This window comes from Pinus tabuliformis, chromosome 7 (genome assembly GCF_031772625.1).
Source record: "Pinus tabuliformis cultivar Carrire ecotype Pingquan chromosome 7, CPIR1, whole genome shotgun sequence".
Lineage (NCBI taxonomy): Eukaryota > Viridiplantae > Streptophyta > Pinopsida > Pinales > Pinaceae > Pinus > Pinus tabuliformis.
Genome location: NC_142293.1, coordinates 1132501066 through 1132573154, shown reverse-complemented (window position 1 = coordinate 1132573154; position 72089 = coordinate 1132501066).

Here is a 72089-nt window from a genome sequence, read left to right as displayed (position 1 = left end):
AGAATCATGATTTTCTTGAAAATCTAGGCTGAAAATCTGGCTCAATGGCTCAAAATCAGGCATAGTGTCTAGATTATTCAGGAAATCTTGAATCTCACCTTCTTATGAAGACCCAGTATAATGATGTATAAGAGAAATAGACTGAGTCTCCTCATCACTGCTTTGATCCAACCATAAGGTATCTCGAAGGTCTTGAATGGATCTGGCAGGAGGATATAAGGTAACTTTCTTCCTAAAATCTCCATGAGAAATATACATGTCACCAGAACGACATCCAATATATGCATCAGCTGTAGGAAGCCATTGTCGACCCAAGATCAAGGGATGTCCTCCTACTGGATTCATTGGCTGAAGCACAATGAAATCAACAGGATATTCCCAAGAATCTAATGCAATGATCACATCATCAAATACTCCTTCTAGCTTGATTGTAGATCTATCCACCAATTCAAGCATAGTGGGAGTAGGACGAAGATGAGATAACCGAAGTTGATCCATGGTTTGTTTAGTCATGACATTAATGGCTACCCCCAGGTCTATAAGAACATTAGAGGCAAGGACATCACCAATCTAAATTGAGACAACAGGGTTTCCGGGATTAGTATATTTCTCTATAGACACACATCATGTCATCAACTCTACAACCTTACCAACAAATTGAATGGTTTGGGGTTCTAATCTCTTCCTCCCTGGTTTCTTGAGACAAAGTTCCTTAATTATCTTAGTAAAAATGGGGATCTCTTTAATGGCCTGAAGCAAAGGTACCTTAATAAAAAGGTTTCTGAGTTTAGAAACCAAGCTAGTCTCAGAAATAGGCTCACTTCTTTCCACAAATAGCCTTTCTGGAAAGGGAGGCCGGTTGGAAGAGGATAGTAAGGATTCAGAAGGGGGGAATGGGCTTCTTGGTGACAACTTTCGTAGAATGGTTAGGAGTCTCCTCCTCTCCTTTCTCTTCAACAATCACCATAGGTTGCTTCTGGTTTTCCAAAGTTACAATCCTCCCCAATCTCAATTGGATATCATGAACCCCAACTAGAATAGACTGGTACCCGAATGGTAAACGCGAGTTTGTTACATGGATCATTTGCACCGGTTTATTATTATTACGATTGGGTATAGGTTGAGAAGGAAACTGAGGAGGTCGAAAGAGTGGGTGTAAAGGCAAAGGTGGAGTAGACTGACTTTGAGGTAAAGATGGCTGAGGCATTGGATAAGGTGCATATGTAGGTGGATATGACTGCATAGGTGGCTGGTAGGAATACTGAGGATGATTTGGCCTTCTCCAACCTTGTTGCCATGGTGGAGAACATTGTCCATGCTGATATTGATTCCCATACTGCCACTGTTGAGAATGATTAGTGTTAGGATAACATGTGCATTATAACCAAAATAGTGTGGAGAGAATTCAGTAGCCATACCTGCACTTACCTGAGGCCAATTCCTCTTTGCTCGCATGGCATATAATTATTCAGCTTCAGGCTGTCCCCCTTTGATTATAGCTCTAAGTCCTGGTATAGAGGGACACTTTCCCATGGTATGGTCTTCTGCACAAATAGCACACTTATTAGTTTCCTTCAAATTAAGAGGAGACTCTTTAGGAGGATGCTTATCTCTACATTTAGGACAAAAAATACATAATGACGCATGTTCTTTTTTTTGCTGAAATTTCAAAGAGTCTAACTGTTTGCTAACAGTATTCATTATGTCAATTTTCATCTTTTCCATTTTATTTTCTAGTCCAATAATCATAGCATCAGTATATTCGGTATTTGTCTTTCTACTACGAATTCCTCTACCAGATCTATACTGATTCCTTGAAAATTTCCTGCACAAATCACAGATCTGATCAAAATTTTTCTGAGAAATATCACCTTGTCCTAACAGGTTCAAATTGTTTCTAGCATCATTAGTAATTCCACGCAAGAACAAAGATCTAATATTACTAGAATCAAACTTAAGTTTCGACCTTTGTAAAATATATAGAAATCTTTCTAAGTAATCCTCAAGAGTTTCATCATCATTCTGCACAATTTTAAAGATTTCATCTTGCATGTTCTGAGTTTTGCAATATTCTTGATATTTTGAAAAAAACACTCTCTTCATCTGATCCCAAGATGTTATGGTGTTCCCTCCTAACCCCATAAACTAGTGCAAAGTTGAGTCTTTGAGAGTAGAAGGAAAAAATTTCAACTTCTGAGCTTCAGTTGAATAGTCATAACTTCTACACAAAATATCAAACTCGAATAAAAAGAGTCAGGATCTTCATGAACTTTACCATGGAAATGAGGGAGAGCCGATGGTGGACTTATTCATGGCTTTGACTGTTGGCATTATGATTCAGGTTTGGCGCTATGGCACAGGTGTTGTACTTGATGGAAACTCACTCAAGTGGCAAAACTCTGTTCAGGCTCTCAAAATGATGGAAAATAAGGGGTTCGCAGGTGCACCGTTCAAAAGGTGCGGGCCCGCAGGCACACCATTCAAAAGGTGCTGTCATGTCCGCAGGTTATCCGAATAGAAGGTGCGGACCCCAGTTCACTCACTCCAATGCAGAGAAGCGCGCACACGTGGGGTTTCTTATGTTTGGCCCTTGGTATTTAGCCCGTCGTTCATGATCCTATGGTTTTGGTCCGTGGTATAGGATCTAAATTATTGAACCCCGGTTTGGATCCCTTGTATTGGTTTTCGATGGTTTTGTCCCATGGTTTGAATAAGGGCTTGCCTATAAAAAGGAAAGGAGATCACTTGGCTAGACACTTGTGAAATTTGAATATCTTAAGATCTGAAATTTTGGGTAATCGGTTTAAAAGGCTAGATCTATATCAAGGTGAAATCTGAAAAGTGTAAGGGAGATCTGTTGTGATCTCTTGGGCACGTGATCAGATCTGTGAATCTAACAGTCTGTGGTACATTGGAGGACTGTTAATTTGGCTCTTTTTGGAGGTCCGCAGGCGATCCACAGTTCAGGTGCGGAGGTACACAGCGCAGCAGAAGGTGTAGGTGCGGAGGTACGCAGCTCAGAAGAAGGCGCAGGTGCGGAGGTACGCAGCGCGACAGAAAGTGCAGGTGCAGGGATACGCAGAGAAACAGAAGGATCAGGTGCGGAGGTTCGCTGTTGGGCAGACAGTGCAGGTGCGGATCTGAGCAGAGGTACGCAGGTCAGCAGAAGGGCTAGATGTAGAGGTACGCAGAGCACAAGAAGGATCAGGTACGGATATGCGCAATCTAGACACAGAAGAACTGCGGATATTCGCAGGCTTCTATTGGTGAAGTTGCGGACCCCTTTTGAAATAATTATTGGCTGCCTTTTATCTATTGCTGCAGTGTTCTGGGTTTAGATTACTAGTATTTCTTTTCTGTTTACAACATTCTGAGAAGTTGGGTGATTCATTGGTTGATTGTATAAGGAGATTGGTTGATTCACATGTACTCGATGATTATTTGATGTTCTTGGATCCAGTCTGGAAATTAATGAAACGTGGTCCTTAAAGAAGTAGAAGAGCTAAGGGGGTTGTAGCTCCCTTCCAGGAGAGACTGGAAAACGAGAGAGGGTTGTAGCTCTTTGCAGGTTGCAGCCTGCGTACTGGTAAAGGACTGCACCAGTACAAAATCATTGTAAAAGAAGTTTCTAATTGAAAGAAGATAGAGACATATTGCAACAGGTGGTTTTCACCTACATTGGGTTTCCACCTTATATCTGGTGTTCTTTGCTGTGATTATCTATTTTTCCTGATCTTGCTCATTATTATATGGTACTGACATACAAACTAATGATCAATATCTGAAGAATAAATTAAAGTATAAATCTGGAAGATATATTGAAAAGAATTTGATAATACTGATTCAGCCCCCCTCTCAGTATTATTTCCAACAATTGGTATCAGAGCAGGTCCTTCTAAAGAAGCTTGATCGCTTGAAGGAAGATCCATCATCATGAGCAACTATGAGAGAGAAGCATTTATCACGCCACCAATTTTTGACGGGACAAACTTCGTATATTGGAAGGTAAGAGTTACTGCCTATCTTCAATCTCCTGGTACAGAAGTCTGGGACATCATAGACACAGGGTACACTTTTCCATCAGAAACTCCTACAGATCCGGCTGAGAAGAAGAAATATGAAACAAATGCAAAGGTTGTCAATACTCTACTAGGATGTCTATCTCAATCAGAATTCGTGAAGGTTATGCAGTATAAATCCGCAAAAGAAATATGGGACAAGATTGTTCTGAGCTATGAAGGAGATGATCAGGTAAAACGAGCAAAACTTCAAACCCTCAAAATTCAATATGAAAATCTCAGAATGCATAATGATGAAAGTGTGGCTAACTATTTCCTTTGTGTAGATGAGATTGTTAATTGTATGAAAAATTTGGGTGAAGAAATAAAAGAAGCTGTTGTGGTTGAAAAGGTTCTAAGATCTTTGTCCCCTAGGTTTGAATCTAAAGTTTCTGCAATAGAAGAAAAATAGAATCTACGAAACCTTACCATGTCACAGCTGCACGGAATTATGACTGCTTATGAAATGAGGAAAGGAGGACCCTCAGATAGGATAGAAGCTATCTTCAAGGCTTAAGGCAAAGGAGATTACTATGAGTCAGGATACGTGTCAGAAGAAGAAGAAGAATCAAATTTTGTCAAAAACCTTCAACGAGGTGTTGGACGATTCCGAGGTAAGTTACCTTTCAAATGCTTTGCTTGTGGAAGAGTCGGTCACTATGCTGCCAAATGTCCTCATAAGGATAAGATTGACAAGGGGAAGGAACCTGTTAGATGGAACAAGAAACAGAATGCAAATAAGAAAAGCTATTACACTCATGAAGATAATGATGGACTTTCAAATAGTGACGAAGATGAACGAGGTAATAAATATAAACTTTTAATGGCATTTGAAGATGATGATATATGGATGTTGTAGATGAAGAAGGTCTTTATGAAGAGATTTCTAATCTCAAAATTTGTTTAGAAGAGAAAAATGTGATTATTGATTCTCTGCAATGTCAACTGGCTGAAAAGGAAAAACATCACGAAAAATTGGAATGTGAAATTGTTAGTCTTAGAAAAGAGATTGAGAAAACAAAAGCTCTTAATCTTAAATTTGTTAAAGGATTGGAAACTCTGGATGAGATTATCAATGTGCAACGTTCTCCACTAATCAAGACAGGTCTGGGATATAATGGAGAAGCATCTCAAGCATCCACCTCCAAAAGTTATCTTGATGCAGCAAGGAGGAGTGAGTAAAGGCCTAATAGAAATCATCAGGTAAATCAGGGACAATTTACCTCAAGAACGAACAAAGACTATCAAGAAAATCTGGGGCAAGCTACCTTAAGGACAAACAGAAGCTACAACCAGCCACAGGTAAAATCTTCCCAAGTTTCCTCAAGAATGGATGTTAGTAGAAACTACAATCGATTGGATAATCGCAGGAGTTTCTTCAATGGCCAATGTTTCTCTTGCCATAACTTTGGTCACAAAGCAGCTCAATGTGTTGCCTATAAGACAATCATGACTAGAGAAGCTCAAAAACAAAGAAGTATGACTGGAATCATGAAAAAGACCTATAACAACTTTTCAGCCCTTGAAAATGAAATTGAATGTTCTATTTGTAACAACTTTGGTCATGAAGATTCTGAATGCAAGAGCAGGTTTTGGCAGACAAAGGAACAAGCCTCAAGTACCAGAACATGGAGAATAAAGGAACCACAACCAGAAAGATGTGGGATAGCTTTTTATGCAGAAGGACAGGAAAATCAATGGTACATCGACAACGGATGTTCGAAGCATATGACAGGTGATAAAGAAAAACTTGAATCATATAGTGTTTTAGAAAAGGGAAAGAAAGTTTCTTTTGGAAATGATACCCCTGCAGTCATAAAAGGAAGAGGCACTGCTCAGTTGAAAGAAAAGGTCAAAGCTGGAAATGTTTTGTATGTTGATGGCTTGAAGCATAATCTTCTAAGTGTCAGTCAGATGTGCGATCAAGGAACCGAGGTAATATTTCGTTCAAATGGATGTAGTGTTCGTGATCTTGATACAGGAAAAACAACGATCAAAGGCAGAAGAACTCCAAATAACTTATACATATTTGAAGAAGGACAACAACAATGCTATTTGAGCAAGGATGATGAACACTGATTATGGCTCCGGAGGTTGGGGCATCTAAGCTTTTCACAAATAAGGAAAGCATGCAAATACCAGGCAGTTCGTGGTCTTCCAGATATCAAAATTCCAGACAACACCATATGCAAATCATGTCAGTTTGGTAAGCAAACCAGAAATAACTTCCCTGAGAAGGAAGGATCAGCCAGCAGGCCTCTTGAACTAGTCCATACAGATGTATGTGGTCCATTTAGGACAAGGTCACCTCGAGGAGAATAATACTTTATATTATTCATTGATGACTTCTCCAGGATGGTTTGGTTAGGACTTATGAAACAAAAGGACGAAGCATTCGAAAAATTCAAATCTTTCAAAGCCTTGGCTGAAAACGAATCAAATCAAAAAATTAAGTGCCTCAGGTCCGACAAAGGTGGGGAGTTTACCTCAAATGAATTTTTCGATTTCTGTGAAGAACATGGAATAAGAAGGGAATTCTCTACAGCTAGGAATCCTCCGCAAAATGGAGTAGTGGAAAGGATGAACATAACGGTTCAACAAATGGCTCATGCAATGCTTGATGAATCTGGAACTCCCGCAACCTTCTGGGGTGAAGCTGCATTTACTGCAGTTGTTATTCTTAACAAAACAAATGTCCGAGTGAACAACACTCAAACTCCTCATGAGCTCTGGTATGGTGAGACTCCTTCGGTAAAGCATTTCAAAAATTTTGGAAGCAAATGCTATATTAAGAATAATGATGAACAGCTTGGCAAACTTGAACCTAGAGCAGATGAAGGCATTCTCCTTGGTTATTCTCCCCACAGAAAAGCGTATAAGTGTTACAATAAAATACTTGGAAGAATTGTTGATAGCATTGATGTGGTGGTTGATGAAAAAGGAAACATTCCTAGGCAAGTAAATTATGAAAATATCGAAGAGGATGAAGACTACCCTCCAAATCAGACTGAAGATGAAGAAGAACCTCAAGAGGCACCAGAGGAACAGACAAGGATAGAAGAGAAGACTCCATCCAGGTATGTTCAAAAGAATCATCCAGAATCTCAAATCTTGGGGCAAAAGGAGGCAGGCGTACAAACAAGAAGAACAATTGCAGAAGATTCAAGCTATTTGGCATTACTCTCCTCCACTGAACCACAAAATGTAAGAGAGGCATGCAAAGATGAATGTTGGGTCAAGGCAATGGATGAATAACTTGAGCAGATCGAAAAGAACAACACTTGGGAGTTGGTTCCTAGACCAAAAGATAAGAATGTCATAGGAACAAAATGGGTCTTCAAAAATAAGTTGAATGAAAATGGGGAAGTAATTAGAAACAAGGCTAGACTTGTTTGTAAAGGGTATGCTCAACAAGAATGAATAGACTTTGAAGAAACTTTTTCCCCTGTTGCAAGACTTGAGGCCATCCGAATGTTCCTTTCTCTCTCTAGCTTTCAGAAGTTCAAAGTATTTCAAATGGACTTGAAATCAGCCTTTCTGAATGGAGACTTAGAAGAAGAAGTATACATTGAGCAACCAGATGGTTTTATTCTTGGGAATGATCCAAATCTTGTTTGCAGACTAAAAAAGGCTCTTTATGGCCTTAAACAGGCTCCAAGGGCTTGGTACTATTGTTTGGACAAATATATTCATCAACAAGACTTTTCAAAGGGATCAGCAGATAGCAATCTTTATATAAAAATTGAAAATGACAAATTGCTAATACTTGTTGTGTATGATATTATCTTTGGCAGCAATGAAGAAACTATGAGTCAAAGCTTTGCCTTGGTGATGCAGAAAGAATTTGAAATGTCATTACTTGGAGAGCTGACATATTTTCTTGGTCTAAAAATCCAACAAAATGAAGGCGGTATCTTTTTGTCTCAAACCAAATACCTCAAGCAGATCTTGAAGAAGTATGGCATGGAAGATTCAAAACCAGTATGTACCCCTATGGTTATAGGATGCAGCTTCAGTGCAAATGATGAATCAGCAGCAGTGCATCAACCAACCTATAGATCCATGATTGGAAGTCTACTTTATTTGACAGGTACCCGACGAGACATCATGCATGCAGTGGGAATAGCTGGAAGATTTCAAGCAAATCCCAAGGAAACTCATCTTCAGGCAGTTAAGAGAATCTTCAAGTACCTTCAAGGAACTCAAAACTATGGCTTATGGTATCCTAGAGATACAGATCTCACACTTCATGCTTATACAGATGCATATTGGGCCGACAGTGTGGATGACAGGAAGAGCACAAGTGGTGGTGCATTCTTTATGGGTTCTAGATTAGTATCTTGGTTCAGCAAGAAACAGAGTTCAATTGCTTTATCTACAGCTAAAGCGGAATATGTAGCTGCTGCATCTTGCTGCACTCAACTCCTTTGGATGATGCAGACCTTGTAGGATTTTCAAATCACTTGTACACCACCTATCTCCGTCCTATGTGACAATACAAGTGCTATCAACATTTCAAAGAGCCCAGTCATGCATTCAAAGACCAAGCATATACCTATCAAATATCATTTTCTTCGGGAACAAGTGCTTGAACAAATGGTCAAGTTGGAGTATGTTCCTTCTAAGGAACAAGTTGCTGATATACTCACCAAACCATTTCCTAGGGAGACCTTTGAATACCTCAGGCAAAAGCTGGGGGTAGTTGATGCATCATCTTGTTGTTGAATCTCATCTGTTTCAGAGATTGTTGGTTGTACGCGAGTTTCATATGGGGTATACGCGTACATTTGTTGGGTTATGGATTGGTCGAAGATCGAATGACACAGGTTCAGGGGGAGCATATATAATGCATTGTTGGCATTATGGTAGAAGATCTTGGAGGAGAAAGTACAGAAGGAGAACATGGATGCTGATCTGAATATTGCTGCTAATATGTCTCTATCTCTCTTGTCAAGGTCATGTATGGTGTATAGTAGATTATGGTTCTTCTTGAAGATTTTTTATTTTGCAAATCTGGTCTATAAGTCAGGGGGAGCTCATTTAGAAATTTCAGCAGGCCTCAGGGGGAGTATGGACAGCAAAGGAAGAGAATATCTTGGTCTGCCCTTTGCCCTTGATGTCAAAGGGGGAGAATGACTTTGAGGATCTTGGGGTTGCCATCAAGTCCAAAGGGGGAGATTGTTGGCATTATGATTCAGGTTTGGCACTATGGCACAGGTGTTGTACTTGATGGCAACTCACTCAAGTGGCAAAACTCTGTTCAGGCTCTCAAAATGATGGAAAATAAGGGGTTCGCAGGTGCACCATTCAAAAGGTGCGGGCCCGCAGGCACGCCATTCAAAAGGTGCGGTCATGTCCGCAGGTTATCCGAACAGAAGGTGCGGACCCCAGTTCACTCACTCCAATGCAGAGAAGCGCACACACGTGGGGTTTCTTATGTTTGGCCCTTGGTATTTAGCCCGTCGTTCATGATCCTATGGTTTTGGTCCGTGGTATAGGATCTAAATTATTGAACCCCGGTTTGGATCCCTTGTATTGGTTTTCGATGGTTTTGTCCCATGGTTTGAATAAGGGCTTGCCTATAAAAAGGAAAGGAGATCACTTGGCTAGACACTTGTGAAATTTGAATATCTTAAGATCTAAAATTTTGGGTAATCGGTTAAAAGGCTAGATCTATATCAAGGTGAAATCTGAAAAGTGTAAGGGAGATCTGTTGTGATCTCTTGGGCACGTGATCAGATCTGTGAATCTAACAGTCTATGGTACATTAGAGGACTGTTAATTTGGCTCTTTTTGGAGGTCCGCAGGTGATCCACAGTTCAAGTGCGGAGGTACACAGCGCAGCAGAAGGTGCAGGTGCAGAAGTACGCAGCTCAGAAGAAGGCGCAGGTGCGGAGGTATGCAGCGTGGCAGAAAGTGCGGGTGCGGGGATATGCAGAGAAACAGAAGGATCAGGTGCGGAGGTTTGCTATTGGGCAGACAGTGCAGGTGCGGATCTTAGCAGAGGTACGCAGGTCAGCAGAAGGGCTAGATGAGGAGGTACGCAGAGCACAAGAAGGATCAGGTGCGGATATGCGCAGTCTAGACACAGAAGAACTGCGGATATTCACAGGCTTCTATTGGTGAAGTTGCGGACCCCTTTTGAAATAATTATTGGCTGCCTTTTATCTATTGCTGCAGTGTTCTGGGTTTAGATTACTAGTATTTCTTTTCTGTTTACAGCATTCTGAGAAGTTGGGTGATTCATTGGTTGATTGTATAAGGAGATTGGTTGATTCACATGTACTCGATGATTATTTGATGTTCTTGGATCCAGTCTGGAAATTAATGAAACGTGGTCCTTAAAGAAGTAGAAGAGCTAAGGGGGTTGTAGCTCCCTTCCAGGAGAGACTGGAAAACGAGAGAGGGTTGTAGCTCTTTGCAGGTTGCAGCCTACGTACTGGTAAAGGACTGCACCAGTACAAAATCATTGTAAAAGAAGTTTCTAATTGAAAGAAGATAGAGACATATTGCAACAGGTGGTTTTCACCTACATTGGGTTTCCACCTTATATCTGGTGTTCTTTGCTGTGATTATCTATTTTTCCTGATCTTGCTCATTATTATATGGTACTGACATACAAACTAATGATCAATATCTGAAGAATAAATTAAAGTATAAACCTGGAAGATATATTGAAAAGAATTTGATAATACTGATTCAGCCCCCCTCTCAGTATTATTTCCAACAATTGGTATCAGAGCAGGTCCTTCTAAAGAAGCTTGATCGCTTGAAGGAAGATCCATCATCATGAGCAACTATGAGAGAGAAGCATCTATCACGCCACCAATTTTTGACGGGACAAACTTCGTATATTGGAAGGTAAGAGTTACTGCCTATCTTCAATCTCCTGGTACAGAAGTCTGGGACATCATAGACACAGGGTACACTTTTCCATCAGAAACTCCTACAGATCCGGCTGAGAAGAAGAAATATGAAACAAATGTAAAGGCTGTCAATACTCTACTAGGATGTCTATCTCAATCAGAATTCGTGAAGGTTATGCAATATAAATCCGCAAAAGAAATATGGGACTAGATTGTTCTGAGCTATGAAGGAGATGATCAGGTAAAACGAGCAAAACTTCAAACCCTCAAAATTCAATATAAAAATCTTAGAATGCATAACGATGAAAGTGTGGCTAACTATTTCCTTTGTGTAGATGAGATTGTTAATTGTATGAAAAATTTGGGTGAAGAAATAAAAGAAGCTGTTGTGGTTGAAAAGGTTCTAAGATCTTTGTCCCCTAGGTTTGAATCTAAAGTTTCTGCAATAGAAGAAAAATAGAATCTACGAAACCTTACCATGTCACAACTGCACGGAATTCTGACTGCTTATGAAATGAGGAAAGGAGGACCCTCAGATAGGATAGAAGCTATCTATAAGGCTTAAGGCAAAGGAGATTACTATGAGTCAGGATACGTGTCAGAAGAAGAAGAAGAATCAAATTTTGTCAAAAACCTTCAACGAGGTGTTGGACGATTCCGAGGTAAGTTACCTTCAAATGCTTTGCTTGTGGAAGAGTCGGTCACTATGCTGCCAAATGTCCTCATAAGGATAAGATTGACAAGGGGAAGGAACCTGTTAGATGGAACAAGAAACAAAATGCAAATAAGAAAAGCTATTACACTCATGAAGATAATGATGGACTTTCAAATAGTGATGAAGATGAACGAGGTAATAAATATAAACTTTTAATGGCATTTGAAGATGATGATATATGGATGCTGTAGATGAAGAAGGTCTTTATGAAGAGATTTCTAATCTCAAAATTTGTTTAGAAGAGAAAAATGTGATTATTGATTCTCTGCAATGTCAACTGGCTGAAAAGGAAGAGAAAAATGTGATTATTGATTCTCTGCAGTGTTCTGGGTTTAGATTACTGGTATTGCTTTTCTGTTTACAGCATTCTGAGAAGTTGGGTGATTAATTGGTTGATTGTATAAGGAGATTGGTTGATTCACATGTACTCGATGATTATTTGATGTTCTTGGATCCAGTCTGAAAATTAATGAAACGTGGTCCTTAAAGAAGTAGAAGAGCTAAGGGGGTTTTAGCTCCCTTCCAGGAGAGACTGGAAAAAGAGAGAGGGTTGTAACTCTCTGCAGGTTGCAGCCTGCGTACTGGTAAAGGACTGCACCAGTACAAAATCATTGTAAAAGAAGTTTCTAATTGAAAGAAGATAGAGACATATTGCAGCAGGTGGTTTTCACCCACATTGGGTTTCCACCTTATATCTGGTGTTCTTTGGTGTGATTATCTATTTTTCCTAATCTTTCTCATTATTATATGGTTCTGACATACAAACTAATGATCAATATCTGAAGAATAAATTAAAGTATAAATCTGGAAGATATATTGAAAAGAATTTGATAATACTGATTCACCCCCCTCTTAGTATTATTTCCAACATCGACTTGCCCATTGGCCTGAGGATAATACAAAGACGAATGTTCCTGCCGAAAGCCAAATTTAAGAGCCAATTCAGACATCAGTTGGTTCTGGAAATGACTGCCATGATCAGTGACAATCTCTCTCGGGATACCGAAACGAGAAATAATCTGATTGAAGAGGAACAATGTTGCTGTTTCACTATCGTTTTTATAAGTGGGCATGGCCTCAACCCACTTGTGATTTGTTGCTGAAGGTGGATTACAAGTAGTAAAGTCAATACCCCACTTTGTAAAAGGATCGACAGTGATAACAGGGAAAAGAGGAGCTGGATGCGCGCGCATCTTCCGAGTACAAACTTGACAAGGGTGGCAATGTTTGACTGCTTCAATACAATCTTTGAAAAGCGAAGGCCAAAAGTAGCTGGCACGCAAGATTTTTTGGGCTGTAGCAAGCCCTGAAAGATGACCACCACAAGCTCCACTGTGGCAATCATTAAGCACAAACTATGATTCATCTAAGGTTAAACAACGCCTAAGGATTGAATCGACCCCTCGGCGATATAATGTATCACCAATGATGACATAGTTCTTAGCCAGGTGACATAATTTTCGATGTTCATCCTTGGAGAAAGCGGGAGGGAACTTCGAAGTATGGAGATAGATTATGATATCTCCATACCAGGGATCTTGTGAAGAGATGAGGAACAGATGTTTGTTGGGAAAAATTTCCTCATAAACAATATCTTCTCCACAAGGCAGCTCGGAAATTAATTCCACGAAAACTAATGATTTCTTAGACTTTGCCAACAAGTACTCAAGATCAAATTCTTGTAAAATAACAATCCATCGATTGTATTTTCCCCCAATCACTCGCTTACTGAGGAAAAATTGGAAAGGATTGACCACCGCTATCTGATCAATAAATGGTGTGGGGTAATTATCTTTTGGGCAAGCTTTGTTCAAATCCCTAAAGTCAATGCACACTCGGATCGTTCCTTGTTTTTGATCAACCAAGATTGGATTAGAAACCCAATCCGTTAGAGGAATGGGGTATATGAAACCCGCCTTGAGCAACTTTTCTACTTCAGCTGTAATAGTTGCTGCTTTCCTAGGATTAACCGGTTGAAACTTCTGATGAATTGGCTTAGCGTTTTCATACGTCTTGATCTCATCTTGAATGATGGATGGATCAATACCAGGCATTTCTTCATAAGACCAAGCAAATACATCCCTAAACTCTTTAAAGAGGTTGGTGTAAATTTGAATCTCTTCAGGGGAACACTCAGCTCCAATGAAGACATTTTCTATCACATTAGGGTTCCTAGAGATGTTTATCGGTACGGTTTTTGAAATGACCGACATATTACCTTTGGCACGAATGTGTGCTAGAGCCAAAGGGTTTGAAACCGTACAAACATTGCTAGTAAGCAGATTGGAGAACCTGGATTCGACTTCCTGCAATGGGGGAAGAAAGTATGAACGATGGTGTAAATCTTCCCAAGGTTGATCTACACCTGTCATTGCTTCTAAGATTGCTTCCTCAGATGGTAAGACCATATCTAAGCAATCCATAGTAGAAGTAGAGTCAAGGGTCTAAGCTAGGGCCACATCACCATCTAACTCTTCCTTTGAAAAGGAGTAGGATGGTCGTCTGTATAATTAATGATAGACTAATATCTAAGCTCTGTTGCAGACATAGGGAATGCCATTCCACCGACTTGTCCTTCATCTAATGTGGTTGTAGGCGAAGGCAAGGTCCAAGGGTCTGAAAAATAACGAGTCCGTAAGAACTCTTCCCGTGAAGACTCTTTGGAGGATGAAATGGCATTGATTCTAGCTATAGGAGTGGGAAGATCAAATGTACCCATCAATGAAGAATACATTCCAACTCCTAGATTCTCGATAGGTTGACGGGGGTTATCCACTAGTAGAACAGTAGAATCCGAAGTTGCTCGAGGGTCAACTGGAGAATAATCCAATTGATCAACCTTAACAATTTTCCCCTCATGAGGAAAGCAAAGGACTCGAAACAGAGTCAAAACGACGACATCCATTTCATAAATCCAATTCCGTCCTAAGAGGAGATTGTAATCTAGGTTGGCATCAACAATTTCTACTTCGATATTAACGACCTTTCCTCCAACACATATAGGAAAGGCTGGGATAATCCCATGTGGCCTATAAGAATGCCTGTCAAATGCTGTCAATAGAGTGGGTGAAGGAACAACTGAAGGCTATCCAATGGCCTTTCAAAATGACATAGACATTACGCATGTGGAAGCTCCCTCATCTATAACTGTTCGAGAAATATTAGTTTTCTAGTAAGTAGACTTTATTTGAAAAGCCATATGATGAGGAAGTCTCTTTTTGACAATGAGCATGTCAAAAGTGAGCACTAAAGAATAGTTTGGATCAATTGCCTCGATCACTGAAAGCAAAGCACTTCGTTGAGCTGGACACAACTGGAGTACCTCTAAAGTAGACATAACTCATGGACTTTGAGCTAGATCTTCCACAATGGAGTAGTTCTGGGCTGCCCTAGCATTAGGGTTGATAGTCATGTGTTTGGCAGAACCTTTCGGTATCCGAGGTATAGACTCGACAAAGGGTTGCTCAATATGAAATGGATATCTAGTTCCGGGAAAAAATTTATCCTTGGATGTTTTAGCTTCACCATAATCATGTGATCGTGTAGCCACATTGATATGAGAACCCATAATGAAAACATTTGAGGAATTGTCCCCCTCCTGGTTGCCCCCTGTAGAGGTACCAGGGTTTGAATTCGCACCGGAAAGCAATTGTTGCCCTTGGGGAAAAGGGTTAGTTAAGACAGCTTGGGAACTAGAAGACCCTTGTTGCACTAACAAGCGCAGAGAATCTTGAATTTTTGGGCAGAGATGAGTCAAATGGTCTCCACTGCATAACTTGCATGGAAACTTAACTTTCTTCTTAGACTCTTTTCCACCTTCACCAACATTATTGCTGAGTTTTTTCGCATTACTCTTCCCATCCTGATTCTTCTTTTTACCTCGTCCCTTCTTCTTCCCATCAGAATTTTGATTTCCTTTGCGATTAGAAGCCTGAACGACGTTTACAGAAGAAGGTTGTGAAAGTGTAGGAGTAGACGGTGCAGCCTGATTGGAAGAAGTAGTTTGTATAGACAACTGCTGCAATTGGCTCAGAAGGTTCACCACATTCGCATCAATCGATCCAACAATACCATCAACATGTGGGCTTGGCTTCAGTTTGGCTATATCAACCGTGGATCTAGGAGCATTAGGCAAGATCTTCTGAAGAGTCCCAGACTGAGAATATATCAGTTCTAACTGTTGGGCGTGAAAGATAGCCTGCTCTTCGGAATAAACTCCGGACATAGAAACATCCTTGGAGATCTTGGGTTGTAATGATTTTAAAAACCATTCGAGACAGAATTCAGGTGGAATTTCGGCTTTAATGAGCCTCTTTCTCCGTCTCCATTCTTGGATATGATCCGAAATGTGAGTAGCCGTGTCCTGATGAAAATTGGCCAGAAGTTCAGTTCCGCCTTTGTAATGGACAAGCAACTAAAAATGGTTTAAGAAAATGTTAGCCAAATCAGTGAAAGACGTAAAGGTGCCCCCTGGAAACTCTATATACCACTTAGCCACATTCCCAGTTAAGGTGCACTGAAATAGTCTCAACCTAATCGAATCATCGATTAGGGAGTTAGATGAGCACCATAAATGGAACGTGGTTACATGGTTGCCTGGGTCTTCACCACTCTTCCCTTCGAATTTTGGAATATCCAATGGAAGTTTGGTTGGGACCGGAGGCCAAGCCGGATTGTATCTGATTGGATCGTTTGTCAACTTAGTCAAGTTTGGTAGATTAAGCGTGGCCAGAAAAGGAAGTCTCAGAGGACCTTGGGGATTCCACCCAGATTGGGCGGGGTTCCCAAAAGTCTGAAAAGAATGACCTGGATTTTGAAAGGCACCAAGTTGCCCGAAGTAACTGGTAGAACCTACTAAACCAAAAGGTGAACCTTGTGGTCCAGTAAAACTTGGAGTTTGACCAACTCTAGCCGAAAAACCTTTGTAACTGGCAAAGTTTCCCCCTAATGAATTATTATAAGGAGTTGACAGCCCCTGGTAAGGGTTCCAAGCATTAGCTAAGGGTGGAAAACTTCAAAATGAATTAACTGAGGAATACGACACATTCCCTTATTGGCCATAAAACTGATTCCTAGTTCCTATCCCACTAACTGCAGGGTTTGTCCAACTCTGAAAAGGATTAGTACCTTGACCTATGAAAGGAAAACGCATAGACCCTACCATCGGATTGGAATGTGGTATATGACCACTTCCAAAGGGGAAACCTTGAAAAGAAGCCGATCTATTCATCATGGACGTGGAGGCAGTTAATGGTACACTTAATGGAACTGAAGGAATACCTTGAGAGGGCATTCCAAAAGGGAAGAATCCAAAACTAGATGCATTAGCTTGGGAACTTCCACACGTCGACGGAATGGAAATCAACCCAAACAAGGATGTGCTGGAAGTAGACCCAAATAAAGATGTAGAAGGGATGGAAATAGTTCCTCCCCCTTGTACTGATATAGGAGTCTGCATACTCGCAGCTCTCATGGTGGATGCCATGCTTCCAGCAGTGGTCATCGAAGGGGTGTATGTGTGTGGAACTGGGCTTCAAGGCCTATGTGTCGGAGTTTTGATGTATAACAATACGTCCGGATGATCTAAAGGGAGAGGAGAATTCGTAGTCACAATTGACTCTGAGAGCTTTTCTACCTCAATATTATCTTCTGACTAGAAGAGTACTCGAGAAAGAACTAGTGTGTTCCTCTCTAACTCTGTGGTAGTACCAAGTATACCTTGTACACTGATGCCCCCAAGCATAGGATCAATCTCCGATGCACTCGCTACCACTAGTTGAAAACCACTAGCGGAATCGCTCCTATGCCTTTTGAGAGAAGGCTCTGGACTCGCAGGTGAAAGCCCACGAAGTCTACGGGACCATCTAAGTGATCGGTCAACCACTTTGAATTATTTTAATAAGATCTACTTAAAGACTCAAGAAAATTGAAAGCTAGGCCAACTAGGAGCACATAACACACATTAAAAAATGTCCCTAAAGAATTCAACAGTTAAACAACTTCCAAGTATTTCCGCTCCGAGTGATTAGGACCAGACACCAAAATACAAGAAAGTGAATAAAAAGGGCCTTCTGAAAATAGACTGGGGTAATTATGCCCCAGGTCTACTAGCGAAGGTATCAGAGGTAGTTACGCTGACCTCCAGACAATAGCCTTTGCCGGTGTAAGCCCCCAAGCTTCGTAAGGGTGCCCTCCAGAAGTACCATTAAATGTGATGCAACGTCAACCTTAGGTGCCATGGGATTCCCCTCTGCAGCCACTTGTGTATATCCCTAGGATTGGCAACTAAAGACACCAACTCGTATAAGAAGCCAGGAAGAACAGTCATGAGGTAAGATCTGACAAGTAAGAGAGGGGGTATCTCTTGTCCTTATCTTCACAAACCCTTGTGCTTAACTCCCAGTCACGGAGCTTTCCCAGTCTCCCTAACACTATTGGATTTCACTCTTTATTTAGACTTCTATGTTTCACAATTTAGAGTGGCCTTCTAGAGTTTACTCTCCTCTCACCTAATCCAAGGCCCTAAATAAACCTAAAACTTATCGGTGTATATTGATTGACAATATAAAAAGTTCTAGTTTATTTTATTAAGCGCTTGATTTTAAGTGGCTGTTATTTTTAAGTCAAAGGGACAATACGAAAGTGAAACTGTTGGTGTTCTTATGACGCAAAAGAAATTAATGAAAACTAACTTATATGCAATGCACTTGTTTGTTCTTCGATGAAAAGCAACTTCTATTTGGGTTCTAAGAAACTGCTATAAAGCAAAAGCTTTTTTCCTTTTCTTTTCTTATAGCAGACTTCACATTCACAAAAACTAAAAAACTATTGATGCTTTAATAATGCAAAACTACCCTAATGCAAAGTGTATGTGATAATGCAAAATTCTAGATTACTCTAAAAAAGAAATGAAAGCAATTTGTTATAAGCCAACTTAAGTGTTTGAAAGGAATAAGAATTTTGAACACAAAATCTTTCCCAATACAAGAAGGACTAATCAAAAAGATCACAAATCACTCTCAAAAACCAAAAGAAACCAAACTCAAATTCGGCAAATAAAGCAAAAACATTGTTTTTGAAGGACTTTTCTTTTTCAAGAAACAATAAAAACAACTTTTCAAAAGCGCTCAAAATGCCACCAAAGACTCAAAGACCGAAAGCAAATCACAAGGAAACTTTTCAAGTTATCAATTAAACATGGATGAAAAGTTGAACAAAATAAGTGTTTCAACTTGAACTCAACAATCCGAAATAAAAATTAAAAAAAAAAAAAAAAAAAAAAAAAAGAGAGCTTTGAGAAAACTGATCAAGAAATCAAGAAAGACACACTTTCAAATTCATCAACAAGAAACTTTCAAAAAGCAAGAAAAAGTGAATGGCCACAAAATTGATGGGAAGCAAAGCAAGCAAACCATAAAAATGAAGTTTGACACTAAGATTGCAGACAATCTTCTATTTCAGAAGACTAGAACGATCAAGAACCTCTATAAGAAGCCTTGTGTGTTCAAACACAAATCATAAAATTCATTGTAAAGCAAACCAAGGCCAAAAAAATTTCAAAGTAGGAGAGAATTTGTAACAGTAAGCTCACTGAAAAATTAAATTCTGAAAATAGAAACTGACCACTCAGAAACCACACAGACCAAGAAACAAATCTTTCCAGAAAGAAAGATTTGAAAAAATCATGCAAAAAATTGTATATGCGACTGTGTCTCTACACAACTGCATGTACATGCGCTTTTGCTAAAAGAAACTCGCGTATACACGGTTTTAGTTCACAGAAACAAGCGTGTGTACGCTTCTATAAACAGACAAAGGTGCGTATATGAAGTTTTACAAGAAAAATAAAAAATGAGGCCTGATGAAAAAGATCAAACTTGAAGTCTGAGTTCCTACAGGAGCAGGCAGTACAGTGACAGCAAGAAAACTAAGAACTGAGCCCTGATTGGCACTAAACAACCCAAACTAGGAATAACAAGATTGTTATCCCTAGTGGAGTCGCCAATTCTGTTGAGGGAATAAGTCCCCTAGGGCTTTGGGTTAGAACCCTAGCAGAGCAGGAGTAATCTATAGCAAGAAACAAGCATTCAACTCAGGCAACATGCTTAAACAAACTAACTATGCGAGGATGAACATACCCAGATGTCCTTCGTTTGGGTAGTTCCAGCTAGGGTTCAAACCCTCTGCAACTCTTGATGATTTTCGAACCTGCAAATCAACCAATTCGAATACACATAGTAGCATATAGATAAAGCATTGTAGTGAAATAAACTTTATATCATATAAGTAGATGGTTAGTTATACATTGAAATAATCATTCATATATAAACCATAACAATAACATCAGATGCATAAACAAAGTTGATATCAGGAACAAGACAACGTTTCTTTTTATTATAGAAAACTATAATAAAAACATGGAAAGAGTTCACCTGAGTCTTCCTCTTCTAGCTCCAAGCGGAACCGTCCTGTAGGTCCGTCCAGTCTCAGTCTTCAACAACCTCCTTCCATAACCAATACCATGATATCTCCAAGCATATGAGAGAACATCAAAACTCAAGGAAACAAGGGTTTCCTGAACTTGGGGAAGTGCTTGAAGCACAAGGATTTTTCAAACTTGATCAGGGGATAATCTCAGTGTAGTAATTCTATCATTTCTCTCCTCCTTAAGGCCTTCCCATTGAAGTCTTTTTATACTTCTCACAAATTAGTTTTTTAGTTGGGAAATAGTTGAGAATAGTTGGGCCATGGGCACTAATAGATAATCAACAGGTAAAACCCGTGATCTCCGCTCATAGTTAAGGAAATTTAATTTTTTTAAGTTTTTTAACACATATACGCGGGTTGGGTATAGACTGACCCGCATGTACACGCTTTTAACATAGGTCAAAGTAGCATATAGGGAGTAAAACATTGTTTTTAAAATATTTGGACCAAGTCTAGAAGGAGGGGTTTCCCTAGGCCATAAACCAAGCATCAAAATACAAAGGGTGATATTTGGAGCTATAATAGTACAATAGTATCGGGATCCACAATTGGAAACTCAAAAGTGGATTGTTCCTCATTTACCTAGTTTTCGCCAGTTCCTTCTGCATGATCTTCACGATCTGCCATTGTTTCCCCTTCACGCGAATCGCTCTCAATAGGCTAAGAAGATTGAATACTAGTAGTCTCCTCCTTCCCCTCTTTGGGCTGAACCACACCTGAGCTGCTGTCACTAGAGTCCAGGTAGATTGTTCCTGCGTGATGGGTTTGAATTTTGGAATTCTTGCTTGCAGAAGAAGACCTAATATGAAAATTGTTTTCGGATTTATCAATATTTCCTCGGCCCTTAGTGGGCTTCAAACCCCTACCTCTTCTAAGCATTCATCTCAAAAGAAGAATAACAAAGCAACTTCTAATAAAATGCTGCAAATAATACTCAACACCAATAAAATTCCTTCAAAAAACTTTCCCAAACAATAGAAGCACACTGCAGAAAAAGATAAAATAAAACTTACCCATATTGCATGAAACATTAAATTCTTACCAAATCGTCTCCCCGGCAAAGGCACCAAAATGTTGGGTGCAGGAATTGCACTTAAGAAAACTCCTCAACACTTAATTGTCTACCCAGGGGATCCGTAAACTTAGAGACGAAGCACAGGCAATGCCAGACATGGTATGAACCTTTCTGATGTAAATTCCTACTTTCTTAAATGGGAACTTGTAGAATCAAATTGGAAAGAGTAAAAGACAACTAAATCATCAAAGTAATCTAGTGTTGGAATGAGAAAGAATGCATTTGCAAAGGAATCAAAATAAAAAGACAATCACTCCAACTGATCAATATTTAATCATTGAGTATATTCTTATATTCCTCTTTAGTAGAAACACTTTAGCAGTCTCGTAAAGTGGGCCCTTAAACCTGCTTTCTTAAAGGTTTCCTTCTTGCACTAGTCAGTTCTGCACTTATCACAATCTGCTTGCACTAGTGCAGGCACAAAGATTTATACAAGAGGTATAAGTTGTGTCTTACCAAAGATTCTTGACTTCATGCAAGGGCTCAAACCTCAAGGGTTCTGAGCACTCAGATCCTGTGACAAGAAACCAGTTCTTGCACCTGAGCAGAGTTCCTTGCACTTAGTTATCGATTCTAGAAATAAGTGTTAACTATTGCAAATGAAACTTAATTGCAGAAATAACTTTCACATGTAAAAATAAATGTTTCCAATCTTAACTGCATGTAAAATGAAAGTAAATAACCATAACTGGAAACAACCACTAAAGAATTAACCTGCCATCTGCATATACGTTACTTAGAAGAAAGGAAAAGAAACATTGCATGAAAGAGACTAGAAATACTTGCTACAACACACCAACGTGCACTAGTGCACGTTCACTTTTCTTGCTTTGACCAGGTGAGGAAAACCAATCAAAATGAATTGCATGAAAATAAATTGCGGGGAAGGGAAAAGGATTAATCACACCAACGTGCACTGGTGTAGGTTCATTTCTCCTGCTTGGACCAGGCGGGGAAAACCAACTGAAATAAATTGCACGAAAGGAAATTGCAGGAAAGTAAATCTAACTAATTCACACAATGGATCCGCTCACACTTTGACAGGAATAGATGTGCATGGAAATAGAATTCAATTAAATCATACCTTAACAATAAGAACACATAAATAAATATGAAATCGAAAATAGGGTAAATGAGTTGGGTTGGCTGGGCCCTAGCCAGCCATCTCGTTTCCCTTTTAGGAAACGATGCTACTCAGTAATTCAGATCAGACTCATTGGATTAAAAGAACATATAAGATTTGAAAGGCATAAGGCAAAGCTCCTTCTTTCTATTAATTCACAAAGGCAAAGTACATTGTGGAATACAGAGTCCAGCCCAGATTTGGGGGATAACAAAATATACAATATGTTTGAAACACAGTGTTGTTATCTCCTCTATCTACTGTCCTCCTAATTCTATCTACATTCTGTGATTTATAGACCACTGACACAAGGCCATAACTACTAAACTTAGTACAGGCCATTTGGTCATCCATTTACATAACAAAATGTATATTTTAGCCTCTCGGCTTTTAAATATAGACAATTGAACTGGCTAGCTGTGGGCAAGATCTTCAGCTTCCATTCAAGCAATCTGCAACTTTAGTCTTTTCCTTGGCTGCCTTTGGCTGATCTGGTCTTCATGGCCAATGATGCACAAAATGTGGCGGTGGTTAGGGAAGTCTGGATCTGCTGTGGGGATTCGCTGCGTTGGCAATAGTGGGAGATCTGATCCTGCACTTAAATCAACAGTCAAGTTAAGTAGCTTTATTTACCAAGTATTTATCGGAGATAATAATAAGTTATAAAAGTGCATTAAAAGTAAGAAATCTGAATTAAATAATTAATTAAATGCTAAATTGAAATAAAATATGAAAAAAAAGTACATGTGAAATATATCACCATGCTTGGACTAGTGCATGATGAGGGTATGTGAAAAGGGTAAAACATAGGTAAATAGCTGTGGTTTATAAAGGAAAAAAGGACAAGAATGGGGACAATTTAGGGGACTAACAGGATTGCGGTGAAGCCTAAGGTTGCAGGTGGTTTAATCTCTGAGAAGCCTTTTTTTTTTTGAGTCCCACATTCATGCTTGGAATATGGCATGAGGGTGATTGGTTGAAAGAAAGATTTGGTTCAACTTAATCTATGGTCAAGTGGTACGTGAAAGTTCCTGACTTGGTTGACTTTTGCATATGTTAATAATATATATTTCCCTCTTCTACTTCATGAGTATAATACTTGTTATTATGTGGCTTTGATGGTTGTTCTATCATTTTTATTATTCTAGTTATATGTTGGTTATACGCATGCTTTCATAACAGGTTCTAGTTATGAATCCTAACATGTTTCGATTGGTAAATGAATGGTTATTAAATGAATGACCTAATAGATGTTATTGAAGATATTATGTGATGGAATTAAACCTTATTGATGATACTTAGATAAGTATTAGACCCCAATTTTCATATATGCATTCATGGCATGTAGATTACATGTTCTCAATATGTTTGATGAAATGAATATCATGGTTAGGCCTAGTTAGGTCAAGTTTTTTAAATGTTTGGTTGAATGGCTTTTTCATCATGTTAGAAATGATTCTGGAAAGTCTCACTAAGTTTTGGGCAATGATCTAGAAGCTGACCTAGAATTTAGGATCAGAATTCGGGACCGCACCCTTTGAACTGGAAAAGTTGGGTTGCAATCGCATGGATGTAGGATTGTGCATTCGGTTGGAGGGTCCCAACCACATGGATTCGTTGTTGTGGGAGTGGTTGAGGGCCCAGGGGAAGGAAAAGGTGGTCCATCTCAGGATTTGGCCACCTTGGGTTGTTGCTCATCCTCTGAGTGACTTGTAGCCCCCGTAAGATGTTGTGAGATGTCAGTTTGTCGTAAGTAGTCATCCCTGCTTCCTTAATGGGACCTAGGAGGTTGGGTCATGTCATAATATCCCTCAGCTCATATTCGCCCCAGTAGGCCAATAAAATTGGGTAAATGTGGGAGGGGAGTTTACAGATTGGTATCAAAGCATGGTTCAATACTTGGACTGAATGGGAAGAATGTGTTTGTCATACATGCGCATCAATGTCTATATGGTTGTTATGCTTGTATTGCCATGGTTATGGTTATCATGCATGAGATCATGGTATGAAGTTGGTGTTATCATGCATTATGTCAATATATTGATATGATTATGTATATACATGTATCACATTAATATCCTTGTTCTTGTAGACAAGATATCCTCCCTTGAACTTCACTAAGGTATGTTGATTATGTCTATATTTCCTTTATCTGAAATGGAATGTTTATAGGAAGAAGAGGATCAAAGATGACTAGCAAAATGGTGGATTACATTTCATGAGACTCCCCTTATAGATCATATGAGAAGGAAGAGATGAGTACTCTTCTGACATACTAGACACTTTGAGAAGTTTGAAAGAAGAGATTAGAAGTTTCAAAGCAGTTAATGAATGGATCATTCAATCACTGGAAAGACTTTCCAGGGAATAGGAGAAACAAGCAAAGGTCAATGTAGTTATCCTTTAGAGTTTGTTAGACTTGCAAAGATAAGGACAACCACGGATCAGTTGTGGACAAGAGGACATAACTAATGGGGCATATGGTAGCAAGCCTCATGGTGGGCACAGGTCGGACATGGATGACACAGTTAGAGATTTCAAGTTCTCAGATACACCTGATAGGAGAGGTAGTGGACATGGGGTCTACTCTACTTCTAGTTCAACAGGTATCATGGTCACAATCGTTATCATCCTTACAGGAGTAGTGACAGGGGATATTTTCCAGATGAGTTCAAGAAAGCCAAACCACCTACATTTGATGGAGAGTTGGATAAAATGGAAGATGCAAAGGCATGGTTACTTGGGATGAAGAAGTTATTTGAGTTGCATGACTATTCAGAGAACATGAAGGCCAAGATAGTTATTTTGAGCCTTAAAGCGAAAGAATACATCTGGTGGGAATATGTGAAGCATGTCAGAGACATCAAGATGGAGGAGTTGAGTTGGAATGAATTCAAGAGACTCTTCAGGAAGAAGTATTTGTCAGAAAGGTACTACGATAGTAAGTCCAAGGAGTTCTATGAGCTATAGATGGGATCGATGATAGATGAGGAGTACATGACTAAGTTCCTAGAGTTATTGAGGTATATGTTGTATCTTAAGGATGAGAAGACAAAGGTTCAAATATTTAGTAGTGGGCTACCATTAGCATTCAAGGATCAGATTGAGTATGATGAGTCTTGGTCGCTAGAAGAATTCATTGCAAAGTTGAAACATTGTTATGAGAAATCGAAGCGTAAGATTGAGTATAAGCAAGGTTTGCAAGGGAATGATAAGCCTGAAGATAAATGGCCACCAAAGAAAGGAAGACCTGAGGATGTAGGTGAGAAGGAAAATGTTGCTCATTACAAGAAGTTTAATGCACTTGAGAGAGGACATGGATCCCAACCTAGAGAGCAACATAATAGATGTGATGGTAGGAGACAGTTGCAGTGGTTGATCTGTGGAAAGGAGCATCTCAAGAAGAATTTTATGTTGTATCAGGGTGGTAGGCCCCAAATCTATATTGCTCAAGAGGTGCAAACAGTTAGGGATGTTGGACAGAATATTCCTCAGATATATACAGCATTGGATAATAGGCAAGCAGATTGTCAGGCATATATTATTGAGTTGGAAGGTAAGCTCTATGATCGAGTTGTTTCTATTTTGATTGACCCTGAATCTAATTATAGTTATGTTAATCCTGACTCGGTGGATAAGTGTGGTTTGAGAAAATAAGTCCATGTAGAGTCTTGGTTGGTGCAGTTGGCTATAGGTACTAAGAAAAGAGTTCGTCATTGAGTAAGAGCTTGTGCATTTGAGTTGAATGATATGCCTACATTAGTGCATTTGAATGTGTTTCCATTGGGTTGGTACATTATTCTTCTAGGTATGGATTGGTTGTATCTTCACGGTACTAAGTTTCATTGTTACACAAAGGCTATTGAGTGCTTGGATGATAATGGAGAACAAAGAATATTGCATGGTAAGAAGAAAGTCAAAATAAGTTATAATGGTTACAACTATACAGACAAAACACAGTAGCAGGAAATGGTGTGTATTCTTTGCAGTTCATATTTCCAGTGACAAAGGTAAGGATGTTGAGGATGAAGATGTCTTGCAAAGGTATCTGGTTTTGTAGCATTTTTAGGATGTATTTTCAGGAGATATTTCAGAGTCACCACCTCACAGGGAAGTGGACTTCTCTATTGGGTTGGTACTAGGAGCAGCACCAACATTAAAGGCACCTCACAAGATGAGCACTCCAAAGTTAGTGGAACTAAATTTTTAATTGAAGGAAATGCTTGACAAGGGATACATTAGGCCAAGTGTGTCATGTTGGGGTTCCCTAGTGTTGTTTGTGAAGAAAAAGGATGGTACTCTCAGGTTATGCATTGACTATAGGAAATTTAGCAAGGTGATGATCAAGAACAAGTATTCGTTGTCGATAATCGATGACTTGTTTGATCATTTGAAGGGAGAAACAATGTCCTTGAAGATTGATTTGAGATCGGGATATCATCATATATGCATCAAATAAAAGGGCATTTGCAATACTAAGTTTCAGATTAGGTATAGGCATTATGAGTTTGTTGTGGTTCCTTTTGGTTTGACTAATGCTCCTACTATTTTCATTTATTTGATGAATAGTGTGTTGCGTCCTTATCTAGACAAGTTTGCGATTGTATTCATTGATGACATATTGATATATTCTAAGAATGATGAAGAGAATACAAAACAATTAGCGACAACATTGATATTTCTAAGAGAGCATCAATTGTATGCCAAGCTTAGCAAGTGTAGTTTATTTCAGACCTATCATGGAATGGGCAGCTCTTAGAAATGTGGATGAGTTAATATCATTCATGGGGTTAGTAGGTTATTACATGAGGTTCATTAGGAACTTCTAATGGATTTCCTACCCTATCACATCATTGTAGAGAAAAGGAAAGAAATTTGAATGGACATAGGAATGTGCAACAAGTTTTGAGCAGTCGAAGCATTTGCTTACAAATGCTGCTATTCTAAAGATTGCATATCCAGATAAAGAGTTTGTGGTGTGTACATATGCTTGTGAGAGAGGGCTTGGTGGATCCTTGATGCAGGAGGGAAAGGTGGTATGCTATGAGTCAAGGAAATTTAATGAGCAGAAGTAGAACTATGTGACTCATGATCTTGAGTTGGTAGCGATCATTCATGCATTGAAGATGTGGAGGAAATATCTTCTTGGTAGTAAGTTTGTGTTGATGAGTGACCACAGTGGGTCGAGATACTTGTTTTAAAAACCTAATTTGAATTCCAGGTAAGCTAGGTGGTTGTCCATGCTCAGTGAGTTTGATTTCGATATCAGGTACAATAAGGGTAAAGAGAACAAGGTTGCAGATGCTCTTAGCAGAAGAGTGTAGGTAAATCACATAACAATTATGAGTTCATATGGGACATATTTATAGGATTGGATCTTGCAGGCAAGACAACAGGATGAAAGGTACAGGGAGCTTAGGCACAAGTTATAGCAGCAGGGTATATGTGAACAGGATGGGGACAATCATCTCACAGTAGATGGTTTGGTGAGATTTAGGGAGAGGATCTATGTGTCAGAACATAGTGAACTCAACAAGAGTATCTTGTGGGAATTTCATGTTAATCCATATTTAGGTCATTTGGGATATCATAATACTCTAACAGTCGTGAAGAAGTTATACTATTGGCTAAATATGAAGAAAGATGTAGCTAATTTTGTGGATAGGTGTTTGGATTGTCAACAGGTAAAAGCAGAGTGTAAGCATCCAGGTGGTTTATTGCAGTTGATTTTGATTCCGTAATGGAAATGGGAGGTCATTTCTATGGATTTCATTATAGGTTTTCCAAAGACATCTAGATAGCATGATTCTATTATGGTTGTGGTTGACAAGTTGACAAGGTAGCTCACTTTATAGCAGTTAAGTCTACTAATTCAACAAGTGAGGTAGCATAGGTCTTCATCAGAGAGATAGCGAGATTTCATGGTATTCGTAAGAAGATTGTATCCGACAGAGATGCCAAGTTCACCTCTAGGTTTTGGAAAGAGCTATTTTCAGGTTTAGGTACAGATTTTGCCTTGAATAAAGCTTATCATCAACAAATAGATGGACAAATAGAGAGGGTCAACAAGATTTTGGAAGAAATATTGAGAATGTATGTTATGCACCAGCAAAAGAGGTGGGAGGAATATATTCCATTGTTTGAGTTTTCTTATAATAATGGGTATCAAGATTCATTGAGGATGAGTTCATTTGAGGCACTTTATGGGAGGAGTTGTAATACTTCTATTAGCTAGAGTGATCTAGTGAATAGGGTAGTGATAGGACTATACATGTTGCTAGAGATGGAATAGGAAATTTAGGATATCAAGAAAAATATAAAGGCAACACAGGATAGAAAAAAGAGTTATGCATATTAGAACATGGAATTTAAGGAGTTTCAAGTTGGGGAGCATGTGTACTTATGCATCAAGCCCAAGAAGAGCTCGTTGAGGATTGGATCATGTGTGAATTTGCACCTTGGTATTGCAGAGCTTTTCAAGACCATAGATAGGATTGGACCAATGGCCTATAGACTTTCACTTCCATCGACAGTGAAAGTGTTGTCACCCACTGCTTTTTTAGTCACTAGATGCTTCAAAATCCAAATAGCAGTGATGTTTGATGCCACATAAGCTATCAAAGATCGAGGGTACCCTCTCCATTGCGTAGTGATCAGAATAAGCTTTCTGGTGGTATATAGATGTCCAAAAAAGGGTTCCTGGATCAAAGGTTAAACCCTATTGAAGAATTCCTTTGAAAAATTCAAAAAGCAAGGAAAATGGTGAAGTATGGAGAAAAATCGCAATCCGAACCCAGGAGAATCATCCCATATCGCATATCGGTGTTCAAACGGGTATGGAGCACTGATAGAGCATGGAACAATGATCTGTCGATCGCCGATATCACATATCGGCGGTCAGTGGGTCAAGGCCTAGTATTTATTGGCTATCGGCAGAGTTCCAAGGCTCATACATAAGGATTTTCAAGGGTTATCAGCGCTGAAGGCCGATATCGCAGTCCCACGATACCGGCGATCGGTGGGATTTTAACTTAAAGATGTGCAAGACCACCAACCATGCGATAAAGTAGTGCATCGCCCCGGGGTCAAGGAAACCAAATACAAAGGAAAGCCAAGCAAAACGGGAGTGGGTCACCCCCTTCTCTCTCCTCCATGTGACAGTATGGCGGTATTGGTATTTGGTGATCAACAGATTGGTGGTGTTCTAAACTCCAAAGACTGTTCGGGGGACAATTTGTGATAAAGTGTTGTATCGCCGAGGAAGGCTGAAATTCATTGACAAAGGAATGGCTTGCAAAACAGGGTCAGGCAGGAATTTTTCTCTCTCCTCCAAGGGGCCCCGTGGCGGCATGTGATTGGTATTTAGAGCTAACAGGGAAACTGACGTTAGTAGTGATGTGACAGTACGGTTGATGATGTGGCAGAGGACACATGTCACCCAGTTTCAGTTTTTTCAGGGGTGACATGGAGCTATTTTTGGTGCCACGTGTCACCACTCACAGGGTGACGTGTAGTGTAGTGATGACGTCAACCTGCAGACCGACGATCGCAGCAGTTAAGGGGAAAAAGCTTAATGCATTGGTGCTGAGTGATTGTGATATGTAGGACTTCCCCTTCGGACACGATAAAGTATTATGGCAAGGTCTATAAGGACCTCACATTTGAACTATTGACCTGTTCCAAGGAAAAGGGTAAAGCAAGGTTTAAAGCGCCGATATGCAAGATTTGCAATAACAAAGGAAAAGGCCCTGAATGCGATGTTCCATAAGCCACATTTCATAAAGTTTCTGCGTTTGGGAGATTAGACGATGCGGTGTAAGAGGAAAACATAGTAAAATTTGAATTATAAAGGAAAAAGCCCCCCGCGTGACTACTCAAAGCCTTGGCGCTCAAAAGACTAAACCCCTGTCCCAACCCCCATTATATTGAGGAATTTCACACAAGGGGCAATGATAAAGGGGGACAAAGGGGAAATTAAAAACACCCATTTGTTTGTTTGTTTTTAATGTTAAAGGCCCGCAACTGTGTTGCATAAAGAGCAATGTCATAGAGATTTAAATGGGCAGATGGGCCGACAGCTAAGGACTTTAATGGATCATGGAACAACTGTAGAGTAGTATGGGGGGAACTCAAGAATACTTAATGGCACAGCATGGTGCTCCATTCCCTCTACACAGAAAAGGAGCACTTGGACACATGCCTTTCCCACTCCGCTCCCTATAACACCAAATAGGTCACTCAGGAATTTTAGGAAGAATTGACAAAAACTGATCGAGCAACAGTGAACCGCCTCAAGCAGCCAAAAAGAAGCCTAATGAAAATAGGGACATGGCTCTATCCAAGGCCTCCACTAAATCAACAAGGGGACACCTCCTCTTTCCGCTCTCGATTTTCTTTCTCTCTGCATTTATTTCTGCATATTTCCAAGAAAGGGATTCTATCCCTGTTGTAATATTTAGGTAGGTGTTAGTCGAGCCTTATAGAGCTGAGATAGCTAGTCTAGCATGACAGTTGGGGCTCAAGTTCAGATATTTTGATTGTAGCTCAAAACTCTCCCCCTTTTCTTATAAATAGGGTGATGAAATCTATAATAGAGGTTCCATAATTTCTCACCCGAGAGGGGTGAACTCTGTGATACCATATTTTGGCTCATAACTCTGTAAGTGAATGAATGTTATCTTGTATTGTATAAATTTACACAGGCAGATCTTTATACTATCACAAAAATGGTGGTGATTCCTCCTTCTTAGCATTACTATATGTTTTTCCTTCTGTTAATTCCATTATGTTCATATTCTTCTCTACATATGTGCTACAATAGCTACTAGAAATTATTTCATGCTTCCTTACAGATCCATGTGTGTTGATTTATTAATGCATAATGCCAGTATGAAGGGTTGAAGTATATATTTAAACTTCTCTATAAGAATCATAGCACCCATCCTCTTTTTAGTTCATTATTTTTTATTATAACTCAAACAAGTGTAGAATTTCCCATTGCTTGCGGCTCTATGTTTTCAGCATAGAATTTTGGATGTTTTGGGCTCAATATGATGAGTTATGCTCTCTCCTAATCTTCTCTCATTTACTCAACAAAGCCTATTAAGCTGTAATCCCCATTGAAGTAATCGACCTCCGTTTTTCTATTTGATACTACTGAGAACTGTGTGTGAGGGAGTATCTAAAATCCATAACTCATACCTTTGGATGAATGAACCAAGCCCTCTCATTATCTTTCATTACATGACAATTGGAGTGCTGCAAACCCCTCACATATAACCTTACAAGCACTCCTCTATTTAATATGTCCTAGGCATTGGTCTACAGTCAACCCAGAGGCTATCCCTAGGGAGCTTTCCTTGCCTCCTATTGCAATTGTGCTACAGGTACAAGATTTATCCACAATAGAAAGTCCACGATGTTTTCCATGTTTCATTGTTAAAACGATATGTGAAATGTGTTTATTATGTGATTGATTGGTATGTATTGTAGGTGGAGCCATAAGGATAATTTCAGCCGGAACCTCAGTGCATATTACAACAGAAACAACTCATGCTCCGGAATCAAGCAATCGAGCAAGTTAAAGTGCAATGGAAGCACTTTGGGCCCAATGAAGCTACATGGGAGATGGTTGATCACATGTGGGCTATTTATCCTTCATTGTTTGTTGATTGAGGTGAAGTAGTTTTGGTATATACATATGGTTTTTATTGTACATACCGCAAAGAGCTATGTTATAAAGCTCCAATAAGCGATATGGTTGTCATGTTGTTATGTTTGTCATGTTGGTTTTGTTTTTCAACAGGTTGTTCATTGTAAATATTGCATTGAGCTAGGTTATAAAGATCCATGGGTAGTATGTTTTGGTTTTCAACAGTTTGTTGGTCATAGGTGTCATAGAAATCCGAGGATGGTGTTCCCCAAAGGGGAATGGGTTTGTAAGAGCCACAAGTTAAAAGATCATGTAATAAAGTAAATAAAGGAAAAATAAGACCAAGGTCATGGGACACGTATTCCAAGCTGAATGTTGGGAAAAACATCCTAGTTGGTGCTCATTTGGTTTATTATGGCCAAGGAAATTGGAAAGGGAATTGGGAAAGTCAAAGAGGCATTAATTGACATTTTATTTATGAAATAAAGGAAAATAGGAGAAAAGGAAGGTGAAAGGTCACAGGTTTGCATGAGAAGGAAATTGAAGGAAAATTGAAAGAAAATAAAGAAAAAGAGGACTCAATGATAAAAAGGCTTTTGATGATCAGTTCACATCTTTTGTCAGTTCAGTTTTGGAGCTCTCTCTCTATTCTCTCATACTCTTGCACACTTAGAGCATTATTGGGCTATCCAAATGAGTTAAACTAATAATTGACCTGATAGTTTAACGCGTGATGTTAGGATGCCAAGAATACTTTCAGTCTTGACCTTTTTTTTGAGGTTACCACATCAGGCCAAGGTTTCACGTGGGCCAAGGGAGATTGACATGACACCCAACCACACAGCTATCCAAATGAGTTAACTAATACAGGACTGGACATAGCGGGACTCGAACCCTGCGACCTGATAAGGCTCTAACCGCTGAGCTATATGCCCCTCACCCGAGATGCCCGAACGGAGGTGCTCGATGAGTCCCTCATTCGCTGAGGGGTCGAGCTCTGATCTTCTCACTATAAATGTGTGATTACTGATAATTTGATTTTATACTCTAAAGGGTCAACGGAATTGGTAATGGATTTTGCACACTTAGAGCATTATTGGGCCACTCTAACATTAGATAAAGGAAGGACAAGGAAGCAAAGGAAAGCAAGGAAAATTTGGATCAATCAATTTCAGTTGGAAGACTTGCAGGTAATAGGTTGCATGTGTGATTTCCTAGCTGGTTTGTGAATGCATGGTACATGCATGTGTGTATTTGGCTCTCTTATTGTCATTAGCATCCAAGTGTGACAGTGGTTTCAACCTTGCCTTGTCATTTCTGGATAGCCATGGTGTGAGGGGGTTCTTTTATTCGGTTGATCTTTGGATTTCCATATGGTTTTGGAACTAGGTGAGGTGGTCTTAAGAAAATTTCCAAGGGCTTAGGAATCCCTTGACTGGTTTTGAAAGGATTGTGGTAAATCATGTGGGTGGAGATGGAAAAATTATTCAAGGTATTGTAAAAGAAATTCTAAGGCACCCAAACCCTTTTTGGGCATAGAGATCCCTTGATTGGTTTCGGCAGAATTGCGGTAAAGCCTAGTTTTTATGTACTCATTGGGCCTAGGAATCCCTTGATCGGTTTTGGTGGGACTGAGATAAAACTTGAGGTGGTTTAATCTCTGGGAAGCCTTGGTTTTTTTTTTATCAGTCCCACATTCATGCGTGGAATATGGCACGAGGGTGATTGGCTGAAATAAATATTTGGTTTAGCTCAATCTATGGTCAGGTGGTACGTCGAAGTTCTTGACTTGGTTGGATTTTGTATATGTTCACAAGAGATATTTTCCTCTTGTATTTCAAGATTATATATACTTATTATTATGTGGCTTCAATGGTTGTTCTATCATTTTTATTATTCTGGTTATATGTTGGTTATAAGCATGGTTTCATAACAAGTTCTAGTTATGGCTCCTAACATGTTATGATTGGTAAATGAATGGTTATTGAATGCATGACCTAATAGATGTTATTGCAGCTATTATGAGAGGGAAATAGACCTTCTTGATGTTTCTCAAATAAGTATCAAACCCCTATGTTCAGATATGCATTCATGATCTGTAGATTACATGTTCTCAATATGTTTGACGAAATTACTGTCATGGTTAGGCCTGGTTAGGTCAAGTTTTTTATTCAATTTTGGTTGAATGGATTTGTCGTCATGTTAGAAATGATTCTAGAAAATCTCACTGAGTTTTGGGTAGTGTTTTGGGCCCTGACCTGGAATTTAGGCTCAAAATCTAGGATTGCACCCTCTGAACTAGAAAATCTAGGTTGCAACTACATGTATGCATGCATGTGCATGCAGTTGGAGGCTTCCAACCACATGGATGCCTTACTGTGGGAGCGTTTGAGGGCCTAGGGCAATGGAAAGGTGGTCCAACTCAAGATTTGGCCACCTGGGGTTGTTTCTCAGCCTCATGAGTGACCTTTAGCCCCTATAGGATGTTGTGAGATGTCATTTTGACATCAGTAGTCAACCCTACTTCCCTAATGGGACTTAATAGGTTGGTTCATGTCATAGTATCCCTCAACTCATGTTTACGCCGACAAGCCGTTGAAATTGGGTAAATGTGGGAGGGAGGGTTATAGTTTTATTATAATAATGGGTATTAGGAATCCTTGAAGATGAGTCCATTTGAGTCTCTCTATGGGAAACATTGTAATACTCTTATGAGCTAGAGTGATCCAGTGATCAAGGTGGTGATTGGACCAGATATGTTGGTTGAGATGAAGCAGGAGATGCAAGTTATTAGAAGGAATTTGAAGCCAACACAGGGCAAGAAAAAGATTTATGCAGATCAACATAGTGCATTCAAGGAGTTTAAGGTTGGGGAGCATGTGTATTTGCGTATCAAGCCTAAGAGGAGCTCCTTGAGGATTAGGTCATGTTCCAAGCTAGCACCTCGGTATCGCAGACATTTTCAGATCTTGGAGAGGATTGGACCAGTGGCATACAGACTTGCATTGCCGCCAATAGTGAAATTACATGATGTTTTCCATATTTCATTGCCTAAGAGATATGTGAAATATGTTGATCATGTGATTTATTGGTTTGTATTGATGATGGAACCAAAGGGAGAGTTCCATCCAGAGCCAAAATGCATGTTGTAGTGGAATCAACCCATGCTACAGAACATAGAAATAGAGTGAGTTAAAGTGCAGTGGAAGCACTTTGGGCTCAATGAAGCTACATGGGAGATGACTAATTAGATGCGGGCACTATATCCTTCTTTATTTGTTGGTTGAAGCAAATGAGTTTTGATATGTATGTGTGTGTGTGTGTTTCATCGTAAACACTGCATTGAGTTGTGTTATAAATCTCCAATAAGCAGTTTATTTGTCATGTTTGTCATGATTTTTCAGTAGTTTTCATTGTAAATACTACATCGAGTTGTGTTATAAAGCTCCATAAGCAGCATGTTTTGTTTCTCATAAGTGTCATACAACACTGAGGATGGGGTTTCCCCAAGCGGGATGGGTTTGTAATTAACCTGGTTTGATTTTCTATGTAAATAAATTAAATCAAGGTCATGGGACACATATTCCAAGATGAATGGAGGGGAAAAAATTGTAGTGGGCATCACTTTTGGTTAATTAATGGCTATGAAAATTGGCAAAGGCAAAGAGGCAATAGATGACAATGTAATATGAGAAATAAAGGAAAATAGGAGAAAATGAAGATGGAGAGACACAAATATGCATGTAATGGAAATTATAGGGAAATTAGAGATAAATTAGAGGAAAATGAAGAAAAAAGGAAAAGGGAAAGGAAGAGACTAGATATCAATGATAAAAATGAATCTGAGAAAATAGTTCACAACTTTTGTTAGTTCTAGCTTTGATCACTTTCAGAAATAGAGCTCTAAGAGAAGAGAGAGGAAACACTTGGACACAAGGAAGAAAAGGGAAAGAAAATAAAAGCAAGGTAGCACAAGGAAAGTTTGAAAAGTAGCTATAGTAGGAGTACATTGTAGGTAGCAGGTTTCATGTGTGGCTTCATTACTGATATTCAAATGCATGGTACATGCATTTGGTTATTTAGTTGCTTTCTTGTCATTGGCATGGGATTTGCCTAGATTGACAATGGTTTCATCATTGCCTGTCCATTTTTTGGATAGCCATGGTATTGTGCGATTCTTGTTTGGTTTAAGCTTTGGATCGCTCGTAAACTTTGGATCCTCGTGAGGTGGTCTCAGAAAATTCCCAAGGGTCAAGGTGGAAATGGGATTTCTCCTAGAATTCTTGAAAGATGGGTGGAGAGATGAAAATTCCTCTTGGTATGGTGAAGAAAGTTGGAGGCATCCAAGCTTGTTTAGTGTTATTGATTTCTAGACCAGTTTAGGTGAAATCACTTTGGTTGAGGGTTTAGGTGGTTTAGCCTCTAGAAGCCCTGGTTGGTTATGTTTTGATTTATCCCATAAGATCCCACATTCATGCTTGGAATATGGCACGATGGTGATTGGATGAAAGAGAGATTTGGTTCATCTCAATCTATGGTTGGGTGGTATATGGAAGTCCTTGACTTGGTTGTAATTTGCATATGTTACTATGAGTTATTTCCTTATTGTGATCAGTGAGCACATGTACTAATTATTGTGTTGAATTTATGACTATTTTGTCATGGCTTCATTCTAGTTATATGTTGGTTATAGGAATGCTTAAATGATGTCCTCTAGTTATGGATCCTATTCATGATTTGATAATTTATTTAATTGTTATGTGAATGCATGGGTTAACAAGTGTTGTTGTAGCTAATTCGGGAGGGAATTGAGCCTTCTTGATGATTCCTTGATGAAGTTAAGGATACATTGAACATATATGCATTCATGACCTATAGTTACTATGTTTACCATATGTTTAACAAAATGTCCTCATGTGTTTGGAAACTTCTGAGTAAGATCTAGCTTTATTACTTATGATATAGACTTTTCATCACCTTAAACATGGTTATGGAAAGTTATGGGTTGTTCTAAGCAGTGGCTTGTAGGCTAGCCTTGAAAATGTGGCACTGATTCATGGTTGCATACATGGCACTCGGACATTTCAGTTGCAACCACATGGAGGGAGGCATGTGTGTGCGGCTAGAGCCTTCCATCCACACTCACAACAACTTATGCAAGCGACTGGGCTATGAGCTCAATTAAAAATAAGTTCCAGCTCAAGGTCTAAGCACCGAGGGTTGTGATCTGACACCTAGGTGATTTGATACCCTTGAGAGGTTTTCGTAAGTTTCTGTTTAGTACACACCACTTCCATAACTGGAACTTGGATTTTGGTCCAGGTCATAGTAACTCTCAGCTCATGTTTACCTGAAGAGCTTGTAAAAGCAGGTAAATGTGGGATGGGGTGGTGTTGCAGTGGCTACAACCACCCTCCAAAATTTTTCCTTAGCCTGTATTGGAGCCTCCCTACCAACCTTCACAGTAGCTTGCCTTGCTTCATCAAGTCCTCAAGCTTCAGTGCCTTTCTTGCTCAATGGAAGCCTGTCAATCACATTTTGACCTTTTCCCTTCATAGGCTACTCACCCAGACTCTAGCTCTGAGTAGCTTCCCAGTGAAATTTGTGCATTTTTGGAGGGAAACTAGCCTTCCCTCCAGGAATTGTGCAATTCCCTCTAACAACCTGCTGGGCTCCAGGATTGCACAATCCTGCCAGCCAACCCTCCTAGTAGGATTTGCGCAATTTTTCCCATCAACAGGTTGTTCAACCCAATATTTGTGCAAATCTAGGTAGAAGTTAGCTGCTGGGCCTAGAAATTATGCAATCCCCTTGGGTAGTCAGCCTAGCTTACAGTCAGGAATGCACATTTTTCTCCAGCAGTCAAGTTGTCCCTTGCATGTGCAGCTAAGTTGACCTATTCCCTCCGAGACTGAGAAAAATAGACTTTCATGCATGGGTTGTCTCTCCCAAGGTAGCATGCAAAAGCATCCCTTGTTTCATGGATCTATGTTTAGTAGTTGGAGGTTACATGCAAGGAATAATTCAAAAACCTCCCTCCAAGTGTCGTTTCGCCTAGATTTGTGTCATGGGCGTCACAACCCCGATTTTATCAAAACTCATCAACCATACGTTGCAAAGCTCATTCCTCACATCAACCTTGTAGCTCTCACATCCCACATCACATCTAGGAGCAGTCGGCACGTTCATCTCAGCTGTTTTGGGGTAAGCTCGCTTCCCATGCATTGTGTTGCGTTTCTGCTACTTTTTGTGTATTCGCTTGTGTGAGTGTTGTTTGCTTGATTTATTTGAATGCTTGTCGTCGCTTACATATATTTTAGCTTCTCCTAGCTCTGTTTCAATTTTCATTTCTATCTCACTGTTGTCTCATGCATGAAACTGCTTTGCACAGACATTCACCCAACAGACGAATGGCCTCACCCACATGCATGTTGATCTGTTTGCTCAATCTTCCATTCATGTTTTGCATGCACTGTTTATCACTTCTGCTATCACTTAGTTTCGCCATGCATTTCATCAATTTACTTGCTTTCAATTTCCCATCGGCGAGTTGAGTGAACCATGGCCCGGTCTCCGCCTTCACCAAGGCTGCATTGCGTAATTTGGAGAAGGAAGGCTCACCTTCCTCTCTAGATTTGCGCATTCTCGCCCAACACTAGCCTCCTAGATTGAATTGCACATTTATGGAGGTCAATGGCTGCTTGGCCCAAAAATTTGCGCAAATATGTACCTGGGCCAGCAGTCTTTCCCAGCTGGAATCATGCATTGCGAAATCCCAGTAGCCAATTGCCTAATTGGATTGCGCATTTTGTAGTTCCAACAGTTATTCAGTCTCCCAGTAGCCCAGGCTGTGCCTTGTACAGTCTTGGTAGTCGATCTCTTGATCTCTTGGCCGAAATTACGCAACCTTCATGATCATTCACCCAGGTATGTTGCAAGTCAGTTCTCATGTTCATTCTAGTTTTCGACTGACAAATTGCTTGCTATGAGTGTTTCCATGTCTCCAAGTATCACAGGTGTTCATCTGCCTCTCAGCAGTACATGTACAATGGTTTCCAAGAGAGCAGAGACGAAGACATCGTTCAAAGAACGCTTGGGGATGTAGTCGATCAAGTGTCCATGGGCTTACCTACTCACGAAGACATCAAGTTTTTCATGGACAGGGACATCAAGCAACAACATCACATCGAGTGGCATCATGAACAACAACTGAAGGCAACATACTGAATGCATTGAACGCAACAAATGAAGTGAACGCAGCGAATGTAAGAGGAAGGTTGTTGATAACATAGAGGCGGAGCAAAGTTGCAAGATCAAGCAGATCCAATGATAATGAAAGAAAATTTGGAGACTCAGGATATTAATTGAGAACGCTACATGACGATCACGTGAAGGCAAAAGATGGAACAAAGAAGGATTTGCATGTGCTGAAGCAGCAACTCAGGAAGAACATGAAGCTGCACAGACAGTGCAATGAGTTGTAGCAGGAATAGGAATAGCAGTGGGTGCAACATGCACTCACGAATGAAACTACACCAGTACAAGTTAAGGATCCATCCCAGCAGCTGACACAAAGAAAACATGGTGAGTAGTGTTGTTGATCGCATGCAAAGGATCCAACAGCATGCATGTCATTGAGCGCACACATGCAATCCAACCCATTCAACACACTCATCAAGGCGAAGACAAGAAGCAAGTCCAACTGGGGCTGAACACACACTTCGACAAGTTGATGCGCATGACCACAAACACACGCTTGAAGATCAACACAGACACTATGCATCAGTGTGTTTTTGGTTCAACCATACCCAAGAAGACCATGCGCATGTTAGCAGACAAGTTGGATGAAGGGGCCGAACCAATGCACCGGTTGCAACGGAGGCAAGATTTCACTTCAACAAGATGTCACCATGAGGTGCATGCACACCATCACAGACGACCAAGCTTGGCATCAGCTCACAAACTTCACCATCACAAAAATGTCAAAGAGTTGGTCTCACCACATCAAACCGAGTGTTAGTGATGTCTTGCAAGGCTTGCTCAAGCCATGTTGTCTCACATGAGTACATGTGCATTGTAATGTTAAGTCATGTCAAGTGTAAGTCAAGTGTCAACAGTTGGATGTAACAGTCATAGAGTAGGTGAAGAGTCGTGAGGGTATTTGAACTATCACAACGGAAAATTTCAAGGGTCGCCCCACCCTTTGCTATAAATAGTCCCTCATAACTCATTGTATAGGCTTTTGGTCAGCCAAGCTTCTACTAAGACTATCTTGAAGAATGCTTGGATAGTATTGTAACGCGCCTTGGATTCTCCACTGCACAGAGCTAGTACATCTCTTTGGAGGAGCAGGCGAATATGGTTGTAACGTTCCACTGATCGGGCTAGCACGTTTACATTGTGTATTGTATGATTGTGACTTACACTTCTTTAATAATAAGAGGAAACACATTTTCATGTATATTTTGTTATTGTAGTTAGACTGTTCTGATTGCCTTAATGATATATGTTGTTTAACTTACGTACTTGTATATGAACTGATTTGTATGCAATTATATTAATCTTGTTGCTAAGGTGTTGCATATGTTATCAATGTTGTCACCATCCTTGTCGACTGCTCTGTCGAACATCAGACAAACCTTTCTCATGAATCTGGTTATATCAACCGTCACACTCATCTTGGACTGATCCATGAGTGTTGTTTATCTTATCTTACCTTGTATGTTGTGACTACCACATCTGTGTCAACTTCTCTGCTGGAAGTTGTGCATGTCCTTTGTGTTGTGTGTTCCTAGCCGAGTTGGGACTGACCCCTTTCAACCTGAAACTCACCTTCACCTTCTTCTCCCTTTGAAGTGTTGGAACCCATCATGCTCATTCCTTGACTCACTGCATTAGTCACACCCTTTCTACTGATAGAGTTATCTTACTTTCCTTTTTGTGACATCGCAGTCAAGGCATCACCTTACGACCCACTGCTGGGACTCCTACACCAAACGATTTGGGGTCTAAATGGGACTTCTTACCGGGGATATCCCCTTGACATGTTGGTGGGTCCAACACTGTCAACATGCGGTTAGAAGAAGTTGCTTAGATCTGTGAATCTGTGTGGAATGATGGATGTGTGGAAGATGGGGTATGTGCAGGAGAACAGGGGTGCAAAGGCGACTTTATTCCACGAACATGAAATTAATTTTAAACTCTTTTCCATTTAAAACTTTTACAAATTTAGTTGTGTGGAAGAGTATTTGCATAGAGCTCTGAATTTGTGCAAAATAAAGGATGTGCGGAGGATGGGGTATTTGTGGGAGAACATGGGTGTAGAGGGAACTTTATTTCATAGATGTGAAATTAGTTTAACTACGAATAGAAAATTTAATCTGGAATGTAATAGGAATAACTAGAAAGAGTTGTTTGTAAACTAGAAATAATGAATCTTTTGTGGATTAAATACTTATTATTATTATGCAATATTAGATTAAGTGTCTTTTTAATATGTGTGAACAAGTAGTGTTATGCGGGAGAACAAATGTGTGTAACAAGGATGGGAAATTTTGATACATTGTGTGGCTCTCTCATTTCGTCTACACATAGGTACGTTGAATGAGGACGTTAGAACATTGGGATGATAGAAAATCTGGATGGAATCTTTATCTTTGATACAAATATTTCATAACATGTTTTAGACGCAAACTAGTAGTAGATGGTGATTTCTAGGGAAACGAATTAGAAAGCATTTGACATGGCTAGTATATTGAGGAAAAATGTTATTTTCAATGATACAAATTACTCATTTGTTGATATCAATAGGAATTTTGGTTGATCCATTAAGTATTTCAAATAGCGGAATGTGTAACGTTTTCTATTTGCAGAATATTTTCGAATACTATATGCATTTGTGATTTGACATTTATAAATTAAATACTTATTATTATGAAGTATTAAATTAAGTGAATTTTTAATGTGTGTGAACTATTAGTGTTGTGCGAGAGAATAGGTGTGCAAAGAAAGGAACATAAACTTTAATCCGTAGTGTAATAGAAACTTACATCCACAATGTTGTGATCTTATGTCTAAATTTAATGTCCACAAATTTCTTCTACAAATCTATTCTCACTTCTTACATTTGTAAATTAAATACTAATTATCGAATATTCAATTAAGTGTCTTTTTAATGCGTATGAGGAACAATGATGTTATTGAACCAATAGTAATTCAATTTCATAAGTTCTGACATCATTGAGTCGAGCCATAGCATAACACATGTTGAGGACGACTCATATTTATTGTGCGGTGTTTTCTATTAATCAAAGGACAAACATTGGGACGATAAAAAAATATGGATGCCAAATTTATCTATGATACAAATATTTTGTGATGTTTCAAATGAAAAATAATATATATAACAGGTGGTGACTTCTAGGGAATGAGTCAGGAAGCATCAGAGATTTTGTGACATGTGTCAAATTCAAAATAGTAACATGTGGTGACTTCTAGGAAAATGAGTCAACAAGCATTTGAAATCATTAGTGAAGAAAGGAAAGAAGTTATTTAGAGTGTTCCAATAATTGACTTGACCACATCGATGGGAGCTTTTAGAAATTTGTTGGGAAAAGTACTGGGCAGGGGGGGATAAGTATTTAAAATTTCACAATAATAATTTTCTTTTTGAAACTGTATACACAATTTTACAAAAACCAAATAGCGTATGTCCACGACTATAATGCACGAAATCAGCGTATAGATAACAAACTTGTAAAACAATTAATACATTGACTGTTGAACTTAAATCAGAGTATGATGCATTTACTAAGCAGTAAAAAGATGCAGTAAGAACAAAATAAATCAACACACCTAAGTAGCACACATGAACACCAGGATTTTTCAGGTGGAAACCCAATGTGGGAAAAAAACACCGCTGATGTCGTCTGAGTCTTCAATATTCTTATTATTAAAAGTGTTTACAAGTTTTGTACTGGTGCAAACTCTTTCCAGTACGCAGGCATCCACCTATTGAAGGCTACAACCTTCACTCATTTTCCAGCTTCTACTGGAAGGGAGATCCAACCACTCTAGCTCTTGTACTAGCTGATATGATTACCAGTACGTAGACACCAACCTATAGAAGGTTACCACCTTCACTCATTCTCTAGGGACCACGTTTCATAAATTTTCAAACTGGATACTCTTGGTACATATCAATAACCTTAAATCTCTAATCAATCACCACTACAACACAACCATCAAACACAACTCCATCAACCAGTCTTTGAAACCCATCAACTCTGAAGTAAAACATAATCAATCAGTCTAAACAGTCAAATCACTATCACGAGAACACAGAGTTGAACCTAGAACACTGCATCAACAACCAGAACCAACTGCAATCTCAAAAATCATATGTCAAAATGTATACACTACTTCAATGAGGACAACCTGCTTGTATACGCTACTTTATGTAACTCAACCTGCGTATACCTCTAAAGATACTAAATCATAAAGCTTCTAAACCAAAATTTAACTAACCAAAGACATTCTAAAGATCTACTATCATATTACAGATAGCAGCAAAAACTCACCCTTCTTATTCAATCAATCAGTCAGCCAGACTTAATCTCCTTATATAATTAGTTTAACTTCAGATCTACTGAAGACATCATTGACAAACAACAGTAAACAAGCAGCACTGGTCAAATAGATCAGTCATGTATGAACACCAAGCCCTTCCTCTGCATACACTACTTGGTAGTGCCAAATCTGCGTGTATATGTGCCTTCACCGAGGCAAACCTGTGTATAGATCTACAAATAATGACTGATAACTTCATAGTTTTTCAAGACTTCAGATATACCCAGACCATAACATTTAAAGGATAAAACGTGTGTTAGCACTCAGATCTATCCTATCCATTATTAGATCATACAATGATAAGTCATTTCAGGTCTCATGATATTGATCCAACATTGTATCCAAGGGTGCACAAGATGTTGCAGATATATATCATAATCATAGCCCTTACAACACAAAATATACTTCAAATAGAAGTATTCATGAAAAACCCTTTCAATTCCACTCTTTAGCCCTTTGATATTCTCCTCCTTATATACTTAGAGCCTTTGTCAATACCATGGACCAAAACAACACTTAGAACCTATGGTATTCTTAGACAGGATCAAGTAACTGTTATTCCTCTCAATATTATGGGCTAATACCATGGTATGGACCCTTGGTATTCTTTAACCATAATTTTCCATCCCATACGCTCTTTTCCTTATGTGAAACTATGTGCATACATATACACACCTTTTATTCTGTGTACTCGCATGTATACGTGACTTGGACTAGGTTAAACAACGTATACAACTTAAAACATTCTCTTTCCTCAATTTCTTGATTCTGATATGTAATCCTTTGTCCCATCATCTTGTTCTTCTATGTCATTACTCTGTTACCTCTGAATTGACCTGTTACAATGTGAGTTGCCATCATACATCTGGTTATCATATATGTGATTTTCCATCAAGGACAACGCATGTACCATAATGCCAACAAAATCGACTACATATTTCTAATAGTGGAGCATGTAACATTTGTTCTTTACAGATTGTGTTGAAAGCAGAAAGTATTGTCTGAGATTTTATTGCCTTACATAAATTGCTATAACTGAAGCTAATGTCACATAAAATCACATTATTAACTTCAATAGCATCTGAATAGCATCTCTAAATATCGTATGAAAAGTAAAATATTTTGAACATAAGATCACTGGGAGACAGTCTCAGAGAAATGTAGCATGGTGTTACTTGTTATTGATAGTTAGTACAAGATGGAGATGAATGCATTGAACATGAAGCTATTGGCATAAACCCCTCATTCGTGGTTGGTGGAAGTTGTGCGGAAATACATAATCTCTAACAATACTCCTAGATTTTAAACAGATTCACCTTGGACAATTTTCTATTCATAGTTATTATTGACAATTTCATGAGCCATGTATCCTTGAAACATATATCTACTCATGGTTTCCTCTATCTTCATCCATATATGTTATATTTATTCATATTTTGTTATATGTATTATATGTTAATTATCAATTCTTATACTGATCGATTACGTGTTTGAAATAATAGAGTGTGAAATGCTTTCTCTTTGCAAAATGTGTTTAAATGTTGGGAGTATTGTTGGAGCTTCCGTTGCTTTACATAAATTTTTATTTTTGAATATGATAGCTCAATTGGAAATCGAGATGTGATTTTATATGATCCAAACTCTGGCATAAACTATTTATTCATCGTTGGTGGCATTAGTCAGGGAATACTTTAGTGTGTCGTGGTAGATTTTTTGTCTGGTACTTCCTATTATTTCGTATTTTGTTCAAAAATTATTTAATTTGTGTAATGTGTGCGGAGGTACAAAGTATTCCGAAAGAGATTTTTTGTTCCTTGACTTGTGCAACTCATTTATAGTCATTAGTTTTTTAATTTCGAACGAATTGTAATGTTTATTTCTCTTTGAATTCAAATTTTCGAGATTGCTTGTGTATGATTTTAGCATTTTTGTTACCAAAATCAACTGACTTGAAGGAATTGAACATAAAGCTATTGGAATGAACTATTAATTCGTGGGAATGCAGTGAACATAAAGCTACTCACATTAACTATTAATTTGTCGGAACACAGTGAACATAAAGCTACTAGCATGAACTATTAATTCATGGGAACATAATGAACATAAAGCTAATGGCATAAACTATTAATTCGTGGTTGGTGGCATTAGTCCAAGAATACTTTAGAGCCTTTCTGATAGTGTTTTTTCTAATCTTTTGTATTATGACCAAACCCAATCCTTGTCCATGTTCAAATATTTGGGTTTAGTATTGTGTGGGAGGTAGGTACATGGAAGAAATATGAAATAGAATAAATGCGACTTCATCCAGCTAGCTTGAACGCGTTTTGACAATTAGCTTTGCACCATAGTGTTCAAAACTACATGTCAAGTCATTCATAAATAAAATTTGGTACAATTTTACATAATGGTGGGGACCAGCTATCAAGTTGATTCATCATAGAAGTTAGTTGAACACGTCTGCGCATAATATTTATTTGCAAATTTTTTTGCACAATTTACTATTTACAACTATTATTGACAGTTTCTTAGCTAATTTTCATGATCACACGTATATCAATGATATTGAAGCAGGAGCAAAGCGCAAAGTAAATGGACAAGATGCTTTGGAAATTTAAGCCGTCATTTCCATTACTTTCCATAAACGTTGGCTTTGGTATCTTTAATTGTTATTTATTCAAAATGTCGTGTGTAACATTTTTTACATGAGTAATAGTAACAGCTGGTGATTTTGAAGAGAATGGAGAACTATAAAGTTAAACAAAAATTGAAAACATTACATTTGCAGAGTATTTTTTAGTGCAAAGCAAAAATGGGTAGCAGAGGAAGGAAAGAGGCTATTTGCAGTGATATGATTACCTCACTTGCTCATGTCGATGAGAACTTTGACTGGTCGACAATGTATGAGTGGCATCTGAATCTACCAATGGAAGAGAAAAAAAGCAACAAGATTTGGAGTAGTGGATTAGCGAAAGTTGGGTGTGTTCCAAAAGTCTTTGATTTCAAAGAAATTGTTTATCTATGTGCAAACAATTTCAATTCAAGAACAAGAAAAATTATGTTAGGAGTGATGAAGATTCCTTTGAGTACCAAGGAATTCTTATGGTTACTCAAGTTACCGAAACTGAACAGGTGTTTAAAATTATTCGATATGGACAGCTTCCTGAAGCTAGAAGCAAATGGGATTGACATCATTCGAGAATTCATTTCCCCAACTTCTGAGGTTCCTTCTAATCTATCTGCTCGGTATTTCTTTGTTTAGAAACCATTTAAGGGCTTTTGTTGACTCTTTTTCCGCGTGATGAGTTGAGAAACTACAACAAACGTTCCAATATGAATTTTTATGTGCTTTATCATTCATACAAAAATAATTGTATTTTGGATGGGATGATGTCATTTCCAATGAAATATATATTTAGTTAGTTAGATTATACAAGATAAATAGATTATTTATGATAGTGTATCTGATAACAACCCTTGTGTCAAGGCATGTGTTTGATGATTTACCTTGTAATCCTAAATTCAATTTTGGCGAGGAACCAATGCAGTTTTGGTATCCTATATTGTGGAATAATACAACTTCTTTAAATTTTTGTTTAATTCAAGATGTGTTTGTAAAGAAAGTCTATTGCATGGTAACTAGACAAGAGCCTCCTCGAATATCTACAAAGGCTCAAGATTTTCTATCTGGAAAAGGGAAGCATGAGGAAAGAGAATATAGTACTTTGAACTTATGGTTTTGAAGATAGGCCATTGTTGTTGCTGAAGTTTGTTCTAGATAAGTATTTTGTTGTTGAAGTCTGCAAGCAATATCGTCATTGACTAGTTACATTTGAACAAAAAAAGGAAAAAACAATTTATTTATTTTCCTTTTATTGTTGGAAAAGTCACTATGAAGAATACATCTCATGTTATTGATCTTGCAAATTCTTTAGATCATTTTGACTTAGGTGAAGCTGAAGTTATTGAAGGATTTGATACATAACATTTTTTTATGGAACACCTAGAATCTATTAGGTACGGGAACTTATTTCCAAGAACTAGAGAGAAGAGCAATGAAAGTCACTACGCACCAACGAAAAATAAAGAATTTCTAATGGGAGCTAAAGAGATCATCAGCACGAGAGAAATATACAAGCATAAAGGATCAAATCCTATGGGACAATCTCAATCTTGCACACGCAGCGCTGGCCTGACTTCATATACCAATCAAAAAAGGAAAAGAAATATTGCTACTGAAAAACTAGTTAGTTGTGGGCTATCAGATGGTGGAGATGATGAAAAGCCTCTTCATAAAGTAACTCCAGAAAGAGTACAAATGAATGAATCAACTAGATCCAAGAGTTTACGTAAAATAGGGAGCATACATGGAAGTTAATAGTGCTATCCTACATGATTGGGTTAGTACTTGTTTGCAAGAAAATCATAAAATGATGGATCAATTTGTAGAACAGTTCATTACTTTCAATGACTACCTTGTCACACTACAAGATGCAAATTATGATAGGGGCAGTAAACTATTAAGGATTGAAAGGGTACATGTTTGCAACAAAAAGGTTATTGATCAAGGAAAACTAAATGTTGATCTATTTGAAGTTGCAACTCCAGGGCTCATGAAATTGCATCAACCTATTGTTGACATGCTTGTAGAGTTTGTTATGTAACAAGAAAAAAAGAATACGAAGTTGAAGGCAAGAATAAAAGAGCTAGAAGATGCTCTAAGCACTAGTCCTTTGTTGATGACTCCATTGGAAATACATGGATCGCTATTAGCAATTTCTACTCCGAGAACATCTCATAGATTTGATAAACCTGTCAATCTTATTAATAAAGTGAAATCCTATATTATTAGTAATATATCTAAAACATTGCAAGTTATTGAATCTGCAAGGCAAGCAGTTTCTGATCTATGGAATTTAATGTAGAGAACTAAGTCATATGTCGAGTGGGTCAAAAGTGAGCTCGAGGGAGACAGGGAATTTATAGACAATGACTTACTAACTTTTAGTTGCAAACTTGATTTACTGTATGATATAGAGAAAAAGAAACAAGTCCCCCCATATATTGATTGGATGAAGCAAATCTACATGGTCTGATAAAATCAAAACATTAGAAGACATTATTTCTAAATGTGGAAGCATAGAAAATAGAAGAGTTGGTGTGTATCTCAAGGAAGTAGCAATTGTTTGAGATTTAAACGGTTTGTGCATTACATATGAGTCTGGATTAATTTCGAAAGACAAGCTAATGGTTGATTTGGACAAGCTAAAACAATCACAGGAAACAAAGTTCGATGATATAATTTATTTTAGTGCAAGGAAATTAGCAAATGGCTAATTACTTTTTTTAATGTTAACGAAGAGTACTTTGCCTTGGCTTCACAATTGCAAGAAGAAAATAGAGAGATTGAAGAGGAGATATTCAATGAATGTGTTAAACAAGACGTTATTGTCGCTCCGATGAAATATTTTATTAATGCTAATGTGAATCAATTCCTTGGACAAATCGTGATTCTTAAAGACAACTAATAGCCAAACAATGTCAGGCCATGATTCTGCATATTGTAAGTGTTTTAATATCTTGGAATATTTGGTTTTCTATTTCTAGTATATAGTTATTGGAGTTTTTTTGGGTACGTTATCATTAAATAATCTAATTCCTTAATGTAGTTTCTTGTTTTCCATTGCAAATGCTTTTCCACGGGAGCCCAATCCTAGTCCCCATTGGGATGAATGCATTTAATTTTGCAATTTAAGTATTGGGATTTTGATAAATGCTTTATGCAACAAAGACTATTTTCTGGACCATGAGTCGGTAGTCAATCTTTGTTTCAATTCTAGTTACTATGTTTTCTAATTCTCAATTTGTTTACCAATTATGTAAATAATTATGAGATAATGTTTTGCATGGGATGTTGTATAGGTCTGAATTTTGGGACATTGTGCAAAAACACTAATTGAACATGTCTTTTCGAGTATTTTCTTTGAGATTTTACATATTAGCTAATGTTTTATAATTCATGATAATTAAAATGGATTTTTGTTTACTGTGTCTTGATATTGAAATTGTTTACCAATTATATCAAGAATTCTTAGATAACATTTTGCATATGAACTTGTATGGCTCTGGATTCTGTACCATTTTTCGAGAACATTGATTGAACATAAGTTTATAAGACTATTCTTTTTAGCTTTTATATTCTATATAATGACCTATAATTGATGACAATGAAAATGGATGTTTAACAAGAGTTTTGGTTCTCAAATATATATTCCATTTCTAATGTTTATTTTAATCATAACTATAGTGATTATCATTTGAATCTAAATACAATTATTGTTATTGTAATTGTGTTGGTTATTGTTCAAGGCTTCTCAAGCATAAAGACTGATTATTTTGTTTCATTTCTCTTTACAATGAAAATGAACGTTTAGCAAGAGTTTTTGTTCTCAAATATCTATTCCATTTGTATTGTTTATTTTAATCATAGATATAGTGACTAAAATTTGAATTAGGGGTGGCAAGAGTGGGAAGGATTCTCTTCAATCCTGAAGGAATAATAGTGGATAAGTACGCCCGGGGTCTAGGTATCAGGATCAATAATCAAGCGGAAGATTATGGCTTGTATATGGGGCTCCTCTTAGCCCAAAAGAGGGAAGTTAAAAACATTAAAATTATGGGAGACTCCTTCCTGGTAATTATAAATTTAAGAAACTCCTGCCCTACACATGACAATCACCTAAACCAAAATCTTCATCATGTTCAAAGTATTCTTCTTTCCTTCGAAAGCTTGTGAGCTTGACATATTCTTTGAAACCTTAATCTAGAGGTAGACTTGATGGCAAATAAAGAATGTAGTTTAAATGAAGGGTCTTTGGAAATTAATGGGGTCCCTAGTCTCCACCCTATTCCCTAACTTCCCTCATGTTTAGTCCCATAATGTTCCCAACCCATAACCCCTCTCATTTTTGGCACTTATGGCTTATCTCCTCTGATCCCAAAGCTATTATTTATTCCCCTCATGTTCGGTCGGCTAACCACATTATGAGGTCATCCTGCCCACCCTCGTTTGTCTGCATGATGATACACCTCCTCTCTCTCCTGACACATGACCCTCAATCTCCCCTCCATGTGACACTTCATGGGCCGAATTTTCATCAAAGTGTGGGAGGCTTCATGTTTGGTTCTTGGTTCAAGGTTTATCACAATATTTTGAAGTTGTTAGCCATGTGATCCCTCTAATCCTTCGTGCTGAATTTCATGGCCTAGACTAGACATCCCAATTGCTCGAGCTCCCAGCTACAAGTAATGGAATTTATCTCTCCTCTCGGGGAAATGATGATGTTTTATAGGGATCCTGGAGGCTCAAACTCATCTTTGCCATGTCACACGAGGTATATGCAAGACCATTGTTATAAATTTTAGTTAGGGTGTCTACAACTTCCCATTCATATTTTCATTTGTAATTTGGGTTGGACTAGGTTTAGTTTTCTTGGTGAGAAGAATCTAGGAGAGTCTAGGGTGTGGGACTATAGCCTTCCTTTGGGACTGGGTCTGTTACCTCCTTTTTAGGCAGCACTCTAGTCTTCCGCGGCATGCACTGTGGGATTCAATTCTGGAAGAGCCCCATTGGTGTTTCGTCTTTCGTGTTTGCTCTGCAGTACAGTGTCACTCTAAGGGGATGGCTTCGATATCCTATGGTAGTAGACGTGCACGCTCTGGCTGGGTGGTGGAAAAGGAGGCAAAGAATCTGACAATGGATCTACAATAGAGTTTATTTTCCCCCATGAATCATGTTGTATGTTTACAATGTGCACAGGATCTTGAAGATATTAAAGTAGACCTTGTCGACATCAAGGACTTATTATACCAACAATAGGTGGTGACCTGTGAAAACTGTGAAGTTATAGAAGCCAAATGAAAGCAAGTTGCAAAGCTGGAGGACACAAGTTAGAGCGTTGTTCAGCATGATTGAGGACCTTCAACTCCAAGTGACCAAGTCGGGCTCCATTTCTGAAGAACAGAGCAATCCTTCTAAAGTCCAAAACTTATGCATTGATTTAAATCGCACTGTTGATCCTTATGCTTAAGCTTCAATTGTAATGACTGGATTTTTTTGTGTTCTCCTTTTGTTTTCATTTTGTTGGGTATATCCTAGTAAGCTAAATAAGAGTACTGCATTTTTTTTAGTGAACAGAGACAACTCGACGTGGCTTATCTGTCTATTCATGAAAAACTTGAAGCTCGTGGATGGATTTGAATTGTAAATCATCAGTGTATTTTTCCACGACCAGGCGCGAAATTAATATAATGAGTACTCATTGTTGTTAAAAAAAAATTGAATCTGAATATAATTATAGTTATCATAACTATGTTGATTATTGTTGAAGGCTTCTCAAGCGCAAAGATTGTTTACTCTTTTCCAGTTCTCTTTACTTATGATGCATGTATAGAATCCAAAGTTGCAAGGATCAATGTTTCATTGTGCGGGGCTTAGAATGAATGTTTTCATTGTGTAGAGTAAGCTTCTTGACTAGAGGGAAAGCTCTGCACATTGAAATGTTCACTATGATTAAATCATATTTGTTTAATAGTAAATTTTATCAAATTTTAAAAAACAACAGGGACTTATGACATAATAAATTATTTTTCTCAAGTTGAAAGTAGTATCTCATAATAATACATTAAACTATGGGCTTTATTTTACAAAGCATTGTGCAAAAACTCCATATTTCATTTTGCAATAGTCAATGATAAATCAATCTTTCTAAGTAATTTAGTTATGCACGTGTACATTTTATTTTTTTAAAGAAAATAATAATTTAAAGAACACATGCTAGATATAGAAGCATGTTGCATTGTGTGGAGCTTTCCTTATGCGTAGCTCACAATAAAGCTTATATTGTGCAGACGAAGTTTCCTCCGCACAATGAAAGATTTAATTAAAAAAATATAAACCTAAAAATCATAAATATAAATTCAGTTAATTTAAATTTATGGTGAAATCAAATTTATTTAATAATAAATTTTATCAATTGCAAAAAACAATTAATAATATTATTATGAAAGCAAATTTAGTCATTTTTTAATGCATGCAAGGAAGCTTTCACCTAGAAAACTAAGAACCATAATTGTAGCAACATGTTTCATTGTGTGGAGTTTTCATTATGTGGAGGAAGCTTATCTTTGTTTTAATTGGATACTAAGTTTGTGCTTAAAGTTTTAATAATTTCATGTATACATAATAAATTTCTCTTTGCAACACCGTTTCACATTATTAAAAAGACAATTTAATATTGCACAATAATAATAAATATTTAATGGACAAATGTCGTTATTCATACCTCGACACTATGCACAAAATTTGAAAATTCTTTGATTCGACAATTGTTTTGGTTAATTTTTGTTATTGTCGCGTTCACACTTTGTCATTACTCATATTGGAAGGCAAGTTCGCTCAGTTTTATCTACACCTTTGCATTCCACACATCTAGTCAATCAACAATGTCTTAGAATTTTTGATACATTGTTTGAAACACGTAGGTGCGAATTCATATATTGTGCAGAGACTAGAAATAATTGTATTGAGCAATATTATATATCAGATTTTTCCATTGTGCGGAGCCCAAAAATTCATGTTAAGCATATACTAATGAATAATAATCCAAGAAATTACAATATTTCTTGTAATGAATGCAGAAGAGACACGTCGCAAATGAAAAAAGAACAAATTTACAAACTAGCATTATGTACAACCAAAAAAAATTCATTGTGCGAAGGGCGCTTTCCAAATTTTCATCTTCGACATAATGACATTAACTCAATACTAAGACATTTCAGTATTCTTTTAGCAAATGAGTGAATCGACACGTAATCGGGAATGGTAAATGCTACCACCTGTAAATTGGCATCAATATAGTAGTGGGTGATGATCCATGAGGATCCCAAAACGAAAAATTTTCAAAGTATTCAAAACACATCAAATCCAGTCTCAAATCAAAGAGCTCATCGTTTTGAATCTAACAACAAAAATAGAACCTCAATCTGACATCGTATGAAGAAGTTATGGCCTGCTGAAGTTTTTTTGAAACAACTAATATTTTTCCAAGCAAGACCCACAGGGATACTTGGCATGTTGACGTCAACAACATGAATGTTGACATCAACCGTATGGAGGATGACATCAGAAGGTTGTGCGGCAGTATGGACAAGGGAGAGCCAATCAAAACATGACACATGGCAACCTAGTTAGCATCGCTGGATTCTCCTAAGGAGGTGATAATTTGGACCGATCTAGTGGTCGACGCTGTGAATTTATTTCCTATTTAAAAAGATCAATTGCCCTTAAAAAACAGCGGGAAAACCAAAATTGGCGGGAATAATAATTTAATTTTTTTTTTAAATATGGTCGTCGACTAGCAGGCGGTCAAACCCAACCGACCAGTTGGTCAGCTGACGAAAACCCAACGATGGGAATGATATGTAACAACACTGGCGGCGAGTGTCGAACATGCCCTGCGGGTCTTTCGATGCCGGTCACCAAAAATGATAACGCGCCATTAGCCAATATCCCCACATCAATAACCAACATTAGTTTTAAACCACAGTGAGCAGGTCAGGCGGGGGTTCGACCCTATAACATCTGTTGGCCTGGAGACATCACAACTTGCCGCTATTGTTGTGCTAAGTGGTGCCACCTTATTAGTAATGCCAACCACGTATATTCAAACCATTTCAACCCAACACCAAAGGGAGAGCGGATGCGTGGAGCGTGAAGGCTGATTTTAGAAGCGTGTAGACTAGAGCTGAATTGGTGCCCCTCCTAGATGCATTTTTAGAGACAGGTTCCTAGGGAATCTTAGGGAATATTCCCACAGGAATATTCTTAAGAATCTAAAAGATTCCCTAGAGCCCCAAAGGTCACCAGCACAGAACATGGTCGACTTTATAGTCATTTTTCACGATTTTTCGCTAACAATTCAACTATGCAGTATGTTTCTTCAGCATAGGTCTACATTTTCAGGCCATCCCCAGAAGTGGAGGTATAAGTTGTCATTTTGTAATTGCTTATAATTTGATTTCACTCCCAAATAATGAAAGAGACCTCCCCACATTGAGTAGAGCATTCCCTAGAGCCCCAAAGGTCACAAGCACAAAACATGGTCAACTTTATAGTCATTTTTCACGATTTTTCACCAGGAATTCAACTGTGCAGTATGTTTCTTCAGCATAGGTCTACATTTTCAGGCCATCCCCGGAAGTGGAGGTATAATTTGTCATTTTGTAATTGCTTATAATTTTATTTCGCTCCCAAATAATGAAAGAGACCTCCCCACATTGAGCAAAGCTCGAGATGTAACCCACACTGGGTGAACTCTGTTATCAAGTTGTTTGTGTGCCTTTGATATTATGGTTGCATTTGATTTATGCTTCTTTTATTTGTTTATGTCACTTGGTTACATGCTATTTTAAAATGAAATTTTGTATGCATCTTTGAAGTAAAAGATCTGGATTAGGTGCCAACTAAACTATGAACACATTTTGTAATAGAGATTTGTTTGTGGTTGTCCTTACACACATTTCGAATTAGAGTTATTACTAAGAACCTATAGGCTAGCTTTCATTATCATAAAAAATTCACATTAAATTTGGTTCGTATATCAGTGATACTAAAGAACCAACAAGGTGTCACTTACATGGAATAGATGGTTTTGGAGTTTCGAAATTTGTTTTTCAATTATCTCCACTACTTCCTGCAAGCACTGGCTTTGTTATTTTGAATTGTTATTTATTGAGAGTGTCATGTTAGACAGATTTCACACGCATAATAGTAACATATAAAGAAAATAGAAAAAACACAAAATTACAAACTAGTATTATAATTTCGAGATTCATTTCAGTGCTGTCTATTGAGGTCACAATTTTTCTTTGACAACAAATTTCTTGCTTGAAACCATGATTTTTTTTTCAAAAAGTTTAACTGTCGAAGTGTTCAAATCATTCTTTTTCTTTTCATTTTTGGTGGCAGAAATGGATTCATAACCAACAACAATCATTGAGATACCCAAAAATATGATTTTCCAAAAATTTCTGTCAGGTTTTCTAAATATCATGCCGAAATTTCTATTGTTTCCTAGGAAAAATTATGGCTTGTTTAGACTATGTGAATTATTTCCACTACTTCCCGTAAATTTTGACTTTGCTATTTTAAATCTCTATTTATTGAGAGTGTCATGTAAAACATATTTCACACACAGAATAGTAACATGTGGTGATTGTTTAGCATATTGATAAATATATACTTAAAGTGCATTGAAAACATTATTGATTAATAAAATATTTTAAAAGTACAAAGAGGAAATGGATACTAGAGGAAGGAAAGAAGCTATTTACATTGATATGATTAACTCACTTGCACTTATCGATGAGATATTTTAGTGTTTGGTTTTGTATCAGCATATTTGAATTTGTCAACGAAAGAGAAGAATATCGATAATATTTGGTCTAGCGGATTAGCGAATGTTGCATGTGTCACCTAAGATTTTCATTTTAGAGAAATTGTTTAGTTGTGTGCATAGAATTTTGATTCTAAGATGAGAAAAATTATGCTAGTAGCCAAGAAGACTCATATTCCTTCGACTACTAAGGCATTCAGATGCATATTCAAGCTACCGAACCTGGATATATGCTTAAAGTTTTTAGAAGCAAATAGTTTTTTGGAGTCACAAGCAGGTGGCATGAACATCATTCAAGAATCCAATTCACCAACTGCTCAATTTTCTTTCGATATTTCCATTCTATATCTTTCTTTATTTAGACAGTTGTTTAGAGACTTTTGTTGGATCTATGCTCGTCTGATGGACCAAAAAACTATGACCAGTCTCCCAAAATCCATTCTCAATGTGCTCTATTATTCATATAAAAAATTGTCCATTTGACTGGGTTTATCTTATTTCAAACGAATTTGCTTTTTCAGTTAGTGAATTTGTTCCAAAGCAATATAATCTTCATGATGGCACATTTTATAACAACCCTCGTCTCGAGTCATGTCTTTCATGGCTTGCCGCATAAACCTAACTTCAATTTTAATGAAGAATCGATGTAGTTCTTGTATCCTATATTGTGGAAGTAGGAAGCTACTTCAAATTTTTGTCTAATCCAAGATATATTTGTAAAGAAAATCATTTACATGATATTGGACAAGAGCCCCATCAAATATTTTCCCAAGCCCAAGTCTTCCTATGGTGAAAAGAGATACATGAAGAGAGAGAAAATAATATGGTTATTGGAATATATGGGTTTCGGAGTAAACCATTGTTTCTTCCAAGGATTTTTATAGACAAGTATTTTGTTGTTGAAGTCTATAGACAATACTGCAATTGGCTAGTTATATTTGAACAGAAAAAAAAGAAATAAATTATTCATTTCTTCTCCATTTGTTGTTAGACAAGTAATTGTGAAGAGTGCAAGCCACATTGCAAATCTTTTGAAGTCTTTGCATTGTTTTAATTTAAAATAAGTTGAAGCTCGATGAGGCTTTGATCTAGAAGTCCTATTTACCACACATATAGGTGTTATTAAATACGAGAGTTTTAAAGGAAAGTGAAGAGAGTCATAATGATCCAAATAATAATCAATAACCGACAATGAGTATTAAATAAATTGTTGAAGAAGTGAGCATCAACACCAAAACAAAGTACAAGAAAAGAGGGGAAGACCCTCTGCAGTAATCTTCAACTTGCACATATGGAAATGGTCCAATGTCATCTTTGATTCAAAGAAAGAGAAGATATAATGAAAGTGCAAAGTTGATTCACAATCAACTATCATCTAGCAGAGATGACTAACAGCCTCGTCAAACATTCATTCCAAACGAAACTCACATTGTTGAATCGGCCAAACCCAAAAGTCCTCCAAAAACAGGAAGTATTGAACAAGCTATGAACGTGGAAATTGAAAGTGTTATGCTACATGATTAGGTTAGCACTTGTTTAGCCGAAAAATAAGAAAATAATGTAGGAAATTTCCAAATAAGATTCTACTTTCGCTAATCGCCTTGTCACTTTTCAATATGCAAACTATAGCAAGGGCAATAAAACGTTTTGAAAAAGTAAAGGTACATAATAAAAAAGTTATTACTAAAGTGAAACGAATGTTGATGTGTCTAGGATTGCAACGAGTGAACTTATGAGATTCCATCAAGCTACTGGTAATACACATGTAGTGTTTATTAAGCAACAAGAAGCAGAGAACCCGATACTCAAAGAAAGAATAGAAGAGATGGAAAATGCTCTAAATCTGGGTCCTTTGTTGATGACTCCACTCGCAATATGGACACTTCCATCTACAATTTCCACTACTAGCACATCCCATGGATCTAATAAAGATCTAAAAAATTATAATTCAATCAAATCTCACATTGTGACTAATATATGCCAAATACTAGAAATCGTTCAACATGCATGGCAAGTAGTTTCTAATTTTCTACGTTTATGGAAGGAAATCAACTCATTTTTCCGATTTGGTTAAAAGTAATGTTAACAAAGAAAAGAATTTCATTAACAATGACTTACTTTTAGTCGAAGGATTGAATTGTTGTCTGATATGGATGAAAAGAATAGAGAAATCCAAAATGCCAATAGAATAAAGAAAATCAAAGTTGGATGGTCTAAAATAATCAACACACTAGAAAACATTATTTCTGAATGTGAAAGCATAAATAATATAAGGGATGTGTTTCTAGAGGCGATGCAAATTGTTCAATATCTAAATGGTTCACACATCATACACAATTCTGAATTAATCACAAAAGATACACTAACAGTCGAATTGGAAGAGTTAAAGGAGGCAATGGCAAGACAGTTTGATGATATAACTGATTTTACTATAGAATAAATTAACAAATGGATAATTACCTTTGTTAGTATTAATGAAGAGAAGTTTTTCTTAACTGCTCAATTACAAAAAGAGGCCATGGAGATCGAGAAGAAGATATTCAATCAACATGTTAAGCTAGAGATTATAATCAGTCCAATGAAAGATTTCATTAAATCTATGTTGAAGATATTCATTCAAGATGTCATGGATCCGAAAGGCAGTTGAATATCACACAATTAGCGTATATGCTTTCACATATTGTAAGTGTCCTTAAATCTTCGCACATTCATTTTTTGTTTACTAGTATTTAGTTATTGGGATTTGTTAATTGTGTTAATGTCACCTAGTCTAATTGCTCAATGTAATTCCTTGTTTTCTTTTGCAGTTTCTTTTTTCCATATCACAGTTCAAGGGAGCCTGATGCTAGTCCCCATTAGGACAAATGCATTTAATTTCTCAGAATGCAAGAGCAGATAGTTAAAGAGAATATTCCAGAATAACATAGTGAATGAACTCATGTGCTGAGCTATTGAGCAATTTCATTACCAATATAAGCAACTTCTGCTCAAAATCGGAGTTCTTAATGTTTTTCATAAGATATTGTACGCATTTGAATTCTATGAAATTGCTCAAAAACATGAATATAACATAAGTTTTCAAGGATATGCTTTTAACTTTTATATTGAGTCTAATTTTTTGTTACTAATTACAGTGAGAATGATTGGTCAAGAATAGTTTTAGATTTCAAATATATGTTATGTGTATTATATTTATTTTAACCGTAGTTATGATGATTGAAATTTGAATCTCAATACAGTTCTTCTTACTATAATTGTGTTATTTAATGTTTGAGACTTGTGCTTTGAACTCCTATATTATGTTTATGTCATGAATACATTTTCCAAGGATAAATAATAGAAATGAGGTTAAGAGTTTTTTAATTCTAGTAGTTCTATTTGCTATGAAGCTTGAATAATGTTGATTGTTTTAATATTTTAAATTTGTGCGCAGTGTGGCCGTGCAGGAAAGGTTTTTTTGCGCTTTCCATGTATCTCCCTATTGTGCATAATGAAATATTTTTATGTATTTAGAAATGAAATTGATATATTGATTTTATGCAATTTAGATTTCTAGTTATACAGTTGCTTGATGTAGAATTTTTTGATCTTAAGAAAACTAAGAATTTCCAAAAAACAAAGCATTATTGTTCAAATAAAAAAAACAAGGAAACAAAATTACTTAGTGTTTGTTTCGTTTCTATTATTTAAATTGATTTAAGATAACGATATAAACTATTTACACATTCATTCACGCATTCTGAAAAATGGAGAAAGTTTTAAAAAATTTAGTTTGTGTAGAATGTGGGAAAGCCTTTCATTGTTCGATGCCCATTTTGCAAAATGAAAATGTTGACTGCCCCTCAACAATCTGCACTTTTTTCACACCCTCTTTTCTTCCTTCATGTATTTGTTCAACCCCACTCCCTTTCCTTCTGAGTTTTATGTCTATCTTATTTAGAGAATCCATATATCTGCGCATCGAAGATCTCTTGGGTGGCAAGTTTTTAAATAGAGGAGCAATATAATCATTATAGACTCGCCTATTTAATCATATTTATTTTATTGAACATAATTCAATTACATAAGGAGTATGTGCAAAGATAAGGAACTCCGCACAATTATAATTTTCATTGCCCCTTCATAGTCCACACAATGTAAACATTTACTGCCCTTTAGAAATCTACACAATGAACTTGTGCAATGCACTTGAAGTCGTTGGTTTTTTATTTCGAATGAATTGTAATATTTATTTCTCTTGCATTTGTGATTTCACATTTTTGCATTAAATACTTATTATTATTATGCAATATTAAATTAAGTGTCTTTTTAATGTGTGTGAACAAGTTTTCTTTCTCCACACTCCACATAAGACTAATTTAATATACGAAGTTGAGGCATGGACAAAAAAGACTAATTTTGTGATTTGCAAAGGAAGTCTAATTTTGTGATTTGTGGAGGAAGGAGAAAGGTTGTAGAGGAAGTGCAGAAGAATGAGGGTCCATAGATATTAAGTGCGTGAGAGTTTTTTTAATTTGAATCATCCTTTTTCTTAGAAATGCATATAATGTTCACTATCCCTCCACACTCCACACAATGAAAACATTCATTGCCCCTCCACATTCCACACAATGAAAACATTGATTGCTCCTTCGCAGTCTGCACTTTTCAGTCACCCTTTATCCTTCTTCCGCATTGTGCCTCTCCCCTATCTCTGTATTTTGTATAATGAAAGATTTTGAACCTCTACATTTTGTACAATGTATCAAAAAGCATTGATATTTCGTTATAATTCTAAGAAATATTCTTGTCCGACTACATGTACGAAGTGCGGAGATGTCGACAAGAGCTATGTGCAAAGATAAGCAAAGGCAAAGAATCACTTCGTACAATAAAAATTTTGACTCCACTTTCGCACTGCACACAAATGAAACATTCACTGCCCTTCTACACTGCACACAAGAAAATGCGAGCCCTGCTCTAGTATTAAATGAAGTTTCCTTTTAATGCGTAACTATTAAGTATGTTCAATACAATGTATGGATTTGCACCTTAGCATTTCAGAAAATGTATCAAAAAATCTTGATATTCGGTTATAATTATAAGACACAACCCCTCTGCATTCCCACTTCATGCACTTATGTAAACATATAAATAATGGCAAAGTGTGGAAATACGAGCATTTTCAAATAAGGAGAAAATGAAAGTCTTGAAAAAACAAAGATAGCCTTAGTATCTAAGAAACACTATTGAAGGACCACATGTGCTAACTACGGAGGCGTCGACAAGCACTATGTGAAGATATAAGCGAATTTTACTCGAATTTTGCACTCTACACAAAGAAAATGTTTAGTGTCGTTTTTCACTGCAACCTTAGTGTCTAATATCAAATGAAGTCTCCTTTTAAATATTAACTATGTTTAGTACAATGTATGAATCCGCATCTTTTCATTTCATACAATGTATAAAAAAAATCTTGGTATTTCGTTATAATTCTAAGACACATTGTTGGGTAGCCATGTGTGTGAAGTGTGAAGGTTCAAGTGAGAGATATGTATGGAGATAAGTGAAGCTATAGAAGCGCTACATATAATAAAAGTTTCAATTCCACTTCTGCACTTCGCACAAAGAAAACGTTCACTGCTCTTTTGCACTATTCATAATTAAAATGTCTATTGTCGCTCAGCACTTTGCACTTATTTATGAATACATGCAGGGAAGCCAAAGTTATAAGTATCAATGTTTCATTATGCAGAGTTTTGTTGTGCATAGGTGCGCGGATTACAATGAAATATTTCAGTGTGCAGAGGAAGAATACACATTGTTTTTGTGATCATAATCATTTAATGAATGCATGCAAAGAAGTCAGATTTACAGGGATCAATGTTTTATTGTGAAAATCTTTCTTGTGTGAGGTTTTCATTGTGTGGATCTTACATTGAAAGATTTCATTGTGTGGACAAATTTATGTCATAATAGATTAAACTATGGGTTTTATTATAACAACATGTTTCATTGTGCAAAGGAAGCTAATCTATGTTTTAATTTGAAAAAGTTCATTGTGCGGAGCTTTCAATGAAAGATTTCATTATGCAGAGGTTCCTCTACACAATGAAAGATTACATTAAAAAAATATAAACCTAAAAATCATAAATATAAATTAAATTAATTTAACTTTATGACCAAATCAAATTTATTTAATAATTAGGAATCAGGACGATTCGCATGTGTAGCAGCAGCCCCTGGTGCGATCTGAGTACTCCCTCCATCGCCATGGCCCTAGGAGGGGGCCCTGAGGACCCTCCTCCTTCACCTCCTCCACCAGAGATCCTTGCATTCAGGAAGTTGATCGGTGATAGTAGTAAACGCCCAGCAAGGGAAACTCAGTGCAAGTTTGTAAAGAAACTTGACAACATCCCCACAGTCACCCTGCCCATTGAAGATTCTTGCAAATTTGCTTAGAACTTAGCTAAAAGAGGGCCAATTAGTCAATTTACAGGCTATGGCCTTCCCCCAAGGTTGTCGAGCCGTGCGTACAGAGGAACTGGCGACCACTAGTAAAGGAAGGCATCAGAAGCTTCCTGGTTGGTAAGGGCTTTTTTGTCTTTGTTTTCGATTCAGTAGAAGACAAAAATCTCATCTTTAGGAATAGACCATATTTCATGGGACCTCAGTGTTTATATCTAAACTCATGGTCACCAGATTTCGATCCGACACAAGATGCGTCGTCAACAGTTCTAGAGTGGGTGCACCTCCCTCATCTTCCACTGTACTGCTGGAACCCGAAGTCACTAGAAACGATTGGTAACACCCTGGGAAAATACATATACCAAGAAAAGAGAAGGGATCAGTATTCATGTGCAATAATATGCGTCGAAGTTGACTCGGAAATAGGGTTACCTGAAGCCATAAAGTTAACAATGGCATAATGGTCTTATATCCAAGAGTTAGACTACGAAAAACTACCATTCAAATGCAGAAATTTCCATGAATATGGGCATTTCGCAAGATACTGCAAGAAAAAAAGGAGGAGGAAGATCTAGAGAAGTCGAAAGGAGAAAAATGGATCCAGGTGCAGAAAGCAGTCTAGGCCAAGGTGAGTAATAGGAATAAAGGGAAAGAGGTACCAATGGAGTCTGGAACTCCCTTAACAAGAATAGTTCAAATGGAAGGAAGAGGAGAACAGCCAAAGACAACGGCCTCAATAAACCCATTCGAAACCCTCAGCACTCAATAAAAATTCCAAAAACAGAGATAGAGGAGATCGAACGACAAGTTCCCTCACTCGAAGCAGAAAAGAAGAACATAGAAGTAACCCAACTTGACTCCCCATCAGGAACCTCCTCCTCACCCACATATGCAAAAATGACAAGGAAAAAAACCCTCGAAAACCTCTGGGTCATCAGAAGACGAGACATTCAAGAGACCCTATAAAATAGTTGGAAGGAAATCTCATAAGGAATCCAGGGAAGAAGAAGCGGAGAGGAAAAAAATGCAAGGCAGCCAATCCACCATTGAAATGTCTATCGGAAGAAACACCAAAACAAGGCCCTCTAAGGGGGGATCAATTCACTCCAATCCCATTAAATAATGAAACTAGTCTCTTGGAATTGCAGAGGCTTGGGGAACCCTTCGAAAGCTGAAGCAATCAAAGATCTTCTAAAAATAGAAACTCCCGAGATCCTCATGCTCCAAGAGACTAAGATTGAAGGGGAAACCCTTCTTGAGATCAGCAAATTAAAATGGGGAAAAATGTAGGAAAGGCCATTAGTGCAAGAGGTACCTCTGGTGGCCTAGCAACATTGTGGTCGGAGGACAAGTATCAACTAGAAAGCTCCTTTGAGACCCAACATTGGATATTCATCGAACTTCGACACCTCTCTAGTAAGATATCTATCTCTCTCTTCAACCTTTATGTTCCAGCCCACCTTACAGAGAAGAAAGCATGCTGGCAGACCTTGTCTGATTTCTTAGACATTTACCCTCCTCAGAATATAATAGTGGTTGGAGATCTCAACCTCGTCATTGATCCAAAAGAAAAGAGAGGTGGCAATAGCGGCAGGGACCAAATGCTTCCATTAGTAGAGGAGCTGATACTTCATTGGGATCTTCTTGACTTCAAACCGAAGAAAGGTCTTTACACCTGGACAAACAATAGAGCTGGGGCAGAACACATCTCTGCTCACCTAGATCGCTTCCTAGCACATAGCTCTTTTTGGCTAGGAAAAAGATTGATCTCCTCAAAAATTCTCCCAAAGCTAGCCTTAGACCACAAACCTATTCTCTTACAGCTAGAAGAGGAAGAAAATTTGGGCCCTATCCCCTTTAGATTCAACCCGCTTTGGTCAGGGAAAGAAGGGTTCATGGAAACTATTCTGGAGGCATGGTCCATACCTGTGAATGGATCTCCCAGCTTCATGTGGTAGAAAAATCTAAAAATAACCAAGAGAGCTCTGAAAAAATGGATTAAAGAACCCTCAGATTCTCCTACCAACAACAGAAAGGAGACAGTTCAGTTTTTATCAGATCTGCAAATGGATTTGGAGAGTAAGGAGATCTTTGCTTCAGATTTAGAAAAAGAACAAGCTGCCCAAATCAAATCATTTCGTGTTTTCTGCCATGGAGAAGAGACTTGGAGGCTTAAGTCTCGTAGCTTGTGGCTTAAAGATGGAGATTGAAATACCTCTTTCTTCCATAGGCAATATAGAGCCTGACTATCTCGAAATCATATCTTTGAAATCACTTGCTCAGATGAGATTGTGCTCAAAGTTCAAGAATATCTAGAAAAGTCAGCAAAAGATCATTTCCAGAATCTGTATAAAGAGGAAGGGAATGGGAGTGAAGAAGTCACCTCTGAATTTCTCTCCCACATTCCATCTTTGGTAAGCAAGGAGGACAACACTAGTCTTACGAAACCTTTCTCCGAGGAAGAAATCTGTAAAGTAATATGGTCCATGGAACTAAACAAGGCACCAGGACCTGACGACTTCTCAATTCATTTTTATAGAATCTGCTGGGAAATAATAAAAATTGATCTTCTGAGGATGATTAAAGCTTTTCATCAAAAAGCCAAAGTGGGAGGCAATACTAACTCTACCTTCCTTGCATTAATACCAAAAGAAGTGAATATGGGCAATTTTGACAGGTTTAGGCCAATCTCGCTCTGCAATGCATCATACAAAATCCTGAGAAAACTGTTGGCAAATAGAATCAAGCCACTGCTTGGGAAACTCATTTCTCCCACCTAAGGCAGCTTTGTCAAAGGGAGACATATATTGGACAATGTAATACAGGTGCAAGAAGTCATACATTCCAGTTATCTTCGGCAGGAGCAAGGTATGCTCATAAAGTTAGACATGGCAAACGCATTCAACCGGGTAAATCTTTCTTTCCTATACAAAGTTCTCCTTTCCTTTGGTTTCAGCTCTAACTTTTTCAATTTGATTAAAGCTTTCACTGAAAAGCCATGGATAGCACCTTTAGTTAATGGCATGCCAACAAACTATTTCCAAGCCTCGAGGGGAATAAGGCAAGGTTGCCCCCTCTCCCCTTTCTTGTTCATTCTGATGGCAGACTCGTTAAGTAGAAAACTGACAGCTGAAAAGAAAGCAGGGACAACTACAGGAGTCAAGTTGTCGAAAGGGCTAGAGCCTCTCAATCACGCACTATTTGTAGATGATACTCTTCTTTTGGGCGGAGCCTCCATCAAGATAGCCAAAGTTTACAATGGAATTCTTCAAAAATTCTGCAGCATATCAAGAGCTCTTATAAATAAAAGGAAAAGTGCAATATACAGGTGGAATGTGGATCAACAAGCAATTTAAAGAATAGCCCTCTCCTTAGGTTTTTTGGGTTCTCTTCTTGGGATAAAATCAAATATCGCAGGTTACCAATAACCCTGGGCCCTAACAAATTATCACTGTGGAAAGAGGTAATAAGCAAAATTAAGTCCAAGATTACAGCTTGGGGAGGTCAATGGCTCACCAATGTTGGCAAACTCATCCTTGTAAAATCTGTATTGTCCTCCCTGCCTATCTATCAGGCTTCCTTTCTTCTGGCTCCAAAGAAGATCATGGAACATATCTCCAGACTTATCAGGGATTTTTTGTGGAGAGGAGGAAGAGGAAACCAAAGAAAATTCCATCTAGTGAATTGGGATATAGTTAAATGCCCCATCTCTGAAGGAGGCCTGCAAATAAGAGACCCAGGCCTTGTGAATCTTGCTCTTGGAGGTAAAATACTTTGGACCCTCTTCTCAAACAGCAAACACCCTGTCAATCAGGTCATAAAAAAAATATCTAAAAGGCTCATCGCTAAGGAACATATAGATAGATAACAACATCAAAGGGACATCGATATGGAATCTCTACCGTCATGGGATAGAGTTCTTCCAAAAGCATTTGTATCACATTCCTGGCAATGGAAAAAGCACAATGATTTGGCAAGACAACATAATGGGACAGTCGCCTTTGAGCAAAAATGAACTAATCAAAGAAATCAGGAATTGGCTCATTCAGTAAGGAGTCCTCACCCTAGTATATATCTCAACATGGGACGACTTTGGAAAATGGCGAACTTGGGAAAGCCCTCGAGTTCCAGATCAAATGCGCAGTCAAAAGACCCTCCTGGAAGAATCGTTAACGGGACTGGCACGTGTTCACAGGCGTTCGATTGACAAATGGGGATGGGGAAGACTGGAATCTATAACGCAAGGCATGAATTTTCCTCTCTTCAACCACAGCAAGCTTCGAGACATACTGCATCTGTGAGGAAACAAGTCTGGGATCCTCTCAGTCTCCCCAAAATAAATTTCTTCACCTACGTATTAATGCATGGGAAATTGCTAACTGGTGACAATCTGACTAAAAGAGGTATTCACAGGCCATATCAGTGTTCTCTCCACTGCAAAGCCCAGGAAACCATGGATTATGTGTTTGTGGATTTCTCTTTTTCTCAAGAAGTTTGGGACTGTATCCTTCAAGGCCTCAATGTCTCTGCCCCATCGCAAGTCAAAGTAGCTAACCTTTTTAGCACTTGGAGAATGCGTTATCCCCACATGACCCAAAGAAAGACATCATGGAACAGAATCTGGAAAGAAAGACCTAAATACGTCTGCTGGAAAATATGGATAGCAAGAAATGACCAGATATTCAACAGCATTCTGAACTCCCCTTTGAAGGTGGCAGCAAAAGCAAAAGCATTACTCCTCGAGACTATGGCCAATCATCCCCTTAAAAACGATAACATGCTTCCCCAAAAGAAAAAAAATGGATGGGAACTTATATATTTCTAGACGGGATAAACAAAACCACTTGCCCCAGTAAATCTCTTGTATGGAGACTACGAGAAGTAGATGCAAATTTTCAAGCTTGGTGGAGGAAACAAGGTAAAACAGTAATCTTTTTTGATGGTGCCTCCGAAAGCAATCCAAGGACAGCAGGAGCAGGCAGAGTGATCTACTCCCCGGAGGGTATTCGTGAAGATAGCTTCAGCTGGGGACTTGGACAGAGAACCAACAACCAGGCATAAATCCTTGGGTTGCTAAAAGTCTGTCAGATAGCACGTGAAAAAGGCATTAAGGAAATACAAGTCTTCGGGGACTCAGAAATCTTGATAAAGATATTAAATTCGAAGGACCACTTCAGCAATCTGGCGCTCAATAAGACACTTCAAAGGCTGAGATACGTGCTCCAAGACTTCTCTTCCTATCTCCTTTTCCATATTCTACGTGGTTCAATTAAGGAAGTAGGTGCAAAAGAAAAGCTGGCATGCCTCCTGCCACAAGGAGTCTTAAGCAAGAATGATGAAGAACCCACATGGAACCCAATCCCGTAATCTAGAGTAAATCTACACCTATGTAAGGAAAAGGAGAGCTGCAACTAAAAGGAATTCTGAATATTGTAATGATGGTTGTTTTGGTTTCGGCCCAACCGATTTTAAATAATTAATATAATCGTTATAGTTAGAAAAAAAAAAAATTATTTAATAATTAACTATTATCAATTGCTATAAACAATTAATATTATTATGAAAGCAAATTCATTGTCATTTATGAATGCATGTAGGGAAGCAATTGTAAACTTATCTTAAATGATACTAAATGCAAAGTGACACTAATAGTTTAATATAGTTGTATCCCCTTGAATTATTTTTATCTCAATGCATTTGATACCGAGAGTTAAAATTTAGGACCCAATTAACATTAAAAGCATGTGTTTGATTATATTTTTATTCAAATGCAAAGTGCAAAGTGAAAGTCCAGTTACCCGAATTTATCATTGTTTATAATTGTCTTTAATGGTATTCGTTATACTCGTGCTTATTTTCCCATATTTCATATTAAATTAATATTTCAAAGCTACTTCCGAATATTTTTTCCCAATTTTCCTGCAATGTCTTTCTAGCATAGTTCTCCACATCCTTTCTCTTTCATCAACATATCACAAAACCTGCCTAATTAAATAAAATAACAATGTAACATTTGTAGCTCTAATTTTTCCATGTAGCTCTGATTTTGCTTGGTTTTTAGAGATGTTATACAAGAATTATTGCTCCATATTATCTTTAATCATTCTGCATAATGTAATCTCATTAGCAATAACCATAAGATTCTCATTCAGTTTTGTAGAAATTAGGTTGTAGATTTTCAACTGCTCATGAAGTTTTAATCAAAATCACAAGACACAAACCTATTCTACTGCTCTGCAAACATTAATTCACAATTTAGAATAAAAATATCAAACATACAAGAAGGAATAACACACATGCAACACGTATCTTTATCTAGGGAAAGAAATATGCTAAAAACCCCAATGACTGCTCGCATTAATCAAATGAATATAGATGTATTACAATTGCTTTGCTCAACTGAGTTCACTCTTCAAGTGCACAACCTATCTCTCTGCTCACTAAAGGCCTCTAACCCAGACTTAGTAAAATTTGGCCTCGGCTTGAGCTCTTATTTCCTTTCGATGTTCCTTGAGGAATTAGCCCCTATTATTTAGGAAATTCCTCTAATTGAATTGTGCAATTCCTTAGGTTGATCAACTGATTGCATGCAATACATGTACACTCAAGACTAGTTTACGATTGATGTTACACTACCTTGGAATCTCCACCTCAATTGGGTAACTTGAATTCTCTGCATGAACTAACTATTTTGGGTTGATTGATTAGTTAATTGGATGATCACTTAGTTTGACTGAAGTCCCACTGCTTAACTTACCTTCCACTAGTTCCTCCAAAAGTTGGAACTAGTTTAACTAAAAAAAAACCTGAGATAATTGACCTTGATTACTACAAATTAGCAATCACACATACATAAATGAACTCTAATTCCTCCAACTTGAATTTACTAAGTAAACTGGGTGACACAAGCCATGTCACACAGGTTCACATCATACAAGTTGTTCGTTGATGTGGAAATTCGAATTTTCTCAATTTTTTCAAGGAAAAATAAAATTTAGAATTTCTTGCTGCGATTTTCAACACTCTCTCTTAGCAAGAAAGGGATTATCGACCAACCCTATCCTGCACCTCTGAAACTTGAAATTCCCTCTTGACAAGGCCTTTGTCAAAATGTCATCATCTCCTTCCTCTATCGGAATGTACTACAACAACATTATCTTCCTTTGTACATTGTCCCGCAAATGGTGATACTAGATATCTATATGCTTGGATTGATCATGAAAAACATTATTTTCAGAGAGCTTGATGCAACTCTTATTATCATAGTATATCACATTTGGATCCATCATATGATCGAACAATCCAACAAGCATCTTTCTCATCCATATTTCCTCACATGCTGCTTGACTGGCAGCCATGTATTATGCTCTTGCCGAGTTGAGTGCCATGAATCTTTGCTTCTTGTTGTACCGGGAAACAATTGCGGGCCCAAGAGTGAAAATTCCACCTGGTGTACTCTTTCAGTTTGATGAACTCCCTGCCCAATCTGAATTTGTGAAGCCACGCAGCGTCACTACCTCTATTCATATGCAACATAGTCCAAACTCGATTAGTGCCTCTGAGGTATCATAGAACATGCTTAGTTTCCATCCAAAATAGTTTTTTTTGCCTAACCATAGCTTATCTTAGTTGGTTGACTGCATAGCACATATCTGGTCATGTGTTAACAAGATACATAAGTGAACCCACCAAATGTCGGAAAATTGTAGCATCCACTTCCTCTCCTAAAGTGGCATCCTCTTTCCTCCATTTGGTTGCTAGAGGTGTCTCCATGGGTTTGCAACTGTCCATGTGGAACCTCTAAAGTATCTCATTGGAATACTTGCCTTGAGATATAAATAGTTCCCCATAACCTTGCCATACTTCCAATCCGTGAAGTAGTGCATGAGACCCATGTCCTTCATCTCAAAATCTCTTGTAAGGTCCTCCTTACAAGATCTTATCAGTTGCTCATCACTAGTTAAAATCAAGTCATCAACATATAAGACAATAATCAACAATTAACCTTCTACCAAGATATGATATAGGTTTTCATCCACTTCCATTTTGGCGAAGCCCAAACCGGTGAGATAGCCATCGATCATCGTGTACCAAGCACAGGGTGCTTGCTTGAGACCATACAACACTCGGTTGAGTTTGCACACATGAAACTCCCGATCAAACGTCTTGAAGCCTTCTCATTGCTTAATATACACCTCCTCCTCAATAAATCCTTTGAGGAATGTTGTTTTCACATCCATATAGTGGATCTTCCACCCCATTTGTGCAACTAGAGCAAGAATTAATCTAATGGATGAGTACCTTGCTACATGAGCAAAGTTCACCTCATAGTCAATCCCCTCAACTTGAGAGTACCCCTTGGCCACAAATATGGCCTTATACTTTTCTATGCTTCCATCTGCTGCATGCTTTACCTTGAAGATCCATCTCGAACCCACAACCGATTTGTCACTTACCAAACACTTTTTTTTACAATGGATTCGCATTCCTCCACCATTGCATAAACCCACATAGGTATCTATATTGCTTCCTTGAAATAGGATGGATCAGTCTCTACAAGATCATTCATTAGAGCCATGTATCTAGTGTACTGATCTGGTGACCTTCTATGCTTGCGTTGGTTTGAAGGAGCATCCACATTTTCCCACACATCTTACACAAGTCTCTCAACTTCCCTAATCCTTTTCATGCCTTTCTCTGGATGGTTCTTTTTGAGAGCTTGTCTCCACTCTCTACTCCTTAACTTGTGGCTGCTCCACAACTTATTGAGGTTCCTCCTTTGGAGCTAAAAGATCATCCTCTAGTGGGATCTGAAACTCCCTCTCAAGAGAGCATCACATGGCATTGTCTTCATCAAATTTTACATCCCTTTACACATCTATCATTATGAGGGATGGAAAGTACACACGGTAGTACTAGGGATTTTCTGTGTAACCCAAAAACACCCCCTATTTTGTTCTTGGCTCTAGATTCTTCCTTGATTCTTTGGAGCCATGGCAATAAACAAAGGATCCGAAAATCCTGAAGTGCGACACATTTGGATTTCTCCCCAAGAAAGCCTCCTCTGGTGTAATCATGTCAAGAATCTGATGAAGACTCTAGCTTTGCAAATAGACTATTGTGTGCATGCCTCAGCCCAATAATACAGAGGTAGGCCTTGATCATGAAATATCGCCCTCGCTTATCCCACAATGCTATGATTCTTCCTCTTAGCCACCCCATTCTGTCGTGGGTTGTGCGGTGTTGTCAACTCTCGTTGAATGCCTTCTTTTGCACATAAATTTTTAAATTCATTCAACACATACTCACCTCCATTATCACTCCTGAGATCCCTAACCTTTTTGCTCGTTTCTTTCTCAACTAGTGCCTTGAATTCTACGAGCATGGAGAATGTCTCATCCTTCTTCCGCATGAAGAAGATCCAGCACTTCCATGCGAAGTCATTAATAAAAATGACAAAATATTTGTGCATGGTAGTTGAGGCTGTCGAGAAATGTCCAAAGACATCAGAGTGGATCCTTTCCAAGACTACATGTGCTTGTTGTCCCGATAATGGAATATGGATTTTGTGTACTTCCCCAAGGTA